The sequence below is a fragment of the Euphorbia lathyris genome, chromosome 4 (genome assembly GCF_963576675.1).
Source record: "Euphorbia lathyris chromosome 4, ddEupLath1.1, whole genome shotgun sequence".
Classification (NCBI taxonomy): Eukaryota; Viridiplantae; Streptophyta; class Magnoliopsida; order Malpighiales; family Euphorbiaceae; genus Euphorbia; species Euphorbia lathyris.
Genome location: NC_088913.1, coordinates 17,807,167 through 17,879,255, shown reverse-complemented (window position 1 = coordinate 17,879,255; position 72,089 = coordinate 17,807,167). Strand labels below are relative to the sequence as shown.

Genomic DNA, 72,089 nt, shown 5'->3' with positions numbered 1-72,089 from the left:
TACCTTTAGAGCTTAGTTCGAAAGATGTTCTTGAGATATGTGAGCACCAATGCTTCCTCTAGATGGCGGGAAAGATAGAGAAGAGAAAGGATAAAGGCTTTTGAGAATGTTTTTGTAGGATTTTCCTTGGTTTTCTCGGCAAACAAAGAGACAGAACCAGGTGTATTTTGACTTGGGTCAAAAGGTTTTCCCAATCACACTGACATATTGACATTATATGATTATGATAATAGTTTTCACATTCTTCATTATCCATAATTAAATAATAAGATTTCTCGTAAAAAATTAAATAATAAGATTTTTCCCGGTAATTTTCATAATAATTGAACGGTTAAGGGTCTTAAATCTTTTAAATTAGATTTTGAGTTGGAATTTATTTTGTAAAAAAAAAATTTAATTGAAAGATAATCATTTAAAAAGTGTCTGACGAATTTCGAACTGAAAAATCAGACAGTACGTATTAGCATGTTTTGGTTGGTGAGTTAGTATTTTACTCATGTAGAATTTGAACGGATGCTAAACTGGTAGTGGAGGTATTCATTCTAAATGGGTGCATTTGTCTGAATTTGGTTGATACAAAAATGCAGGGTCATTCTTGATAACAATTCTAATTTTAAATTTTTTTATTCCTCATTTAGCAAATGAGGTGCTCATTTAGTAACTAGGTAGACCCCTTCCAATGTTAGTGATTATTTTTTGTTCTAATTGCAGAGTTAGCTTAAGGATGTAATTTTTAAAGATGTAAGTCCCATTATTTAATAACAGGTCGATTTCTTTTTAAAAATAGTTAAATTAATTTTAATATATATTATTTTAGAATAAAAAATTAATTAAACTATTTCTACTTAATACATTTTATTAAAAAATGTGAATTAAACAGTACATTCTTCTAAAGCAAAATGGATATGTTGGCATATTTTTTTATATATTATGTAAACCTGATTGATTTTATAAAAACACATGGCACATCATCTGCATATTTTAATATATATCTTTATACCATAAAAAAATATTATCTTCGTTTCAAAAAAAAATATTATCTTCTAAGATATAAAAGTATCCTTTCTATCTACAACAACAACAAAGTCTTAGTCCCGAAATGATTCGGGGTCGTCTAACATGAACCATCATATAAAACCGTAAAATCAAGTCGTGTCAGCGACACAAATTCGCTCCCTCCACTCCGTCCTATCCACTGCCATATTTTCCTCAATTCTCAGTAAACTCATATCACCCTCGTTCCCTCCACTTCGTCCTATCCTTTCTATCTATCAAAAAAAAAATATAGATATAAAAGTATATCTTTATACAAATGATATACTCCCGATCAGGGGCGAATCTAGGATTTCTCCTCCATGGGGGCAAACAATACGACTAAAATAATTTTTATCCAAAAAATAATAATTATAGAAACCCAGGGATCAAAGCTCAAGTTCAAGTAAAATAGTAGCAGAAATATCAAATCAAAATTCAAGTAGGAGCAAAAAAATACCAAAGCAGAGAGGCAAAGATCGGAGATGGAGTGCGAGACCAACGATCCAATTACGGAGGGATTGGCTGTCAATTTTGATTTAATCTTACTTAGGATTAGGGATTTCAATTTAGGCTTAAAAAGAAAGAGGAGTTGAGGAAGAAGAACTAACTAGATTAACGAGATTAAGAGAGACCGATGGTTTGTTTTAGGACCTATTTAGTTTTACATTTAAATATTTACTTTTTATTTTTTTATTTTTATTGTAAATAAAACAACGTTGTTTTTCTTTAAAACAGAATCAAAAAAATAAAAATAAAATATTAAATTTAAAACTATTCTTCATCCTCAATTATAAAACCAGTAAACCTTAAACCTTCATTGATGAACGGGGGCAAAGCTCTAAAACTTCAAAATTAATACCTGGATTTTTAAAAAAAATACAAATGTCAGTGGGGGCAATTGCCCCCGTGCTGGATTACCCCCTGCTCCCGATGAATATTTCTTTTTTTTTTGTTCGTAAGTGTATCCACCACCGATAGCAGTGGCTATTCACTTTCACAGATGGTTTGCACTTCTATGGATGGGGCTGTTGGGCTTTTCTGACCCATGAGGAGCCCAATTAGGGTTAGGCCCATGCTTTAACTCTAGGAGTATATAAGGGTAAGTTTAAGATAGTTTTTTGGGAAAATTACACAGAAATTCATCTTTTAGAAACTATTTATAACTATGTCGAGTCATAATTTTGGATTATGTCAAACTAGTAAAATCAGTACTTTTAATATATTTTAAGGATTAGAATTTATAAATTAGAAGTCTAGAATATGTTTTCTAGGATTTATGATTTATGCATTGGAGTTTAGATTTTTTAAATTATAGTGTAAAATCATAATTTATAGAGAATAATGACATATTAAGAATTAAGTTTGGTGATATGGCTTAATTGTAAATTTGTATTTAATTATGATATTCATGTAATTGACCCTAGTTTTTTAGACCTAATTTTCGGCCACCACAAAAGAAAAGAGAAAGTGAAAGTCCATTCTTCTTCCATTTCGCCCAGCCACACGAAATTGCCCATAGTCGGAGATTGAACCGTTGGATCGTTGTGAAATTTGGACAGGAGCTTCCTAACACCTGTTCGCTTGTTTTCACCGGAGCGATCGTCATTCGGAGGCTTGGAAGACCAGTTCGTACTAGGGGCAGATTGTAGGCAGATTTGTAACTTCTTTGAGGTTCTTCCTTTTCTTTTGTGTTGTGATTGATTCCATACTTCTTGAGGGAAAATTCCAAGATTGTATGTTGATTGTGTATGCCTCTAGTGTTATCTAGGGATGAACTTGTGTATTGCCCATTATTATTTGATATAGTGGAAGGTTTAAGCGGACTACGGTCCCCGTGGTTTTTACTCCTTGCATTGAGGGGGTTTTCCACGTAAAAATCGTGCTTATTCTTTGTGTTTGTGTGGCTGACATTTTACTATCGTTGTTGCTTCATTTGTGTTTGGTTGTTGCTCTACTAATTAGTTTCCTCATAGATTCATTCAAGTCGGGAAAAGATTAATTATGAAGGTTAATTCCGCATTATTGTTGTTACCGTTGTTAGTCTGTTTTTCCCATCAGATTGGTATCAGAACCAGGCTATTGTTGTTGTTGGATTTGTTTGAATGATGGAGGCTAATACAAATAGAATGGTGAATTTAAATGGTTCAAATTACCATGTCTGGAAAGGGAAAATGGAGGACCTTCTTTATGTGAAGGATTATTATCTGCCAGTGTTCAGTAAAGATATGCCTGAGGGTAAGTCAGAGTCTGAGTGGACTATTTTGCATCGTCAGGTCTGTGGTTATATCAGACAGTGGGTGGATGATAATGTTTTGAATCATATTAGTGGAGAAGCAAATGCACAGGAGTTATGGAACAAGCTTGAGCAGTTGTATGCTAGAAAGACAGGGAATAACAAGTTGTTCTTGATAAAGCAGATGATGAATTTGAAGTACCAAGATGGGGCTCCTTTGTCAGATCACTTGAATGTCTTTTAGGGAATCATAAATCAGCTTTCTAGAATGGGGATCAAGTTTGAAGAGGAGGTACAGGCTTTATGGCTCCTTGGTACATTACCGGACTCTTGGGAGACGTTTAGGACATCATTGTCTAACTCTACACCAGATGGGATTATTTCCATGGAATTGGCTAAGGGAAACATGTTGAATGAAGAGATTAGAAGAAAGTCACAAGGTTCCTCTTCACAGTCAGATGTCTTAGTCACAGAGAGGCAGGGGAGAAGTCAGAGCAGAGGTTCGAGTAACAGAGGGAAACATCGCAGCAGTTCCAGGGGTAAGTTTGCCAATGTTGAGTGCTACCATTGTGGCAAGAAGGGGCATACCAAAAGATACTGCAGACAGCTGAAGAAAGACAACAAGAAGGGTGCTGAAAACAATCAGAAGAAAGATGACAGTGGTAATGAGAAAGCCGAGGTAAATGCTAATACTGATAATTTCCTGATTTGTGGTGATTGTGATGTTATTAATGTTGCCTATGATGATTCGAGTTGGGTTGTTGATAGTGGTGCTGCATGTCATGTTACATCACATAGAGATTTTTACTCATCCTACACACCAGGTGATCATGGTGATGTTCATATGGGTAATAATGGAAAATCAAAGGTTGTTGGTATTGGAGAAGTCTGTTTGAAGTTTGACACTGGAATGGAGGTGGTTTTACATAATGTGAAACATGTTCCAGATATGAGAATGAATTTGATTTCTACAGGCTTGCTTGATGATGATGGTTACCACAACAGCTTTGGTAATGGTCAATAGAAGCTCACTCGAGGTTCTTTAGTTGTGGCAAGAGGAAGTAAGCACTCTAAGTTGTACATGGCACTTCCAAAGATCTCCAAGAGCATTGTTAATGCGGTGGAGAATTATGATATGGTTGACTTGTGGCATAAAAGACTTGTTCATATGAGTGAAAAGGGCATGTCTATTTTGTCAAAGAAGAAGAAGCTATCTGGGTTGGAGAATATACAATTGAAGAAATGTTCTGACTGCTTGGCTGGTAAACAGACCAGGGTTTCATTTAAGAGTCATCCTCCTCACAGGAAGGAGAAGATACTTGATCTGGTTCATTCCGATGTGTGTGGTCCTATGTCAACTAGGACAATTGGTGGTTCCCTCTATTTTGTTACATTCATCGATGATTATTCAAGGAAGATGTGGGTGTACACCTTGAAGACAAAAGATCAAGTGTTAGATGCTTTCAAGCAGTTTCAAGCATTAGTTGAGAGACAGACTGGGAAGAAGCTTAACTGTATCCGTTCAGATAATGGAGGTGAGTATATAGGCCCCTTTGATGCTTATTGTAGAGAGCAGGGTATTCGGCACCAAAAGACTCCTCCAAAGACTCCACAGTTGAATGGCTTAGCAGAACGGACCAACAGGACTCTAGTTGAGAGAGTCAGATGCATTTTGTCTCATGCAGGGTTGCCTAGATCATTTTGGGGTGAAGCTTTGAGTACTGTGGTACATGTACTAAATCTTACACCTAGTGTTCCTTTGCAATTTGATGTTCCTGACAGGGTATGGAGTGGCAAAGATGTTTCTTATGATCATTTACGTGTCTTTGGATGCAAGGCTTTTGTGCATATTCCCAAAGATGAGAGATCTAAGCTTGATGTGAAGACTAGGCAGTGTGTGTTCATTGGCTATGGACAAGATGAGTTGGGTTACAAGTTGTATGATCCAATTCAGAAGAAAATTGTGAGAAGCCGAGATGTTATCTTTGTGGAAGATCAGACTTTGAAAGATGTTGAGAAGGCAGAGTCAGTTCCTCAGCATATTGATGATCTTCTTGATAGGGTTGAGACAGCTCCTCAGCAGACAGATGTCCTTATTGACTTGGATCCAGTTCCTCCTCGACATGTTGATGTAGGAGATGGTGTTCAGAATGATGACCAACAGGGTATTGATGATGTTGATGCTCCACAACAGGAAGAGATGGATGAGATTATCCATGAGGAGTTACCAGTACCAGATGTTCCACCTTTTGTTCCACTTAGGCGGTCTATCAGAGATCGTCATCCTTCCACCAAGTATCATGCAAATGATTATGTGTTGTTGACTGATGGGGGAGAACCCGAGAGTTATGCAGAAGCTATGGAAGATGAGCATAAGAAAGAGTGGGTTGATGCCATGCAAGATGAGATGAAGTCCTTGTATGAGAATAATACTTTTGAGTTGGTGAAGTTGCCTAAGGGCAAGAGAGCTTTGAAGAATAGGTGGGTGCTCAGAAAGAAGCAAGAAGATAATTCTTCACAGCCACGATACAAAGCTAGATTGGTGGTCAAGGGATTCAGTCAAAAGAAAGGTATTAACTTTGATGAGATATTTTCTCCAGTTGTGAAAATGGCATCTATTAGAGTTGTTCTCGGTTTAGCAGCTAGTCTTGATTTGGAGGTTGAACAGATGGATGTCAAGACTGCATTTCTCCATGGTGACTTAGATAAGGAGATTTACATGGAGCAGTCTGAAGGGTTTCAGGTGAAAGGAAAAGAGGGGTATGTGTGTAGACTTCAGAAAAGTCTATATGGTTTGAAGCAAGCACCAAGGCAGTGGTACAGGGAGTTTGAGTCAGTTATGGGGGAGCAAGGCTACCAGAAGACCACTTCAGATCACTGTGTTTTTGTTCAGAGGTTTGGCCCTGATGACTTTGTTATTTTGTTGCTTTATGTTGATGACATGTTAATTGTTGGCAAGAATGCTGGAAGAATTGCCCAATTGAAGAAAGAGTTGAGCAAGTCTTTTGCTATGAAAGACTTGGGGCCAGCAAAACAGATTCTTGGCATTAAGATTACTCGAGACAGAGCTGCCAAGAAATTGCACATATCACAGGAGAAGTACATTGCTTTGCAAATTCAACATGGATAAAGCTAAAGTGGTTAGTTCTCCTCTTACTACCAACTTTAAGCTCACTGGAAAAGATTGCCCTTCTACGGAGAAAGAGAAGGAAGAGATGGATAGAGTTCTATATGCCTCAGCAGTAGGAAGTTTGATGTATGCTATGGTGTGTACACGGCCTGATATAGCTTATGCAATAGGTGTTGTTAGCCGTTATATGTCAAATCCGGGTAGGAAGCATTGGGAGGCAGTTAAGTGGATATTCAGATATATATGGGGTACTTCCAAATTGGGTCTTACATTTGGAAATGGGAAGCCAGTGCTTGTTGGGTACACGGATTCTGATATGGCAGGAGATAAGGATAACCTGAGGTCTACTTCTGGTTATTTGATGACTTTTGCAGGGGGAGCTGTGTCATGGCAATCAAGATTGTAGAAATGTGTTGCACTTTCTACAACAGAGGCAGAGTATATAGCAGCAACAGAAGCAGGTAAGGAGATTTTGTGGTTGAAAAGGTTTGTGCAAGAGCTTGGCTTTAAACAACAGCGGTATGTGATTCTTTGTGATAGTCAAAGCGCGATTCATCTTGCTAGAAACTCTACTTACCATGCTCAAACAAAACATATTGATGTGAGGTATCATTGGATTAGAGATGCTCTTGAAGAAGGGATGTTTGTGTTGGTCCCTTGTTTAGTTGCAAGTATAGTTCCAAGGGGGGGGGGGGGTTAGGAACTATTTAAACTTTTTTGCAATTTAGGCAGACTTCTTTTTCTAAAAAAAGTTTGAACAGCGGCGCTGAGTAAACAGTAAGGTACTGGCTTAGTCAACAGGTGACTAGGTCAGTTTCTTAGCTTGAGTCAGGCGATAGCACTTAGAGTCTATTCCTGAGCTCAGACGTTCAACGCGCACAACTCAACTTGACCTCTTTACTTGGTCAGTTTTGATTATTTAAAGCAAGCAATATAAATAAGGAGTTAAGGTAAGAAATACTTCACTCAGCATGAGCAACGTCAGTACGAGCGAAGTCAGTCACAGCGCAAGAAAAAGAAATAGATAGGCTAGGTCTTAATATTTGTAATCTATATGCTATGTTTATTTCTTTTGCTGTGTAACTGCTGACTTCTTTCAACTTATATATCATACTTACTTTTCTTATTCAAATACTGAGTTATGATATATGCTAATAAGTACTGAGTTATTATGTATCTTCATTTATATCAGCTTTGTTTAACACTTATAATGTTTATTGACTAAATGATATGCTGATAACATGTTTGACATGAACCTATACACTTATGAAATATTCTGATAAGAACTCATTGAACAACAAATTACTCAGCGCGCTCTATATGTCTAAAACTTTCGCCTAACACTGAGTAAATAGAATATGTGATATAGCTGACCTATATCTGAAAACTGACCTTAGACTTACTCATTTAAATCATTAAATGTCTTAAGTAAAACTAAGTCAGTAGCTCAACCCTTACGGGGGAGTTTGCTAAATTATACTAGGTCAACTATCATGGGGGAGCTCATACTGAGTTCCTTGCTGAATAGTTTTGCCAACATCAAAATGGGGGAGTTTGTTGAAACACCTTTCCACATAATTTTGATTTGACAAAATTGTTTAAGTATAAATTAAAATACATATTCTAAACACACTAAGTTTAAATGCTTTGATTTATTCTACTAATGTGTTTGTTCAATGTTGAGTATAAATGTTATAAGTCATAAGGATTGGAAGGCCCAAGCCCAATACGGAAGCCAAGGCCCAAGTTAAACAACTCAGTACACTCGGCCCGCGTATGTCAAGACGTTGCCGTTTTGAACAAAACGCAACTCATCAAACGGAAGGATCTAGAAGACCTTCAGGAACAACTTCACAATGAAGCTGCTGAGTAGTCTCGACAAAGCGTACAAGACAGCAGCTGGCAAAGGAAAACTTCCAGACAAAGTGTTTCCTCTTTTGGCAAAGTTCAGACGACACAGTATGCTGTCCAGTTGACTTTACCATAAAAGGAGAGACCATCTGCTGAGCTGACTGAGGACAGAAGATACACGATTGTGATTGGCCGAGAGCTCTGTACAAGTCAGGATGACAACGACACATAGCCGTTTCCCTCCAACGGTTATTTCGAATTTCGAAATGACCGATGACCCAGACGTCTCTATAAATAGTGCCATCACAAGCTTCACAACACACAGAACTTGATCAAGCCATTATGCTGACCAAATCTCTACAAGTTCTGCAAGTAAGAAGCAAAGCAAAATTCTTACACTACATTTCTCATATCTGTGTAAAAGTCTAGAGTGATTGTAAATCGTCTAAAGTGTCTTAGCACATCTTTGTATTAGGACAAAACACTTATCATTTCTAGAGATAGAAAGGAGAGGCTGAGTACTCGGTTTTAAGTACTCAGCGGAGAGATTAGGATTGAGTAGAAGTATAGAGGAAGGTACTCTTGTCATACTCAATTGCTGATATTGTAAAAGGTTTGAGGCTCTACCTTTAAAGAGCTCAGTAGAGTATTTGAAATCTCGGAACGTGTTCCGGGGATAGGACGTAGGCTTAGAAGAAGCCGAACCTGGATAAATCTGCTGAGTGAAGTATTTCTTACCTTAACTCCTTATTTATATTGCTTGCTTTAAATAATCAAAACTGACCAAGTAAAGAGGTCAAGTTGAGTTGTGCGCGTTGAACGTCTGAGCTCAGGAATAGACTCTAAGTGCTATCGCCTGACTCAAGCTAAGAAACTGACCTAGTCACCTGTTGACTAAGCCAGTACCTTACTGTTTACTCAGCGCCGCTGTTCAAACTTTTTTTAGAAAAAGAAGTCTGCCTAAATTGCAAAAAAGTTTAAATAGTTCCTAACCCCCCCTTGGAACTATACTTGCAACTAAACAAGGGACCAACACGGTCTTCCCAATAGGATTTCCGATGACTCCGACGAACAGCCGTCATCTTCCATATCGAGAACAAAGAAGTCAGCTGGGAAAATTAGCCCGTTAACCTGCACCAAAACATCCTCTAACAGCCCCTCAGGGTAAACAACGGATCTGTTAGCAAGTTGAATAACGACTCCAGTTTTTTCAAGGGGGCCAGCATTTAAAGAAGAATAAACAGACTTAGGCATGACATTTATAGACGCTCCTAAGTCGCACATTGCCCGTTTAATGCTAGTATTCCCAATCTGACATGGAACAGCAAACATACCTCTATCCTTACTTTTTGGGGGCATTTTTCTTTGAAGTACAGCTGATACATTAGCACCCATGGTAATCTTTTCATACCCAACCCTTTTAGTTTTATTAATGCACAAATCTTTAAGGAACTTAGCATATCGAGGGACTTGTTTGACAATATCAATTAACGGAATGTTTACCTCGACCTTGTGAAATACCTCAAAGATGTCCTTCTCTTCCTTTTCCTTCTTTGATTTGTCGAACCGATTTGGGAAAGGTGCTGGAGTAACTAAAGGGGGGACTTTATCTCGCTTTGCGCTTCTTCTTCAAGAGTTTTATCTTCCTCAACAATGTTCTTCTTGCTGGCCGTTTGCTTAAAACGGGCTGCTCTATTTCTCTTCCGTTATGAAGGGTGATTGCGCTCATGTTTGGGTTTGGCTTTGGATTGTCTACCGGTTGAGAGGGCATCTTACCTTGAGACTGAATTTCACTTAGAGCAGTAGCTATTTGAGTCATTTGTTTCTGAAGTTCCTGCACGTTAGTTGCGAGATTATGGACAACATCAGTTAAAGGCATGCCTGAGTTTTGGGTGGATTGGTGAGGTCGCGGCTGATAGTTCTGCTGTGGTTGATAATTTTGCTGTCTTGGTCCGTAGTTGAGGTTTGGATTATCACGCCATCCTGGGTTGTACGTATTGGAGTATGGATCGTACTTCCTTTGATTCTGCCCTTGGTACCCATTAAGTGCATTGGCTTGTTCAGCATTGTCTTCATACAAAATAGGGCATTCATCAGTGGCATGTTCAGTGGCAGTACAGATCCCACACTTTTTCACCTGGGCCGCCTTTCCCATAGCTAAGTTCTGCACAAGACTAGTAAACTTATTCAACTTTTCTTCGATGTTAGAGCTGCTTACCTCATACGCCCTTTTGGGATCTTCCTGAGATTTTCCAAACTGTTGAGATGTTGCTGCAATCACTCTGATCAATTCCTTAGCCACGGTTGGCGTTTTATCGAGGAAACATCCCCCACTTGCCGCGTCCACCATTTTTCTTTCCATGCAAAGCATCCCTTCATAGAAATACTGGATTAGGGAATTTTCAGCTATCCCGTGTTGAGGGCAATTTTCACATAGCTTCTTGAATCTCTCCCAATACTCATGAAGCGACTCCATATCTTTTTGCTTGATTCCACTGATTTCTCTCCGAATTAACGCTGCTCGGGAGGCTGGAAAATATTTATCCAGGAATGATTGTACCATCTGATTCCAGGTAGTAATGGTTCCTGATGGCAAATTTAAAAGCCAATCCTTGGCCGCGTCTTCTAACGAGAATGGGAACGCTCTTAACTTTACTTATTCTTCCATTACTCCTTGTGGTCTCATGCTGGAGCACACCACATGGAATTGCTTGAGATGCTTATGAGGACTTTCACTCTCCATGCCGTGAAACTTGGGCAGCAAGTGGATCAACCCGGATTTCAGCTCAAACGACACATCCAAGTCGGGATATGTGATGCAGAGGGGCTGATTATTGACTTCCTGCGCTTGAAGCTGTCTTAGAGTTCTGTCTGCCATTGTCTCTTCTTCGGACTGTTCACTTTTGTCACTGGAGATTGTTTCTTCTTCACTAGAACTCGAATTCCTGGCACTTTGTAACTTCTGTAACCTTACTTCTTTGCGGAACTTCCGAGCTAGTAATTCAATTTCTGATTCAAAGAGCAATTATTCTGAATTGTTAGACCTGGTCATAAAAGAAATCAAATCAAATTAGATTATTCCCCGGCAACGGCGCCAAAATTTGATGGGTGCCGAATCCACCAAAAATAATCCCAACTTTCCCTAAACGAATAAATTGCGATAGTGTAAGTAGAGGTCGAACCCAAGGGAATAATATTGATTTAAAAATTCTAATGGCCTGACAAAATAATTAAATGGGGGGTTGAAATTGTGAAACTTATTAAATTAAGGGTAGCAATTAAAAGATATTGCAAAAACAAAACAGAGCTTGAATATGGTTTGTGAATAATATTTGGAAAAGTTCAGTTAAGGGGAATCGCGGGATAATTCTTTCGTTAACGATCATTGACAGACAAAATTATATCCTCATCTTTTTGGCCGGGTCAGTTTGAATATTCTTCCTTAATAACGATCTAGTTAAGCACGGTAAATACCTAGATCCTAATCAACAAACAATCTTATCTCAGCGCCTAAGATTTAATTTATTGACAGCTTAAGAATTAGAAGAACCTGATCTTAGTTAATCGTCTCTCAGCGTCGGCGATTTTGGACTAAATTATCTGTTCATTTGACTGAGATAAACCCAACTTGATTCATGTTAATGTCACGCGGAACACGAATTCAGGTTTGTCAGACTTGGATCCGTTCTTCCAAACACGAACCTAGCTTGGTTCAAATAGTCAGTAGCTACTTAGTTCGGTTGTCCTAGGTGAAACTCTAATAAACCGAATCAGCCTTATGATTATTCAATCTAATAAACGATCTTGCAGTACCATTCATGGAACAAATAATCAATTGAGAATAATACTCTGAACACAATGAACAAATAAACGACTCAATAAATGAGAAGAGTGAAATATAACGATCTCACGATAACGGAGAAGAATCCTTTGAATTAACCCTTAACCGAAAATAAAGAAGTTAGCTATCAATAGCCATGAAAGTATGTGTATTTCTGCTGGAATGAAAAATGTAAAAACTCCTCTTCTCCACTTGGAAAATCCGCCGTTCTTAAGTCTATTACGGCTCCTCAAAATAAGGAATTAAAATCCCTTCAAATTAGCATTAGAATCCTCTTTCAAATTTGAAATTGATTGCCTCCTCATTAGTCTCCTACAAATTCGTGCTTTAGCTGAAGGTCTTGTTCTCAAATTGTCCAATCCGGATCAGGAAAGCAATCCTATTCGAACCAGGAAACTGTCAGCCCGTAACTGCCTTAGTCTTGTGCAAGACTAACTCTGACTCAGACCAATATTTGCCCAATCAGCTCCGGATCACGACCCGACATCAGCTTGGCCCAAATTAAGCCCAGTTTATCTCCCTTTAGTCAACATTGGCCTGTAGAGATGAAAATACCAAAAACAACTAATAAAACCCGCAAAAATTACAAAACACGACAATTATAAAGCACAAAAGCGGGGTAATTTATTGTTGAATTATGCACTTATCAATTCCTTTTACTCAGTGTTAGGAATTCTAAACGTTTAAGATTCTGTGTAGTCGATGTTGTGCAAAGGAGAGGTTATTATGCTTAGTGGGTAAGCTTGCTATAAACACTCAGCATGTATCTATCTACTCAGCAAGTAATAGCATAAATCATTTAGCATGAATATATCATTGTATTTTACTTAGAATTTACTGAAGAGGATTAAACATACCAATGGCTTCTCTCAGTATGCTGAATTGCTCACGAGCCAGTGGCTTCGTGAAGATATCCGCAAGTTGCTCATCCGTTGGGACATAGGTCAGCTTGATCTCACCCTTGAGTACATGGTCTCTAATGAAGTGATGTCGTATGCTGACATGCTTCATTCTGCTGTGCTGGATTGGGTTCTTTGATAGATCAATTGCACTTTTGTTGTCACATTTAACCTTAATTGTCTTTGTTAGAACGCCATAGTCTTCAAGCTGTTGCTTAATCCATAGGACTTGAGCAACACAGCTTCCAGCAGCAATGTACTCAACTTCAGTGGTTGACAGGGCTACTGACGCCTACTTCTTGCTGAACCAGGATACAAGACAGCTCCCTAGGAAGTGGCATCCTCCAGAGGTGCTTTTTCGTTCAAGCTTGTCTCGTCCGTAGTCAGCGTCAGTGTATCCAATGAGTGTGAAATCATGAGTGTTGGGATACCATAAACCTTCATTCACTGAGCTTTGCAAATATCTAAGGATTCTTTTTACAGCTATGTAATGAGATTCCTTAGGGTTAGATTGATATCTAGCACAGTAACATACTGAGAACTGAATGTCTGGTCTACTCGCTGTTAAGTAAAGTAGAGAGCCTATCATACCTCGATACAATCTGCTGTCTACGGACTTACCATTCTCATCAGCGCATAGGACAGTGTCAGTACCCATAGGAGTAGATATTGGCTTACAATTTTCAAGGTCATATTTCTTCAATATCTCCTTGGCATATTTAGCTTGACTGATGAAGATGCCATTTTTCTCTTGTTTGATTTGTTGGGGTTTTGTGTCCTATAGTCAATTGTTGCAGGATACAAACTTATTGTAAATGAATTGTTCTTTATATCATTTGTTTTAATGAGATATATGTTTTATAACTATATAAAGGCAATCCCTTTTAAGCACTAAATAAAGTCTAATAAAAGGAAATCCATAAGTTTGTTTAAAGTGATTATAAAGTGTTCATACAAGCATGAAGTGAGACAAAACTTTATAATAAACTAATAAACTTAAAACCACCCCAAGTCAAGTGATATATTTAGGATTGATATATCACAGTTGAGACTTGTATGTAACAATGTCTTCTGTCCGACAGAAAGCTAATCTCACAAGCTTCACATATATAGATATCTGGACAGTTACATAGATCCGGTGAAACGTTGTTCATTAGGATTGGGGATCCGACTTGAGATAACAGGATGGGTAGATTCATCCTTGTCAACTGTTCATCTCATTGGTATTAATAGGTATAACTAATCCTCAGACTCAAATGAATGTTAATTGGTCATCCTGAATTACTGAATGTGAGACTTTGATCCTGTGGTCCCACGATCCTTAACAGAGATGACTCTGGGGTGTGAACTGCAAAGGTTGGGTGTCACAGGAAGTAATTTCAGGGTAGTTATACATTGGATTGAGCATTTATCACTCCCGATTAATGGGAGATACATCCAAGGATCGCTTGTGGAAGACTCGACTCTAAACCCTTGCAAGGTGATAGCTTAAGAGTAGAAATTCGGATTTCACTTAACCTATCTTTTTGAGTTGACTCGGCCAATAACAAGTAAAACGAACGTCTCGCTATATGTGACTTGACATTACCCATAATCATAAGATTCAGTTCAAGGATGTAGTTGATAAAGGATCGTATTATACCGTAACTAATACGGAAGGGTTAACGACAGAATCAACCTGTCTTCTTAACGAAATCTGGGGGAATGATTACGGACTTGCCAATAACATACTCTGTACATCATTCCGTTATGCAAGGGATTAAATATAATTCTTGAAGAAATTAATTTAATAGGTTGCATACGGCCAGAAGTAGTAAGGACCTAATGGATCACACATAAGACTTGGAACCAAAAGAGAGATGAATATGATTAATAGATGGAGGCCCAATTGAGCCCAGTAAGGCCCAAATACAAGGAGGGGGCCGAAATTTATATGTATTAGTAAGGAATTAATTTTATTCCATTAATCCTAATTAGATTAGGATTATGAATTAAATTAATTAAGAGATAATTAAGTTAGGAGTTTTAATTAGATTAATATACTCCTATTATTATCCAATTAGGTTATTTATTATTATCCTAAATGTATTTGATATATTATAAGATAATAATTATGAATCCTATTCCGAATGGAATTCCTATTAAGTAACCTATTCCTATCTAACTAGGGTTTAGATACAAGCTAATATATATACCCCTTCCCTTAATGAATTTCGACTAAGCCTATATCCCTCCCCACTTGTGATTTTCGAAATTGCTTAAGAGAGAGAGAAAAGAATTCTATTCCCAAGTTCGTGAACAAGAATTCATACGGCATTCCATCGATTGATTAATCTTATTCATCCCTCTTTCTCTTTGATCTTGTGTTGGTTTATTAGAGGCAATCTATTTTGGTTGCATCTCATAAGGGTTGATTCTAACTTAATCTCACCGTGTTCACAAAAGAAGGAAAAACAATCAAAAGGGAGAAATTCGTTTTTCTTCGCCTACATCAGGTCAGTTCACTATTTCGAGGATTCCCGAAGATTGAACCGTCGGATCGTCGCGATTTTTGGACAGTAGCTTCTAGACATATTCTTCCACGTTTCCACCGAAGGGATTGTCGTTCGGAGGTCTGGAAGGTCTGTTTCGGATAGGGGCAGATTGATAAACAGTTTACATCTCCTTTGAAGTTGTGGACACTTCGTTTGCAACGGTAGATTGATCATCGAAAGGTATTTCTTCTTATCCCTCTTTATATGAAATAACGATTAACGGATCCTATGGTTAAAAGGAAGTAGGCTAAAATTTTTATATTTCCGCTGCTATACCTTAGCCTTAATTTCCTTCATGATTTGAAGTCCAAGGAAGAAGTTGAGTTCTCCCATCATTGACATTTCAAACTCAGTCTGCATTTGCTTGCTAAATTCCTTGCACATTGACTCGTTAGTGGCACCAAAAATAATGTCATCCACATAAATCTGAGCCAGCAGGGTATCTTTACCCTTTCTCTTAATGAATAAGGTTGTATCAGATTTGTCTCTGACGTAGTTTCTAGTCAGCAGGAAACTGGTCAGCCTCTCATACCAAGCACGTGGTCCTTACTTGAGGCCGTACAGAGCCTTTTTGAGTTTATAAACGTTGTTTGGGAACTTAAGGTCCTCAAACCCTGGAGGTTGATTAACATAAACTTCCTCGTTTATAACTCCATTAAGAAATGCACTCTTAACATCCATTTGAAATAATTTAAAGTTCATATAAGATGCATATGCACATAAGATTCTTATAGCCTTTAGCCTTGCCACTGGGGCGAAGGTCTCACCGTAGTCAATACCTTCTTGCTGACTGTAGCCCTGAGCTACAAGTCGTGCTTTGTTTCTGACCACGTTTCCTTGTTCATCCAGCTTGTTGCGGAAGACCCATCTTGTTCCTATGGTCTTCTGACTTCTGGGATTTGGCACTAAGTCCCATACTTCATTTCTTCTGAATTGATCAAGTTCCTCTTGCATTGCGCTCATCCAGAATTCATCATGCTCAGCTTCAGCGAAGTTCTTTGGTTCCTGAATTGAGACGAAGGCTACGTTGCTGAGGTATCTCCTGAGTTGATTTCTAGTCATCAGGGTATTCTCAGCGGCATCAAGAATAGCACTCTCTGAGTGTCCTCTTGGTATTCTTATCTCCTTTAGTAGATTGATGTCTTGTGCTGTCTGTGTTTCAACAATCTCTGCAGGTGTAGACTGGTCCGTGAAAACAATTTGAGGTTCACTTTTACCTTTGGTCAGCCCTTGAGGGAATGACTCAGTGGCTTGTTCTTGGTTAGCGGGTACTGAGTGTGGATCATCCTCGGTCAGCGGCTGGTATCTACCTGCAGGGTTAGTTTCATCGAACTCAACATGTACTGACTCTTCTAAGACTTGAGTTCGTTTATTGAAAACTCTGTATGCTTTGCTGTTTGTTGAGTAGCCTAAAAAGATAGCTTCATCAGCTTTGGAGTCAAACTTAGCTAGGCTATCTTTGGTATTTAAAATAAAACATTTACAGCCAAAGGCACGAAAGTGTCCAATGTTGGGCTTTCGTCCTTTCCAAAGTTCATATGGGATTTTCTTTAGTATAGGTCTAACAAGAGCCCTATTAATAATATAGCATGCTGTGTTGACAGCTTCTCCCCAAAAGTACTTTGGAAGCCTATGCTCACTCAGCATTGTCCTGGCTATTTCAACCAGGGTTCTGTTTTTCCTTTCGACGATCCCATTTTGTTGAGGCATTCTAGGAGCAGAGAAATTATGGTCAATGTCGTTGGTTTCACAGAATTCAACAAACTGTTGGTTCTTGAATTCTCCACCATTATCACTTCGGATGTGAGCTAACTTAAGGTCTTTATCATTTTCAAGTTTTCTTACCAAATTTGAAAATGTCTCAAAGGTTTCATCCTTGCTACTCAGCAAGATGATCCAAGTGTACCGAGAAAAGTCATCTAAAATCTTCTTCCACCCAAGCTTAGCGGCTGGACTGGACCGAAGAGATCTAAGTGTAGTAACTCTAATGGACGCTTAGTTGAGACAATGTTTTTACTATGAAAAGATTGTTTGGTTTGTTTTCTAGCTTGGCAAGCGTGGCGTAGTTGATCTTTTTCAAATTTAAGTTCTGGCAGACCCTCAACCAATTGCTTTCTTGCTAATTTGGCCAGGAGGTCCATGCTTACATGACCAAGTCTCTTGTGCCATAGCCAGGAATTTTCTTCCTTTGACACTAAGCATACAGTTTTTAAAAACTTCTTTTCTAAGTTCAGCATGAAGACATTATCAATACGAGGGGCAGTTAAAATTAACTCATTTGTTTTACCCTCGAATATTTTACATCCAGTGACATCAAATATAAATTTTCTCCCATTATCACATAGCTGAGCTACGTTGAGTAAGTTATATTTGAGTCCGCTGACTAGGGAGACAGACTCAATAGTAGGATTACCACCAACGGTTCCTGACCCTACTATCTTACCCTTTTTGTTGTCTCCAAAACTTACGCTTCCTCCTCATTTACACTCAAACGTGATGAACTGAGTTTCATCACCAGTCATATGCCTTGAGCATGTGCTGTCAATGTACCACATCTTTGACTTCTCAGCACACCTCAGGCTTACCTGCAATATAGCTAGTTGCTTTTAGGTACCCAATTCTTTTTGGGTCCTTGCTTGTTAGGTTTAACAGGTAAAGCATCATATTTTATTTTATGACGACACACTTGGACAGTGTGTCCATTCTTTCCACAGAAGTCACAGCTGATCTTCCGTTTAGGATGTCTCACTGACTGGTCAGCACCCCAGTGTTGAGCATGCCAGCACACCTTAGTGGTGTGTCCTTTCTTCCCACAGAAGTCACACTGGACATTCCGCTGAGGATTCCATCTCTGTTGACTAGTATTTCGGTACTCAGTTTTCAGAGAATTATTTCGTTTATTTGGAACCTTAAGTTGGTTCTGAATTGATGTGACGTCCTTCCTCAGTTTCTTAGAATCTGATTGGACCTCAGAGACAAACTTTTGCATAATTCCTATGTTACTATGCAAATCTGAGTTGTCTTGAAGAAGATATCGAAGGTCACTCAGTTTGACCTCCTCAACCTTGTCACATCGCCTGCTGAGTGCTCTAACCTTTTTATTACACTTTTTGACAAGTGTGTAGAGGTCACTCAGGGCATTAACCATTTCATTTCTGAGCAGGGGTAGTGATATTACCTCAGTTGAGTGTTCCTCATCGTCAGATGCAATGGATGGGTCAGCATGCTCAGAAACACATGGCTCAGCAAGTTCGTCAGCCATGAAACAAATCTTTGCTGACTCAGTGGCATCGGCTTCAGATGATGATGAATCATCACTATCACTCCAGGTTGCCACCATTGCCTTCTTATCGTTCTTCCTTTCTTTCCTCAGCGAGGGACAGCTTGACTTGATATGGCCAGTTTGATGACATTCAAAGCATGTAATGGGCTTTGAGCTGTCCTTCTTGTACTTGCTGTCGCTGGAGTCAGCTTTGTACTTATCAAACTTCTTGTCAGGATTCTTAGAATATTTGTCATTCTTTTTGAACAGCCTTTTCATCTTTCTGGTAAACATAGCCATCTCTTCATCGTTTGTTGAGCTCCCATCAGTGGAGTCAGCTTTCATGATAAGAGACTTTTGCTTCTTGTCTTCAGACTTTTCCTTCACCTCGAAGTTCTTCGTTGAGATCTCATGGGTCAGCAGTGAGCCAATGAGTTCATCATACTTATAGGTGGTTAAGTCTTGAGCTTCCTCAACAGCGGTCTTCTTCGCTTGCCAGCTTTTAGGAAGACTCCTAAGAATCTTCTTGACTTGTTCTTCCTCAGTGAAGATCTTCCCAAGTCTCTTAAGCTCGTTGATGATGTTTGTGAATCTTGCATTCATGTCTGAGATCCCTTCATCATCGTTCATTTCGAACAGCTCGTATAATCTCATATGCTGGTTCACCTTGGACTCTTTCACCTTGTTGGTTCCTTCATAGGTGACCTCCAGCTTCTTCCAGATCTCCTGCGCTGACTCACAACCTGAAATCTTGTTGTATTCTACAGCATCTAGCGCACAGTGAAGCATGTTTATAGCCGAAGCATGATTTTGTAGCTTCTTGAGATCATCCTCTGTCCATCTGGTCTCAGATTTGACAAACGTTTGGCCATCAATGGTTTCAATAGGAACAAATGGGCATTGGACTATAGATAGCCATGCACTCATATTTGTTGCCTGAATGAAATTTTTCATCCTATTCTTCTAGAAGGTATAGTTAGACCCGAAGAATAGGGGAGGCCGAGTAATGGACAGGCCCTCAGGTAAAATCTGAGTTGTCAGATTTCCTGGGAGAAACCGAGTGCTGTTTTCAGCCATAGTGGGGATCAGCTCAAGGTAGTTAAACCTTGCACAGTGAGCTTTTATGCTCTGATACCACTTGTTGGTCCCTTATAACGTAACAAGTTAGTTCCAAGGGGGGGATAGGAACTATTTAAAATTTTGGTACGTTAAGGCTGACTTCTTTTCTAAGTGAAAAGGATTACACAGCGCGCTGAGTGATTTTAAGACACTAGCTTAGTCAACTTGTGACTAAGTCAGTTTCTTTCCTTGAGTCAGGAGATAGCACTTGAGTCTATTCCTGAACTCAGATACTCAATGCACACAACTCAGCGTGACCTCTTTACTTAGTCAGGTTTCGAGCAAGCAAAATATATCAAAGGAGTTTAAAGGTTAGAAAGATATTACTCAGCAGATTTATCCAGGTTCGGCCTCTATGCCTACGTCCTGTCCTCGGAACATGTTCCGAGCTTTCGAATTCTCTACTGAGCTCTTTAAAGGTAGAGCACCAAACCTTCTACAACTAGAAGCTGAGTATAACAAGAGTACCTTCCTCTATACATCTACTCACTCCTATTCTACCGCTGAGTACTATAACCGAGTACTCAGCCTCTCCTTTCTATTCTTCTAGAAATGATAATGAGATTGTCCTAAACAACAATTGCTAAGACACTTTAGATGATTGGAAATCACTCTAGACTTTTACACAAAAGTATGGAAATTGGTGTAAGGTATTTGCTTTGCTTTTCTCACAGATTCTTCGAGTATGAATTTGGTCAGCGTAATTGCTAGTTGAAGATCTGCATCGAATGAAGCAACTGAAAGGCCTATTTATAGTGACACTTGAGGCAATGGTCATTTCGAATTTCGAAATAACCGTTGGAGGGAAACAGCTTCCCGTCGTTGTCACTCTGGGCGTGCTCAGCGTCGTTGGCCAATAGAATTCTTGTATCTTCTGTCTTCGTCAGTCTTCGGCAGATTGTTTCGCCATTTAAGGAAAAGTCCACGAGACAGCTTTCTGCGCCTTCTGATCTTTTCCTAAAGTAGAAATACTTTGTCTGGAAGTTGAACATTTTGTCACGTCCGTGTCTAAATTTCTAGAATTTATGTCTAGATATTAATATATATTAAAATTATGAGGTATGTGATTTTTATTTGGTGTTATAGGAAAAAATTGGAGTTAATTCGATGGGTTTAGGTGTAAATTGAAAGTTTAGGGTCATTGTTAAAAGATTATATAAAGATGGAAGATCAAAATGGATATTTGTCAAATTTGGGATATAAATCCCAAATTGTTCCAGGAGCTACGATCATCATCTTCATCTTATTTCTTTCTTTTCTTTTCTTCTGTGTTTCTTTTTCTTTCATTATTATCAAACCGTTCTTCGACCGTTTCTCCACCGTTTCTTTGATTTACGGAGATTCGACCGTCCAAATCACTTGAACTTTAAACTATAGCATCCTTAGGCATAGATCTAAATCCTAACCGAAGAGTTTTTGAGTTTCGGAAGCGTTTGGAAGGAAAACGTCTTAGACAGGATTTAGAGGCGAATTGAACGAGTTGTTTTCTTCAATTAGCAGTCAAGGTAAGTCACTATCAACTATAGTTTGAGTTTTATGTATAGAGATATATATATAATCAAAGAATTTCTAGAAATTGATATTTTAGGGTTATGCCGGAGTTTTGTAAAATTGAGGTTTTTCACAATCTTGCTTTTTATTGTGAAATTATAGTTCAAATGAACTATTGACTATGTTTATATATGAATTACAGATTTTATTGAGTTATATTGATTTGAGGTTTCATTGGTTGATTAATTTTGGAAATTTTATTTGGTTAAGGATTGATATTTTGGAGGATTGAACACTTGTGAGCTTGATTATGATCAAGTGAAGTATATACATATATACATATATGTTTTTGGTTTCAATCTATATATATATATGGAATTAAATGTTTGGTATCCATTGAGAGTAGTCCGGTATGGTGGACTTAATTTTCAAAGACCATATTTAGTGAGAAATATGGCCTGTGTACACAGTCTGAAGACCTATTGGGTATGACAGAGAAGTGTTGGGTAAGACCATATGGGATAGGCAATGTTAAGAGACGTCTCGTATATATTGTGAATTGTGATTTGAATTATAAGGGGATAAACTCAAGAATGGATACAATATTATAAATTTTTGGTTTTTGGTTTAATACCTTGATCCTATTATGAACTTTAGTTTTGAGTATATTTTACAAGGTTTTGATTAAATCCTTTATAAACTATATATATGTAGTTATATTAAGTAAAGTTGATTTTTATAGCTGATAGTTTCTTATTGAGATTTTTATCTCATGTTTTCCAAATGTTTTTATTGTTTTGTTTTAGGCGAGGAAGTGCAAGGTACCGAGAGGGGTACTCGATCCTAGGGCGAGGTTCGGTTACAGCTACGAGGTGCAAGTCGTCTCTAGGGTATTGCATCCATTTTATTCATGTACATATATATGGATAGTATATGGACACTTGAAGAACTTGTTTTTGGCAGTGTCCTTTTGTTTGGTTTGTACTGTCTACATGTAGATATATATATAATTAGCTGAAGTTGAGAATTTGTGGAATACTGTGATATGGGTTATGAGTAAGTCATAACTTGTCTATATAGGTGATGCTGGAAAATCAGATTCGTACTTGAATCTTGTGATGCATTTTTCGACCAGATATAGGCCGAATCTGTCATGGAGTCCTAAATGAAAGTTCTTTATTTTTATCTTATTTTAGGCCGGGTTTGACACATTTCCTGCTGCTGACTTGTACTTCTTGTCGTTCAGCTCAGCAGCTTCATTCCGAAGTTGTTAGTAGAAGGCTTCTCGATCCTTCTTGTTGCTGCGCTAACGTCTTACTCAGTACGACGGCGTTTTGTGTCTTCTTGGGCCGTGTTACTTTGATCTTATTGACTTGGGCTTGACTTCCACTTTATGGGCCTTTGGGCTTTTTAATCTTAATGTCTTATACACAATTAAACTCAACATTGAATAAACACATTAGTGTAAATAAATCAAAGCATTATAAATTTAATGTGTTAGAATATTTTTATCATAACTTAAATAATTTTGTCAAATCAAAATCATGTGGAAAGGTGTTTCAACAAGAGTGTGTTTCAGTTGAAATTTTTCTTTACTATCGTTCACAATATCCTAAATTTAATTTTAGACTTTCGTTTTGCTCAATTTTGTGTCCAAAAACTCATTTGTAGCCCTTTTTCTTTCTCGATTTTCTCTATTTACGAAAACCAAAAATCTGATTGCTTTTGGTTTTGTTTACATTTTTCTTGCCTCCCTAAATGTCGCTTTAATCTTTTTAACCTCAAAATCAATCATTATGAATCGGTTTCGAATTTCAAACTTTAATTCTCTAAACATCTAATTCATTCACGTTCATTCATCATCACATTGCTATTGAAATTTCACACTCAAGTCATTCATACATTCAATCGTCCATTCAAGTCATTCATACTCTCACGCACGTGGAATCCAAGCTGATTTCAGGTCAAGACTCGTTAAAGCTGGCCATTTGTTGGCTTTAAATTTATCATTTTAATTTCTTTCAATTCTATTATTAGTATTTAAATTTCGTTGTTTCAATTTTGCATTCCAATTTTCATTTTTGTTCACATTTTGTTTTAGATTTAACATTCACAATTGATTTAACTATTTTTATGATAGATGTAAATTTGATTTTAATGCTCATATTTCATCAACACATAGGTAATTAACCCATTTGTATAAATAAAATAGAATTTTTTTCTCAAATCATCATGTCAATTTCGCATTTAAATTTTCTTCATTTAACTTGAGGTAGCCATTAACTATTTAATAAAACTTTTATAGCGGCACTAAGAATCCAAAAGAGACTTTTTCAATCCTTAGGTCCCCCGTCAATCGTCTCGCTTAGAATTCAAGTTTTTCGTAAGCATTTTTCATCATTTTAACCGTCCAAATTAATTGAGAATTAATTTTCCTGGCACGCACACACTCAATCCACACATGACAAGATTGAAATCAGTAATATTACGAAAAATCACTAACAGTTTCGATTAAATGGATTATGTTTTGTGTTTCTACTATTTCTTACACTGTTTTGGTGAATGGAAACTTTATTGGCTCTATTCGCCCTCATCATGGTTTAGATCTCAAAGTAGTTCTTTCTCACCCTATATGTTCATTTTATGTGTTGAAGTCCCATCTAATCTCATTTTTGAAGTTGAGTCTGAAGGGATACATGGTTGTTGTATTTGTTGTAGTGCGCCTAGTGGTTCTTATTTACTTTTTTTTTCTGCAGACGGTAGCTTTCTCTTATTTAGAACTACGTTAAATTAATGTAAAACTATATGGATATATTTTGCTGAATATAAGGTTGTGTCTAGATAGACTATTGATTTAAGTCTGATATCTTCTTCAGTTAAAATGTTTATAAATGATGTTTAGAAAGCTATCTATGATTTGCTTCGAATTCTCCTTTGGATATTGATAGTTATCTTAGTCTTCCTTCTTTGATTGGTAGATCTAAAAGAACTATTTTATTTTCTTAAAGATCGGCTTTGTAAAATATTTGGAAATTGGAGTTTTGTTTTCTATTGAATACATGGAAGGATGTGTTGCTTCAGTCTGTTGCTCATGCTCTCTCGACTTTCTATACGAGAAATTTTCTTTTTCTTAATCTATATGTGATGAGCTCTACAAGATGATGAACTCAGTGGTTTGATTGTCTTTGTTGTGTTATAGAAAAGATCAAGGAGAGTTAAGGTTTCGAGATTTTAATGACTTTAATCTTTCTCTTCTTGGTAAACAACGATGGAAGTTTATTTCTTAGCCACATATCTTGGTCATTAAGATTTATAAAACTAAATATTTTCCAAAGATACTTTCCTTTCCTTTCGTTTAAATTATAAGCATTAATTTTAGTTTTGTTTGGAGAAATTTGTGGTGATCTATGTTTGTTCTTTCACAAGGGCTGAGATGACGTGTTGGGGATGGTAATTCTATAAACATATGGAAGGACTCGTGGCTTATCTGTGAGTTGGGTTTGTGACTAATTCTATCCGCGATTTGCTAGATGGGTGAAATTGAGTCCTGGTTTTGTGAAATGCATTGTATATGATTTGGTTTTCCAGTTAGAAGAGAAGTGTGGGGCGTGTGCTGTTATTTGATGAGGGAATGCACATTTTACGGCTTGCAATAGCTCTTTCTCTGATGGTTTTTATGATGCGAAGACGGTTGAAAATCTAACTCTGAGATTTGCTCTCCTATGCACTATTTTTCTCCATCTCCGTAATATTATTATCGAATTGGATACTAAGATTGTGGTTGATGATTTTCATTCTCAAAAAGAAAATATTTAATTCACAATAGATAGAACATTGGGGTGTCTTTTATTCATGCCCTTGCATTACAATTCTTTCCAATACTAATGATTTTGTTTCATTTTCCATTCCTAATTGGTTGGATCATGTATTATACAAGGATTTGAGTAGTAATGAAGTTTCTTTTACCAATAATAATAATAATGATGATGATTTGCTAACAGAATATTATTTATTCTTTTTGAAATGTTTTATGTCGCTAAAAAAACCCATATAAAAGCTTAACATAACAATAAAAAAAAATATAATTTCATACTTCTTTTACTAAATTTAATGTTCGCAACTAATTAATTTGGTAAATAAGAGCTTATATATATATACTTATAATTATAATTGAGAACTCAATTTGTTAAATTGACCAGTCAATCACATGCTTGAAGATGTTTTTTATACAAAACTTAACAACATTTACATGTTTATGCTTATAAGTATAAATAAATTAAAAAACCTAAATTCAATCTAGAAGTCGTAATTTAAATGGGTCACGATTTTCATCAAATAGGTCCATGGAGAATAGTGAGTGATATCAATATATCAGAATGTTCATTGTAAACTATTTCGAGTGGCTTGTGAACACAATACACCATCAGACAGGGGTCGGAATCCTCTCCGATGTTTAAGTCAGTAAGGTATCTAAGAAGAATACCAACTTAAAAGCAGAGTTATATGAGAATTGAGTATATTAGTGACATACCTGTGCCGTCGTTTTTTTATCTATTTATAGGAAAATATTGCTTATAAGTGTGTTTGTGTCTCATACACGTGTCAACTCCTCATTGGCTTCGGACCCTATTACCATGCTCATCAGAGTTGAGTGAGCTTTTTAGAATCCAAAGCTTCTCTTTATTCATGTGCTTTAAGTGGGCTGAGCTGTTGTCTGGCCGCTGGGCCAATGTTCAGCTGCTTAACGGGTCTGGGCTTTAGCTTATTAGGCCCAAATTTATAATATAGTTAAGCCCTGAACAAGATTATCTCAAATGAGAATATGGATAATCCAGACGGAAAAGAAACCCTAAATTGAAACTTAAAATGTGAGCAAAACAAAATGATTATTCCACTCAAAACCACAAATCCACCTTCCAAGTTTAAATAGCATCATCACAAATTAGTATCTGTACATAAAAATGAAACTAAGATTGCACCCTGAAAGGACAAATAGAAAGGGTGTAAGCAAAACCTTAATGCAAACTCAAACTACACATATTATGATTTAAACCATCCATCCATCCATTGAAAAATAATGATCTGATCCTCATTCATCACCAACTCAGTTAGATACACAAACTACATCTCATATCAGTTCAACCAAAATGCAGATCCAATTGAAACTAACAACACTTAATTCTTCGATTTCGAATGCTTTACGAGCCAATCAATAACAGTATCGATGTTGGTCGAGTTCTTGCAGGAAATCATGAAGCAGCACACTTCTCTATCAGTAATAGACTTGAGCCCCCTGTTACGCACACGAAAATGTTGTTATCGTTAGAATGCAAGTGAGATATGATACTATACTAGAGAAGTAGAATCATAAATTAGTTGTCACGTACATTTCTTCTGCGAAACCTTCTTTCGACATAGCTCCATGTTTATCAATCTTGTTTCCAAGTACCAACAAGGGAATGCCATTCAGTGAGGGCTTACTCAAAAGGTCATGAAGTTCACCTTTGGACACCGATAAGTTATCGGAATCAGCTGCATCCACAACGTATCTACAAACATATAACCAACAATGTTAAGCTTATTTCTAACAATATGTACTTAAAAACGTCTATGCTTAAGTGTATCTATTTCAGAGACAAAGGAAACAATGAGATGGATCATATACAATAGTTGTTTCTCAAACCTAACTGAACAATTTGTATTTACCATTCGAAGTAAAACAACGAAAACGAGAACCAAACGGGAACTATGAGTTTGTGAAGTTAAAGATCTACAAGCACTCACAAGATAATGATCTATAACAAGACTAATCTATCTTAAAGAGCAAAACGAGACCCTTGCCCAACTTCAGTATCCTCATAAGTACAGCCCCAAAATAGTAACTACTCGAATTACGCTGCAAATTTGAGATAAATTCGTACAACTAAGCATCAATTACTTCAGTATCCTCATAAGTACAGCCCCAAAATAGTAACTACTCGAATTACGCTGCAAATTTGAGATAAATTCGTACAACTAAGCATCAATTTCAAGTGTTATTTTGCTATTACTTCATGGAAAATCGCATGGCAAGAATAAGATGGAAAATCGCATGTTAAGCACATGTTTAAAAGGTCTGGTCCCAAAATACTAGAGGGTCAATGAAGCATGAATCCCCAAAGCAAGATAAAGATTCCATTCTAAATTGTTTCATGACATAAATTCATACTTGATTTCCTATCTTAACAAAAGAAAATGGATAAAATTTGCAGGCTTTTGTACCCAAAAAAAAATTCAGCTGTTCAATTTTGCTAAGTTATGGGTGTATTACTGGTTAGCTGTACATAGTACCCTGCACAAAATACTTTTCTTACCAAACATGCCTCTAAGGAATTGTAAGAATTTTTTATAGTGATCAATCTAAAATTATGTCCAGGTCGAAAAAGAAAATGTGCAGCATGAAATTGAGCATTAGAAGCTGAGCTCAATATGAAAATCATTGTAAAACTGATAGCCATATTCATAATCTTATCAACGCCACGGGGCTAGACTCAGGCAAGGCCAATGTCCCCTTGCGGCACCAAGACTTCCCCAAGCCATCATGCAGCCAACTGATACCAAAAAATTTGTAGGAAACCAAAAGGACAAACCAACAAAAAACATGATATAAGCAATAATCATAATTTGAGTCATCTATATGCGAGCATGAAATGACAGAGCAGAACAACTAAAGAAAAGCACATATACAATGTAGTTCACATAAAAAACGTCCAAGAAAACTAAATATCTTTCAAGTTTAGAAACACGTTTATGCAAGTATAGTATAGTAAAGAAAAAGGGTAAGACATACACAATAGCTGAGACCGCGCGGCAGTATCTCTCCCACATGCTGCGAAACCTGGGTTGACCTCCAAGATCCCACAACTTTATTGTGACATTCCCTTTTGTTACTTTCCTCATATTAAAGCCTACCTGTAGATAAAAAGGGATAACTTCATTCACATTTCATGGTTTAATTTAGTAATTAACTGGAAAAAAAGGAGAAATTCTCAGGAATAGTATTTCTAATAATCATTCAAAGTTATTCAGAAAGAGGACAAACCGTTGGAATCATGTCTTCACTGTACCCACCAGTCTACAAACAAGAGCCGGATTGTAAGTATAAAAACCGAAAGATGAAAAGAAAGAAATTACATATATATAATGTAAACTTTAAACTTACCGCAATGACATTTACTAGGGATGTTTTACCAGCATTTTGAAGTCCTATCAGAGATAACTCCATCTCTTGCTTGAAAAAGAGGCTACAATAGATAAACAACGAAATATCAAATCACATCTTAATCCAAAGTCAGATACTTCCATGGAAGGCAAGTAGCAAGAAGAATCATTTTAATTAGTTCAAGCAAGGAAGACCATTCAACATTAGGAACTCTCAAATATCAAAGAAAGGAAAGAAACTCCATGGAGTTAACAGAAACACTATTTGTTTAACTGCTAAACATGCCACCAGCTTCTTCCTTTTTAGCACAACACTGCTGCTGCAACACCCATTCATAAACTTCCAGAAGAAACATATTTTCCCCTTTCGAGCCCCAGGACGCGCATCGATCCCAGAAGGGATATCCCTCATCCTATCCAAGTTTGAAATTTGAAGTTGAGAGCTCAATGTAGGGCCGAAACCTCAATTGTAACCATGAGAATTGTATGACAGCTTGTTATGCACCTGCAGAAGTACTCCTAAACGTGCAATTCCATCGACATCAGAGATATCCCGGAAAAGCTAAGCTGAAGATATTTCTGAGATCATAACAACTAAACGGTATCCACTCTGCTGCTGTTCTACCATTGCTGTAACAGCCACTATGTCTTGATATATCTTATTTCTGACCATAACCAAACAATCCAGAATCCAAAGAGCCAATGGGCAATTGATTGAAGGTATTGAAATTGAGCCAATCTAATCATGTTTAGGTTCCAGATGGATGAAAATCCAATTGATCAAATTGTTTCTCACTCAATTGCAAAGTTTAACATACAAATCCAAGAAAGCATATGAACTACTCAATTCAGATTTCATACACTTCCTATTTCAGAATTCACAATAAACATTCATCAGCTTATTCAACTTAAAATCTCCAACTCTCCCTCTCTGTGTAAAGATAACTGAAAGTCAATGTCCTAACTTAAGCTGCACTTAGATTTAACTCAAACAAGTGTCCTCTATTTTCCACGACTCCAAAGGAAATTGTATTTTTTCGCCAAACAAGCACCAATAAGATTAAACCATAAAAGCAAACATGTATTCAAATTAAATATGCATAACCTTCTACCATAATTGGCCTTCAAGTGCAATTAAAAAAAAAAAAAAAATCCCCTTCCCAGCAATAATAATAGCGTATTATAAATTATATCAAAACTTTCTGGGCATCCAAACAGTTCTTAAAAATGGAGAAAGAAAGGACATTACCTTCGTAGCCAATTGAGAAAAGCATCCCACAATCCCATCTTCGTTTTCTTTCAATTTTATGCCGTCTATGAATCTCAATAAAAAGAAGCAAAATTTAGGGTTTTGATTATACCCAACAATGAGATCGATCTGGTTAAATAGAAAGATAGAGAGCTTTTATAAGTGCTTTATTTTTCCTATCAATAATTGAATTGAATTGAATTTCCTCCCCATTTAAAATCGGAATAGGAAAAAGCCATAGATAATGATAATAATCCGAGCTCGGACAGAATAAAGAATGTTCAATTTCATCATCCACGCGCCTAAAAAGGGAGGTGGAGAATATCAGCCAATGGTAGTGCTTTCGTGGGGAACCGCCAAGAATATGATTGGATTAGAAACCACACGCGCTAAGGAAAACAGTGGGAAAAGTTATCGCTGTGGGATGATCTAAACGACGCCGTGTTGGGGGAACGAATTTTCAATTTGTCCTTGCTTGTCGCGTCAGCAAATGTGGAGTTCCTCTCAGTTGGCAGTTGCAATCTCCAGGTTGTCTATTTGTGGCTTGACCAAAGGACTGGGTCAAGACGTGGCAGCATGTCATTGGATGGTCATTTTACTGCCATTTTCACCTTCAAAAATAAAATAGAATTCTAATAAATGTCGGTTTGTCCTTATTAAGTAAGATAATTGACAAATCAAGTATGGGAACTCCATAATTAGTTAAATATTTTCTCAAAAAAAAAAAAGTTAAATATTATAATGTTAATAGTGAGGGCGAGCCTTAGCGCAACGGTAAACGTTGTTGTCGTGTGACCAAGAGGTCACGGGTTCGAGTCTTAGAAGCGGCCTTTTACCAAATAAATTGGCAGGGGAAGGCATGCCCCCAGTACATCCTTGTGGTGGGACCCCTCTCCGGACCCTCGCTCAGCGGGGACGCGTAGTGCGATCGGGCCGCCCTTTTTATTATAATGTTAATAGTAACAATAGAAAGAGGAACAATTGCCTCTTTAATAAAATACTACTTTCTATATTCATGAAAAAAAGTAATATATATATGCTATTTGGACCCAACTTTGTCTCGGATCGAGAATTAATATGAAGTATTTGAGGTGCTCCCGAATGATTAATGAATGTTTAATTGATATATTTTATGTACTTTTATAGAAAAAAGTAATCTTATATGTAATGACAGATTCAGACTCAATAGTCATGATTTATGAGTGGTAAATTAATATATTTTATATAAAATTAAACCAATTTATAGTTTTCATAAAAAATTTGATATCTTCTTACGACTATTACGAGTTCAAGCACCTTCGAAATCCTTCTAGATTCGTCCTTGTTTGTACATATGTTCTTTGGAGTTTTTCAACTTTTTTAACAATCAACGAATGCTCAAATCCTTATTCGCCTTGAATCCGACCCTAAGTCACACTAAAATAATTTGTTACCTACCTAGAATGAAATTTTATTCCGCATTTTCAGAATTTATTATAGAATTTACACCTAAATAGGAATTATATTCATATGGTATGACTTAATTAAACAAATTACAATTCTAATAGGAGTGTATCTGCTAAAGCACATAATATTATAATATTGTAATCATGGTTATATACAAAGGCTTTGCGTTGTTACCATTTAGTGTTATCATTGTTTTGCATACTAAATGAGTGTTTGGTATATATGTATGTTGCTTTCTATATTCATAAAAAAACTACTTCCTATATATAAAACATACTACTATATATGCTATATGGACTGAAATTTAACTCGGATCCACAATTGATGTGAAGTATTTTGATGAAGATATCCTTTCTTGGTCCTCTATTCAAACCGGACCTAGCGGATGTTCCAGTTAGTGTAAGAAGAATCACCGGGCGAATCAAGGAACCTAAAAGGCGAATGAAACCTTGGCGAAGCTTACGCAGGCGAATCCTTCCTAAGCGTATCCAATAAGATTACTTCCTCGCCAAGGAGACTAGTATTACTTCCTTCTGAAGAAGACAAGCCTGACATCTGCTGACATCGTCCTATTTACTATCTCTACCATTTGTTTGGTTGTGTTGCCATTTGATCTCATTTACCTTTGATCTTTCTTTTACCAAAATATCCTTAGCTACAAGAAAGGGTGAAACCTTAGGAAGGGTATTTACGTCCATAGACTTAAATTTAGGGAAAGTATTTAACCTCCATTGTTTGTAAGGAGAGGGCGACTTTTATGAATCAAACACTATATTTCTCTTTGATTTTCTTTTATGAATTAAACAATATATTTCTTTTATGAATCAACTTTTTTTGTACATTTTCTTTCTTTTTCTTCAATTTTCTGGCTTTCTTTTTCGTTTTTTCATTTTTTCCTCGTTTAATCTAAATAAGCACCAAATGGGTTAACGTATTCTCCAGCTATCTGTCTGAATAAACTTTATCTTCTTTCCAGTATGCATATCTTTCTAGGCTAAAAAATATTTGAAAATATTTAACACCCGGTCTTTAACTAGGACTAAAAAACATATAGTCTCTAGTTAAAAACAAATAGAAATAAGAAATTTAGATTAAAAGAGAGAATTAAGACTTTGGATCAACTAGGTAACAAGATGAAAGATTGAGGAAGAAGAATTGGATTCTGACATTGAAGAAGAAGAACATTACAAAGAATGAAAGAGAATTAGGAAGAGAGAGAAAGCAAATTACAAAAGTTACCTAAAGCATACTAACTGACTCATATATATACATCGAATATAAAATACTAAATTCTAATACAACCTTATTCTTAATTCTTATTACTAAACTACCACCTATTATATTCTAATTACATTTTAACTCTATTATCGCCCCTCAAATTGGAATGCATAGAGTAAGCACACCAAGCTTGGAAACTAGAAATTTGAAAGCTGATGATGGTAAAGTTTTGGTGAAGATATATCCAACATGATGTATTGTCGAGATTGCTAAGGGATACACCAATCGTGCTTTAAATTTCCCCTTAACAAAATGACAATCGAGTTCGATGTGTTTTGTCCTCTCGTGAAAAGTGGAGTTATGTGTAAGATAAATGGCAGACTGGTTATCATAGAAAAGTGGTTCTAGTTGTTTGATTTTGGTGTTCAAATCATGCAGAATGTACATCAACCATTGCACCTATGCTATGACAGATGCCATTTCCCTGTACTTTGTTTCAGTTGGAGATCTGGACACAATGACCTACTTCTTGATTTTCCAACTGATTAAAGACTTGCATAGATAAACACAAAAACTAGTAACAGACCTTCTAATGTTTGTACAAGAAGCCCAAGATTCTCTTTAATGTATAAAAGAACCCTCTTAGCTGCAACTAAATGAATATCAGTAGGTTTTTATAAAAATTGACTTAGAGTATTAACATTTAACATAATATGTGATATCAAGCCTGCTATTAGTTAGATATATTAATCTTCCTATAAGTCTTGTATAAATATGAGGATCAACCTAAATTGTACTTTGATCTTGGACAACATTAAAGTTGCTTCCGTTGGAGTTTCAATAGGTTTTGCTGCTAGGAAACCAGCATCCTGCAATTGTTTTAAAGAATACTTTCTTTGGGAAGCATGTATGCCTTTTGTTTATCTATCAATTTCTAACCCAAGAAAATATTTCAAACTACCTAAATCTTAATCTTAAAACTCTGTGTCTAAAGCAGTTTTAATATCCTGTATTTCAACAATATCATTCCCTGTCATGATGATATCATAAACATAAATAAGTAAGACAATGACAAGAAATTTATTGTGCTTATTGAACATAGAATGACCAGACTCATATTGTTTATTTCCATGCTGAAAAAGAAAAGAAGATAGCCTAGAATACCATTGTCTATTTGATTGCTTAAGTCCATGTAAGGACTTTTGCAATTAACAAACAATACCAGGTTTTGGCAAAGCAATTCCAAGAGGTGGTTCCATATAAACATCCTCTTCTAGCTCTTTATGAAGGAAAGCATTGTTGACATCACATTGAAAGATAGGCTAATTAGGACAACTGTTAAAGCTAAAACCAACCTAACAGTGCTTACCTTCACAACTGGGGAAAAGGTATCTCTATAACCTATTCCCTCAACTTGGATATACCTTTTAGTAACTAAATGTGCCTTATACCTGTCTAATGACCCATCACTCATAATCTTAACCTTAAAAACCATCTAGAGTGAATAGGAACAATTCATGGGGGTAAAGGTGTTAAAGTCCAGGTTTTCCTCTATTATAAAGCTTTTAACTCAGTGTTGATAACTTCTTAACAACAAGGATGTTTAATTGCCTCATTATAATTCTTAGGTTGTGGAAATATAGAAACATTTTATATATAATTCTTATGATTATTAGATAACTTATCATAACTAAAGACAATCAAAAGAGGATATTTAGGGGTGACTAAAACTGGGGATTCAGATTCTGGCGAACAAGAATTAAGCTGATTACAATGGTAATCAACCAAATAAGAAGGCTTTACTCTAACTCTGTCAGATTGTTGAGCGATTTCCGCAAGTGCACGGTTTCGCTTGTAGTAATAAAAAGATATCGAACCCACAAGGAACGCTTTTTAACGAAAACTTATTTTAATTCAGTTTGATTCACGTTTTAGGTTTATAATATGGAAAATCGTTTAATTGGATTTGGTTTTGAGATTGATAGAATAAGAATTAGGCTAGAATATGTAGAATGTTAGAAATCAATTCTGTTTTGAATATGAATTACAAAACAGAAACGTTTAATGTTTAAAATAAGAGAATAATTGTATTCATTTGAAATTAAGCAAAGAAAACAACTTTAAACTTTGTATAAATTATAAAAATGTAATAACGTAAATTCCTTCAATTAAAGGGCTTTGAACTGCAGACAATCCTCCTACGGTCGGGTTAGATTGCTACCTTAACCAAATTAATACTTATTTGCATAAGAATTAATTTGCCTAAGTGTTCAACAAAGTTTCCTTGTAAAGATATTTAATTCAACTACGTATTAATGAAAACACCAGAACTCACTTCGGATCAATTACAGAAGTGCTACATAAAAATTTATTGTTGTTGCATGAACTTTATTAAATGAAGTATGAATTTGATACAAGTTTACAGAGAACAGAAAGCATGGAAGCATTCAAAACGACATTCAAGTTCCAGGTTGTCAATCATTTCCTAAAACCTCGTTAGAGTTTGTCAGGCTCCGGGGTCGAATCCGCTACTTAATCTTCTCGCTAAATCTTCGGAATAGAGACGGGTACTTCTACTACTAAAAATGTAAACTAATATGAACAGATCTTAATCTAAATCTAAATGCTACTGCGTTTGTAATTATTTGATAAACAATGTGTGTACATATTGTCCTCAGATTAGACTCTAGCAAGTGCACTAGATACAAGTAATAAAGTGATAAATGAGTATCGTCTCCACAGGGATTGTGATTCAAATCAATATTAGAAATCGTTGCTAAACAGTGTGTGTCACAACAGTGTCTTCTTTTATCGTTGATTGTTTGATGTTGGTTACTTAACAATTCAGGCAGACTGATGAAACAAGAAAATGAAATAACTTTGCAAAGATTTTAGAGAATAGAACAGGCTCGACATAGCCGAACATGGTGTGCTACGTCTTACAACATTCCATGAATACAAGACAATGCCAATGAAGCCAAAGTTTCAGTTTTGAAGTGAGTTTGAGTCAACTTTCGTGTGTTCTCAAACTCCTAAGATTTACTAACACCTTTAGCATCCTAAAGGTACGTTCTTTCTAGCATTAAGAACAAAACTGCATTTCTAGATGAGAAAACCCTTGACACAACCTTCTAACTTGTCAGCTTCGAAGTTGGGAGATCAATAAAGATATCGGTGAAGATGAAAGCAGTGTCCTATCATTCATCTAACACATACATACATGCTTAAGCAAGAAAGTTAAACCCTCATTGACCACAACATTGGCAAAATACGAAATATTCATAAAAACATTGTAACACTTACATCACCGGGTCGGCCAGGCCGTGCCCGTTCAAAAGGACTACTCACTCATATTGAGCAGTGAGAAGACGATGGTTCTTGATACAGCTTGAGACTCCATGGGAGCTCTCTTCTTTCTTCTATTCTATGTTACTAAAAAAATACTAAAAATCCGAAGTACTAAACTTCTCTCTGCTTCACCTATTTAAAGGGAAAGACAGAGGCCAAAATAGGTACAACTTTCGTACCCTTTCTACAAAATAAGTCAACTACCAACTATAATTAAAATAAACTAATATGATTAAATTTCGATTAACCCTTGAACACTCAAGGGGGTGATACTTCAAGTCATCTTGCTTCTTTAAGCAATCCCATTGCCACACACTTTCACCTGCCGCTCTGCCGCTTTCTCTGCCACTGCCACCATGATCTGTCGCTGTCCGTCATTGGAAAATCCGGCGTTTGACCGCTGGATACAAGTAAAGCTCCACTCCTCTTGGCTTTAGCAAAACAAGCTGTTTCCAGCAAGTTTAGCATTTCTCTTTGCTTATCTGCACAAGGACAGTAATTAGCCCTTATTTCTTACCAAATGACATAATAAAACACCCAAATTCCCTTATAAATACTATGTTATATTTAGTCAATTTCATGCCTAACAAATACCCCCAAATTGAACCTTTGCTTGTCCTCAAGCAACAAATTGTAAGAAGGAATCAGAAAAAGAAAGTTAGGAATGAAATTAGTTTTAGGGAACGAGACAGAGGAATACAGAAACACAGAACGCTTGGCATAAAGAGGAAATGAACAGATGCATGCTAAGGTTTCGTCGAAGAGCTAAAACTTGTTTTAGAAATTGTGTCCTTTTTGCTCAAGAAATTCCTTAAATCTTAAAATTTAGACGTCCTCTTTCACCAGGAGTCACCAACTGCCAGACATGCCTCACTAAGGAATGGAACAATTCACTCACTCTCGCATGGCATCTTTTCGCCATAGGACTAAGCATGCGATTTCACTCCTCAGCTCAGACACCACACCCTTAGGGTGCGAGTTTGCCTATTGGTCCCGAATCCATGGGTCGAAGTTCCTCCTGACATAGTCCAAAGGACTTATATAGGTTGTAATGTTCGGTTTAGGCTCTGGTTTGACAGTGAAAGGCTATTTAAGTGTATGAATTCTGTCTTTTTGCTATTTTATTTAACATACGCAGCCTATAATGATTGCTATTTACACACTCTTTTATCTACACAACCTGTTTACTCATAACCCAGTACTCTTTTGAATATTCATTAAGGTTCCTTCCTCCTCTTGTTATATTCCCTAGTTCTTTCCATCTTTTCCTTAAGCATTGTTTGCTCAATTGCTTCTTTTCGCAAAACTTAAGCACATGATTTTTATTTTAAACAATTGGCTTTTCAAAGCATAAGACAGAACTCAGGGTGTTTTTGACTTATAAGTGAAAGGAGAGGGCTATCATTCGCGGGTTTTTTTCAGAAACAGCAGGTCATGGCTCGACTTGGTATCCTAATCATTGGGGTGCAAAGCACATGTGCCTTTTGTGTAGCGGAGAGGGTAACTAAATGCCTCTTTCCTCCTATGAAAGTCAGAACAAATCACCATTTCAACATGGCACCAAGGCAAATTCTCCCTAAAGATAGTGAGCGCTGGCCCACTCATAAAAATTAATGCATAGCAAAGATGCATTTTAAGGCTCAAGTTCTCACTATTTTTGGGGAAAATGCAGTAAGGCAATGGTTACTAATTTTGAAAGAGGAATTAAAAATTTTAAAATTCTTGGAACTTCCTGAGATTTAGGGACACGAGGTGCAAACAAGCAAGTAACACAACCATTACACCAAAGCATGCACAATCTGTTCTTTGATTCCTACAGAACACTGAACAATTCCCTAGATGGAACATGCACAAGCGGAGAGAAAGAAAAAAAAATATGGAAACAAACAATAATTACCAAGGACATGTGCAAAAATTCTCAAGGGATATTTGTTCTACATCAAATTACTAATTTAAACAAACAAATTAAAAGCATTTATCATGTTATTTCTGCAATAAATTGTGACACACACAATCCACCCCCAAAAAATAATAAAACATTGTCCTCAATGTTATGAATCACGGTAGCAGATTGTTAATAAAATAGGCAGACCATAACATGATAGAGTGAGGGTGTTAGAGGTTACCAGATGCTAGGACAGCGACTATCGGTACAGATCAGGCGTGATGGGAAAGAGAGGAGTTAACCTCTCTATCCACAGGGGCAGGAATACCCTCCTCTTTCGAGGAGGCAGCATCATTAGCCTTAACATTAGCACTGGCAGGTGTTTCGGGCATTTGTCTTACCGGACTTTTTACAGAGAAACCAGATGGACTTTCCTTGGCATGCTCCTCAATGCAAAGGCTCTTGAGCATATCGATCTCGCCTTGTTGCGACGCGTATTTTTGCTCCATGGCGAATATCATTTCGCGGTTTGCCAGATTCTGGGCAAACAGGGCGTTGAATCGATCCATTATATCCTCGCTGGTCAGCTTTGCACACTTCTTATAAAAGTCCAAGTCCTTCGGCTTCTCGACTTGCTCGGAATCTGACGACACTGATACAGTAGGCTCGCTTTTCCTTTTTTGGCTCTCAGTCTGCCGAGATGTAACAAAGTCAGACATCTAGACCCACTTCCCGTTCACAAGTTTTTCGAATAGCATCTTTTGGAGGCTCTTGAGATCAATCGGGTCAGGATGATTCACAATCGTGAGGCGAGAGCGGTCTTCTGGTTTGAAAACCCCGATTGACTCCGCAATCCTGGTGACAATGCTTCCACAACAGATGATCGATGAGTTCTTCTTGGAAAAAGCGCTGATGTATTCTCCGAACCAGAATCCCAAATTCATTCTCGGTCCAACTGCCATACTCTACAACGCGGTGAGATCTGCATGTGGCATGGTGGCTTGGTTTTCCCGGGTGAAGATTGTACCGGAGATCAACTTGTGCAAATACCGAACAGCGTAATCATCGATATTGGACGCCTTGGACAAACTGTCGTCATAATGTTTCAGTCCTGAAAGTGATTCCCAGAAGGCCACAGGGTCGAAAACATCAGGCGTTGTGGTGAAGGCCTCTTTATAGCTCTCAGATTCTAGATCGTCATCGTCGGCAGCACCAAGCATCTGGTTAAACAGGTTAAGCGAAGGCCTCTGGGAGTGACCCATGAGCCTAAAGCTAAATTTTCCCTCTTCGTCAGGTTCGGTTATCTCAGCGTTGTGCTTAAAGGTGGACAAGAACTCGAGTGTCAGTTCCCGATAGACAGGTTCCGTCATTTCGAAGAAACATTCAAAATGATCGGCCTTCATGAGGGCAGCCTCTTTAGGGTTTCCCAGCAAACTGTTCGGATGGGTCCGAACTGAAATTTTGCTAACTCATCATAGTACGCCTGTACAGAGGCATCTTTAAACTGGGAGAGTTTCTTGACCAGCTTTTCATCCGGGATAAAAGCCACAGTGCTTGGCTCCGCCATTTTTGCTTTTGCTTTTTCTTTCTTGGAAGATCCCTCTATTTTCACGTTTTTGCCCGAGCCTCGGGTTCTCATTTCCCTTTCTAGTTTAAGTAGGGTTTTCCAGTGGTACAGGGCACAGATCATGAACTGCCTTTGTGAAAAGAAATCTCAAAGAAAAGAAAGAAATATGGTGAAAGACGGACTGAACTGAGATAAATCTTCTTTAAGTAGGGGAAACGAGGCGTCTTCTCGCCAATCTGTCATTATGAGGTCGAATCAGAGTCGGCCAACTGGACAGATTGGCAGAAAGACGCGTATTTTCGAATTGGAACGAGGGGTGATGAACGGTCAAGATTTGATTTTAGCATTTATTTCTCCCTAACCGTTCAATCTTATCGAGGAGAAAAACAGGCGGTATGATTGCCTATGGGCATAGGAGTGGACGTTCCACTTTTCCTAGCTTTTAATAAAAAAATTTTACCGCCCTAATTTCTACGATATTCCCTTCCCTACAAAACAGGTACAATTGTACTACCTCACCCTTGGAAGGATTTTTAGGTTTTACAATTGTGCCTGGGCAGAAGATACTCATTATGAAGTAAAACTCAACACATTTGACACAAGAATAAAAATAAAAATAAAAGTAAAAATAAAAATCAATAAAATGCAAAGTTACTTGTGCTACAATTGGTGTTTGTAGCGGACACCCTGTTCTCTTGCTTTTACTGACTTGGGGGATCCTGGAAATGAATAGTATCGATCCTCCTTGTGTGATCATTCTCTAAATATGGTTTTAATCTTTGCCCGTTCACCTTAAAAGGATCACCCCCGTACTTGAAAATTTCAACAGCCCCATGTGCGAATACACGGTTCACTATGAATGGTCCTGACCATCTTGACTTGAGCTTTCCTGGAAAGAGCCTCAATCGTGAATTGTAGAGAAGGACGTTTTGTCCCTCATGAAACACCTTGTTCAGGAGCTTTTTGTCGTGCCACTGCTTGGTCCTGGCTTTGTAATTTACCGCATTTTCGTACGAGAACAGTCTGAATTCCTCATTTCGCTCAGTTGTAAACTTCTCTGTTCACCAACAGCCTGTGTCTCAAAATTTAAAAATGTTAACGCCCAAAATGCACGGTGTTCCATTTCCACCGGCAGGTGACAAGATTTCCCGTATAACAAACGAAACGGAGACATTCCAATCGGTGTTTTATAAGCGGTACGATATGCCCATAGAGCATCATCGAGCTTGTTTGCCCAATCCCTCCGAGAGTTGCCAACAGTTTTCTCTAAAATTCTTTTTATTTCTCTATTGGAGATCTCCACCTGTCCACTGGTTTGTGGATGGTATGGTGTGGCAACTCTGTGTGAGACTCCAAGTTTCCCCATTAATTTTTCAAATTTCGCATTACAGAAGTGGGTCCCTTGATCATTGATGATCGCTCGCGGGACCCCGAATCTGGCAAACAGCCTTTTCAAAAATTTTACTACCACACGGGCGTCATTGGTGGGACTAGCCATTGCTTCGACCCACTTGCTCACATAATCCACAGCCACTAAGATGTATTTATTCCCTAAGGAAGTCGGGAATGGTCCCATAAAATCTATTCCCCAAATGTCAAAAATTTCGCACACAACTATGTTGTTGAGGGGCATAGCATTTCGAGCCGAAATGTTGCCAGTTCGTTGGCACTCATTGCAAGTGCTAACGAAGGCATGAGCATCCTTGAAAAGAGTGGGCCAGAAAAAACCTGATTGGAGAACCTTGGCTGCAGTTCGGCTTGCGCTATGGTGTCCTCCGGCTTCACGGTTATGACAGTGGCTTAGAACATCCTGTCCTTATTCTTGCGATATACATCTTCGAATGATTTGGTCCGCGCACAACCTGAAAAGGTAAGGGTCATCCCAAAAGTAATATTTGACTTCGGAGAAAAACTTCCTTTTTTGATTCGTGGATAGGTTGTGTGGTTTGAGCGAAGTTGCAAGGTAATTAGCTATATCGACGAACCATGGCGCAGACTGTGCCGCATATAGATGCTCATCAGGAAACCTTTCAACGATTTCTGCTTGTTCAAAGCTGCCCTTGTGATCTATCCTTGACAAATGATCTGCTGCAACATTCTCCGTTCCCTTTTTATCCTTAATTTCCAGATCAAACTCCTGGAGTAATAACAACCATCAGATCAATCTTGGCTTAGCATCTTTCTTCGCGAACAAGTATCGCAACGCTGCATGGTCTGTGTGAACAATCACCCTGGATAACACCAGGTAGGGCCTGAATTTGTCGAAAGCATACACAACCGCAAGAAGTTCCTTCTCGGTAGTTGTGTAGTTCTGCTGGGCCTCGTTTAATGTCTTACTTGCATAGTAGATGGGCCGAAACTTCTTTTCAATCCTATGTCCAAGAACAGCTCCCACACAATTATCGCTTGCGTCGCACATCATTTCAAACGGTTTCTCCCAGTCAGGTCCAGCTAGTATTGGTGAATTGATCAGTTTGCTCTTCAAGAGTTCAAATGCCTGTACACAGCTTGCGGTGAATACAAATTCAGCTTCCTTATGAAGTAGGGCAGACAAGGGTAGTGAAATTTTTGAAAAATCTTTGATAAACCGGCGATAGAACCCTGCATGCCCCAAAAAACTTCGCACATCCTTTACATTGGTGGGCACAGCCAGCTTTTCTATCACCTCTACTTTAGCTTTGTCCACTTCCATCCCTTTTTCTGAAATTTTATGCCCAAGGACAATTCCTCCTGTGACCATGAAGTGGCATTTCTCCCAATTTAAGACCAAATTAGTTTCCTTGCATCGCATGAGCACCGCTTCGAGGTTATTCAAACAGCTGTCAAAGCAGTTCCCATAAACCGAGAAGTTGTCCATGAATATTTCTACTGTTCGCTCCACCATGTCATGAAAAATGGACATCATGCATCGCTGAAAAGTGGCAGGAGCATTGCACAGGCCGAACGGCATTCTTCTGTAAGCATAAGTCCCATATGGACACGTGAACGTTGTTTTCTCCTGGTCCTCACAATGAATTGCGATTTGGTTGTATCCTGAATATCCGTCAAGAAAACAGTAGAATGCATAGCCCGCTAAACGCTCTAGCATCTGATCAATGAAGGGCAGCGAAAAATGATCCTTCCTTGTCGCCTCATTGAGCTTCCTGTAATCTACACAAACTCTCCATCCTGTGATTGTTCTTGTGGGCACTAACTCATATTTCTCATTGAGGACTACTGTCGTTCCTCCCTTCTTTGGCACAACATGAACAGGGCTTGTCCAAACACTATCGGATATTGGGTAGATAATTCCAGCATCGAGAAGCTTGATTACTTCTTTACGTACAACCTCCTTCATGTGGGGATTTAATCTGCGTTGCGGCTGGACTGTTGGTTTATGCTCCTTCTCCATTAAGATTCTATGAACACAGACTGCCGGGCTAATTCCTTTTATGTCATCAATTTTCCACGCGATTGCAGCCTTGTTTCTTCGCAAAACCACCAAGAGTTGCGCCTTTTGATCTGGAGTCAACTTTGAAGATATGATGACCGGACGTCCGTTGGGTGGTTCAAGGAATGCGTACTCGAGATGATCAGGCAGTGGCTTCAATTCTGGTTTAGACACAGGCACAGTTGGTACCTCTGGTGGTTCTTGATGGGTTGGAACAGTAGGGTCGAACGGAGGTGCCGGAAGGTTGGACTCAATGGAACAGCCTGTCCCTGCGCATAGGTTCACCTCTTCTCCCAATAAAGTTTCTAATGTGTCCTGTTCCTGCAAAGTAGAAAGACTTTGAAAATCATCTAAGAAACAGCATGTGTCATCATTATTATTCGCACGCCTCATAGCCTCGTTCATCTTAAAGATAACTTATTCCCCATTAATTCTTAAAAATAAGCGCCCCTCACCCACGTCTATCAATGCCTTCCCTGTTGCTAAGAATGGTCTTCCTAGGATGATAGGAACATGCAAGTCTTCATCTATGTCCATTATAATAAAATCAACGGGCAAAATGAATTTTCCTACTTTTACTAGCACGTCTTCCACTATCCCCCTAGGGTAGCATACGGAACGATCAGCTAACTGAATAGACATGCGAGTAGGCTGGGGTTCTCCTAGTCCAAGTTTTGCATACACAGAATATGGCATGAGATTTATGCTAGCCCCTAAATCACACAGTGCATTTTCAATATTCAGTTTTCCAATAGAACAAGGTATCGAAAAACTCCCTGGATCTTTTAGCTTCTTGGGCAGCTGCTACTTGTTTTGGAGTATTGACGAACAATCTCTGTTGAGTTGTATCATGGAAATGTTTTCCAGCTTCTTCTTGTTCGATAAGATGTCCTTGAGGAATTTGGCGTATGTCGGCATCTGTGCCAGTGCTTCCACGAAAGGAATGTTTATATGTAACTTCCTTAAGGTATCCAGCACCTTCGAATTATGCTCTTCCAACTTCTTATTGATTAGACGCGTTGGATATGGCACAGGTGGAACATACGGTGGTGGTGGTTTATACGTTCTTTCCTCCTCCTCTTGGTCTGCCTTCTTTGTTTCTTCATTTCTAGGAACAGCCTGTTCCTATTCTCCTTCAGCTTCTTTGGACGTTCCTGCACACTCAGCGTTCTTATCAGATAAAACCACATGTTGAGTTTCCTTACCAGACCTTAGTGTGATTGCCATAACATCGCCTTTAGGATTTGGCTCTGTATTACTTGGCATTATCCCCTTTCCTTTTGATGTGGACGCAACTATCTGGTGAACTTGTGTTTCCAAACTCTTGATTGATGCCTGCGTCTGTTTCATGAACTGCATCATCATTGTTTTCATATCTGGTTCGACATCTTCCTTTTGTGGCACAGGTTGTTTATAGTGCTGCTGAGGTTGTCTTTGGTAATGTCCTCCTTGTTGTTGTTGATACCTAGGCTGATCCTGATACTGTGGTGGTCCCAGCTGGTCCGGTTGGCCTGTCCATCCAAAATTTGGATGGTTCCTGGTTTCAGAGTTGTACGTGTTAGAATAACGGTTAAGTTGGTTCCTCTGATTGTACCCTGCGTAGTCGCATTCAACCCGTGTGCCTTTTCATTGCTTATCTCCGGGACAGTTGATATTGAAATGAGCTCCTCCGCAAAAACCACAACTGTCATTAAATGGCGGTTCATTGTGAATGGACGAGACATTTATCTTTCCTAGCTGTCGAGTAAGCTGTTCTACTTGGCTTGTTAATTTCGAAACGACATCCTCGTTTCCTGTCCTTTTCCCTTCACTTCTGGACGAGTGCCAGTTGTAACTCGTGCTTACCACTTTCTCTATTAGGTCATATAAAGCTTATGGCTCTAGATCTTCTGGGTTACCATTCGCGATAGATTCAATCTGGATTTTGTAAACGTTGGTCGCGCCATTGTAAAAATTCTGCATTTGCATCCACATAGGGATACCATGATTTGGCACCCTTCTGAGCAGCTCCTTTGTCACACCCGACCCTAAACGACCTCAATCGGCATCGGGCGTGAAATAGAAAGACCACAATCAACACTTAATAGTCTCCAAATTATCCAAATATCATAAATATCACTTTCATAGGCATTCCTCTTAAATGTATTTTCTAAATAAATCAATATTCCTACTACATTATTCATTCAAGAACCTCAACATATTTACCAACTCTCCATCATATTACAATTGAAATACTAAGGTTCTAATAATAATTCTAACAATAGGCAATATCTTCCAATCCTCGCCTAATCAGTCGGTAATCTTCTCTATATCCTGTACTTTCACCTAAAAACATTAAAACATTTAAAACGGTGAGACAAAAATCTCAGTAAGCAATTATTGAGAAAATTAACACTTTAAGCCTCAATTCTTCCCCTCTAATTTGCTTAGGACGAATCACATCTAGAGAGCTCCAAATCAAAATCACACCGACCACAACATGTATTAGGATGTCTAGAAGCTACTGTAAAAATTTCGGCTCAATCGGACGGTGAAATCTCCGAATATCATGTCATGATTGAAGGTATATAGGTTTGGATATATGAAGAAAGAAGGAGAGGTTCACATGAACAATTAGGAAATGCTCAACTCGAAAATTGCAGCATAAAATCACTAATATAGATGTCTAGTTTTGTGGGATTTGTGTTCCCAATAAGGGAAAATTTCCCTTTTGATCCCTCTAAACTTTAACTTCTTTTAAAACTTACCCTAAACTTTTAATTTTACACTTAAAGCTTAAAAATTAGTCTCCAAACTATATCCATAATACCCAATTAACTCTTCGATAAATAAATAAATATAATATAACATAATATTAGGGTATAATAACTAAAATTAGGGACACGGATGTGACATCCTTGTACCTTTCCCATGCTTCAGCCAGCGACTCATCTTCGTCCTGTATGAAGTGTGACACTTCATTTCGTAGCTTGATGGCTTGTTGAGGCGGAAAATACTTCATCAGAAAAGCTCTTGCCATCTCTTCCCAACTCGTGATCGTTCCCGGCTGCAAATTTCGCAGCCAGGTTTTCGCTTTATCCCTTAGGCAAAAAGGAAACAGCTTCAATCTGATCACGTCGTCAGAGACACCCCTGTTCGACCTGAATGTGTTGCACAATGTGATGAATTCTTGAAGATGTCCATTTGGATCTTCCGATTGAAACCCATTAAATTGCACTGAGGCCTGTATCATCTGTATCATGGACCCTTTTACTTCGAACATATTGTTCCCCTCGTTGGGCAACACGATACACGATGAGTGTCCCTCGGTAGTTGGCCTAGAGTAGTCTCTGATTCTCATAACAGGAGGGTTATTGTTTTCTCCTTCTTCTTCTTGGTTTGGTAGAACTGGCTGTTCTGGGCCTTCCCTTCCAGCCATTCTTCTTTCTCTTTGCCTTTCTCTCTGTCTAGCACGTCGAGCTCCCGCTCTGTTTTGTCTACACGTTCTCTCTAATTCGAGATCGATAGGAAAAACAGGAGGTGCAGCTCTACGCATAAACGGGTAATTAACTTCTTTGTTCCTGCACGCCTTAACACACAGATTAAAAACACCCTGTTTTACAGAAATTTCAGCTATAAATTTGTTGCTCTCAATCCCCGGCAACGGTGCCAAAAACTTGTTGTCCTCAGATTAGACTCTAACAAGTGCACTAGATACAAGTAATAAAGTGATAAGTGAGTATCGTGAAGATGAAAGCAGTGTCCTATCATTCATCTAACACATACATACATGCTTAAGCAAGAAAGTTAAACCCTCATTGACCACAACATTGGCAAAATACGAAATATTCATAAAAACATTGTAACACTTACATCACCGGGTCGGCCAGGCCGTGCCCGTTCAAAAGGACTACTCACTCATATCGAGCAGTGAGCAGACGATGGTTCTTGATACAGCTTGAGACTCCATGGGAGCTCTCTTCTTTCTTCTATTCTATGTTACTAAAAAAATACTAAAAATCCAAAGTACTAAACTTCTCTCTGCTTCACCTATTTAAAGGGAAAGACAGAGGCCAAAATAGGTACAACTTTCGTACCCTTTCTACAAAATAAGTCAACTACCAACTATAATTAAAATAAACTAATATGATTAAATTTCGATTAACCCTTGAACACTCAAGGGGGTGATACTTCAAGTCATCTTGCTTCTTTAGGCAATCCCATCGCCACACACTTTCACCTGCCGCTCTGCCACTTTCTCTGCCACTGTCACCATGATCTGTCGCTGTCCGTCATTGGAAAATCCGGCGTTTGACCGCTGGATACAAGTAAAGCTCCACTCCCCTTGGCTTTAGCAAAACAAGCTGTTTCCAGCGAGTTTAGCATTTCTCTTTGCTTATCTGCACAAGGACAGTAATTAGCCCTTATTTCTTACCAAATGACATAATAAAACACCCAAATTCCCTTATAAATACTATGTTATATTTAGTCAATTTTATGCCTAACAGTACATCATATTGCTTTTTACAAAATTGAACTTCTAACTCTGAATCGTTTGACTCAGAATTTCTGCATTAATTCTGTACTAAATCTTAACTCTAAAAATCATCATATCAATTCTGAAATCAACTCTTTATTTATAGATGTTGAAGAGTCGAGTTTAAGCAACATGTCTGCTGCGAAGAGACGTTCTTATCAAATCGAACGGACACATTTCTTTGAAAACGAACAAGTGTATGTTGTGCTGCCTGAATTTCTAAACTTACCGAGAATCTAAATTCTCGGCCGAGAATGGAGAAACAGTTTTTCAGCCTTCGAACGAAAGGGGGGGAATGCCTGGGCGACGCATGTCGAGACCGAGAATGGAGGATTCTCGGTCGCTACACGGATGTTATTTCTGTCTCTGACTTCTTTCCTCGTCTTCGTTTCGGTGCGTTTTGATTTTCGTCGTCTTTGACTCCTTTTGTAGGGTTTTCCTTCGTTTTTTACCTCTTTTCGTTCGTATTTGGATTTTACCAAATATTTACGTATCCTGCATGAAAGAAACATATTCGGACGTAAAAGTACGCTAAATAGATATAAACAACATAATTTTAAAGTAAAACTGATGTAAAGATTAATGATATTTTAGGTATATTTTGGGCTTAACAAAACTCCACACTTAATCTTTTGCTAGTCCCGAGCAAAATTTCATTGATTTTATCCTTTAACTAATCTCTTTATGAAAATAAAATATATATCTTTGTATTTCTTTTTAAATTAGTTAAGCCGAAAAGATTAACTTCGCATGGTAAATTTATACGTAAAATATCAAACTAACTAGTATAAAGCGATATATCATTCGTCTTGTATTTTCAATTTTAAATTGAAGTATTCGGGACAATATAAGCACGCATGTTATTAAGTCTTTTGTCTCAAGACATTTCAAAGCACAAAATTTCCTTTCCCAAACCTAAACTATTATATGAAATATATTGAATGAGTAAGTATTTGGATTAATTATTTGCTTAGTTACGCCCGAGATAAGGGTGGTCTCGATCGTAACTTTATATGCATTTATTTATGTTCGCTTAAGAGGTACCGACCATGCCATGGATGGACGCAATCATTACTTTAAACTTTAAACACGCTTAAGTTTGCTTTTAACGTTCCTTCCATACCTCGATTGTGATAAGGGTGGTCGCAATCGTGGCCGAAAGCAAACGATACTTAATTTTCTTCCCTTTCATACCTCGATTGTGATAAGGTTGGTCTCAATCGTGGCCAAAAGTTAAGAATACGTCTAATTGATTTTTAAAATTAAAATTGGGAATAAGAAAATAGCACATTCATCCTATATTGACTTAAAATTCAACATGTATTATGGCTAAAGTTTCCTTAAAAACTTCGATTGGTGTTAATGTAAGACGAAATCAAACCGAGCTAAAATTGTTAGTTCAATTTAATGCCTATAAACCTAATTGAAAAAATAAGATTTATTGTATCATGAATTGCACGATATAAGATAGAGATTTAAATAAAGAATTTTTTACTTAAATACATTCACTCGAGACGTTTTTTACTTAAAATCGTATCGGAGATTTGTGAAAAATTTGAAAAATATTACCCGTATAGAAATATTATTTCTATCGATAATGATAACCTAAAAATAATCATAAGTGTTAAACATATGAAAATGTAAAGTTATGAAAAATAATGTTTTATAAAATAATATCATTTTTTTTAAAAAAATGTTGCATATTGCATATTGAAAATGTTAAATGTTGCTTAAAAATTATTTCGTTGCATTAAGTCGTAATAAAATGTAAATGATATATGCGATATCTCCTCCCACACTTAATTTGGACCATGTCCTCATTGGTACAAAAATTGATAAAACACGAAAAATTATACGAAATAACACATACGGAATAAAAAGAAAATAAATGTATCTAACATAAAAATAGAAAAAGCATTCATCATAAATGAAAAATAAAATAGAATTGTACCAAACAAAAAGGAAATAAAAATTGTACCAAATTAAAACATAACATAAAAAAATGTGAAAGAAAAGATAAAACCTAAACATTTGAAGGTGAATCCGGTGGAGATGGTGAAGTTTCAACGTTTTGACGACGGAAGAACGAGAGCATCCGACGACGGGTGGACTTGTGCTCCCTCCTCAAGTTGTTGAGATTGTCATTCATCACCATGTTGTTCTCAACCAAATCATCAATTTTTAAATTCATTTGGCGATTATGCGAATTGATTTGGTTCAAATTCCGTCTTAAATCAACCGGATCTTCTTCTTGTGGTGCTTGGGCTTGGGGTTGTGCTTGTGTTGCATCCGCCGCTTCCTCTTCCGCTCCTCCTTCTTCGGTACCTACAAATTGAGAACTCGAAGCTCCTCCTCCTATATTACCACGAAGATGGGCAATACGTGACTCATAAGAAACAAAGACGGGAGGACACGAAGAAACCAATAAGTGAGCTCGTTCAAGAGCCGAAATATTCAAAAGCGGAACATATCCATGGTAGGAAGACATATCATAATTGGCCAATTCTCCACGTGCACCCAATACTAAAGCGGTAATAAAATTACCAAGAGGGACTTGAGTAGTGTGAGCCATCGAAGCACGATACAAATTATCAAATAGCATACCAATGCTATCAACCCGTAAACCTTTCAACAAGCAATCAATAACGAACAAATCCCGAACTTGAATCTTGGAACTCTCAACACGACCAAACAATGAAAAACTCAAGAATTTGTGAAAGAAAAACAAACAATTGTCCTTAATCATCTTGCTTGAAGTATTTTTCGAATTAAAATAATCTTACCCCGAAAGAGTATTCCAAATGGTGTCATTATCAAAATCCTTAGGCTTGTCAAAGAAATTACTAGTAGGAAAACCAAACATATTTCCCATTGCTTCATAATCAATAGTGTAAGTTACACCATTGTTTCTAAAAGTGATGAAATTCTTCTTCTTATCAATTTGTAAAGTAACCGAAAACTCCACAATATATTCCGTAATGCTAGGGAATTTCATAGAAACAAAAGTTTGCCAACCTAAAGTATCAAGGTAAGCATTAATCCGAGTAGAGAAATTTAACTCTCTTACCGAATCAAAATCAAGGAAATGCATGTCCACAAACTCCCTCTTCGCATTTGAAAAATGAGTGAAGCGAGTGGCCTCCTCCTCGGAAGCTATATCAAAATAAGCTCTGCAACGTATACGAAGGCGATTTGCTTCCGTAACCTTAGGCTTGATTCCGGCAACTTTGGTTCTAGGTATGATGGTGGTGTTAAGGTTTGAAAAATAGAGAAGAAGAGATGTAGAGAGAATAGCAAAAGCTTGAAGAAGAGTTGGGGAATGGTAAGGGTTAATTGAATGAAAGAGAAGGTAGATGAAAAAAGGGATAATTGATTGTGAATAGTGTATGAATAGATTGGGAAGAGTAAAAGTTGTGTATTGGGAAGAGTTTAGAGTGAGGGATTGGGTAAAAATTGAGGTGATGTGATGTTTGTGTAAGGAGTATGTATATATAGGGTTGAATAGAGTGATTTATAGGTAGAATAGGAATAGGAATAGGCTAATTTTAGTGCTAAAATCGGACTTCACCGGCCATACAGCACGCCTGTCGCGACTGAGAATCCGGATTCTCGGTCGCGACACGTCAATTTCAGAGAGAAAATTTCTCTGAAATTGGCTCGTTTTCGCTGAACTTACCGAGAATATTTAATTCTCGGCCGAGAATCTGCCCCTGGTGGCTGAAAATCGCACATATTAACTCCTTTCGTGCATTTTTCTGAGTAATTATGCCCTGAAACTATTTAAAACTGTACATGTACTTAAAATCACAAATTAAAAGCATTAAATACAAGGAAAACCAAAGGTTTGTCCTTATTAATTTGAGAATAATGAACAATTATGAAACATTAATGCTTTAATATGGTTAATGAATCATTAATGTACATTAAAGCATATAAGTTAAATGAATCATCTTAAATGTAAGTAAATGCAAGTTCATGTAAGTATTAATTCATTGTTTGAAACCTTAAACTGTTAAGTTTGATACAGATACAGAGATTAATCAAGTTATGTGTAATAAATTCAACTGATATAAATGATAATCATTATATAAGATCATATAAGTTCATTAAAATCATTATCATGTTCATATTGTAATAATGATTAGAATTTATTAACATGAAATGGGTTAATGCAGATTGATTCATTATTATAGATAAATTGGAACAGATATATAAACCAGAATCAAACTAAGAAATGAACTAAAATGAATTGAAATTTTATTGAATAACACATATGTACAAATTGAACGAAAACATATATGCAGAGAAAAATTGAATACAAATCAAACACAAACTAGAACAAATAAAATCTAAATAACTGAAACTAAATAGTCATCCCGCGGAATTGGGATTCGTCTAGCCCTATAACGTTCAATCTTCATCTGCATGAAGATCTGTCTTTCTTCCGCAGAAAGAAACCTTGGGCCAACCCGAAAGACACGTTTCACGAGACCCTCTTTTTCCAAAAATTCATAATCCATCATTGGAAATGGTTCTACATCAGTCCAAGGAACAGATGCTGTGCCTTTGGCTCCCAATATTATGCCACAAATTATATTCCCATATCCAATCTTCTTTTCTTTGGAACGAGAAGCGGCAATCAAACCTTCCATCAATATTTTAGAAGAATTTACTGTGTTGCTTTGAAATATGTCGCCTAAGACATACAAGTCGGTGTCTTGGACCATACTGCTGCCAGTTCGTCCAAATAAACTATGACACATGAACTTGTGCAAATAAAGCATTGAATTGGAGTGGATGCATTTGTTGTAGGCAAGACTTGGATTGAAACGCCAGAATCCCGTTAACATTGTAATGACCCTAACCTAAATAATATATGTTTATATCATTCTCACGATACCACGTTATTTAATTTACAGCACTTTTACTTTTATCAAAATTATATTTATTATGTTGTAGTTATTAGTCAATTACATTATTTTAAGTATAATAATTATTTTAATTATTTTAAAAGTATTTTAATCCATAGGTTTAACCATTACCTTATCTTTTTAAACCTAATCCCTTTTGTTTCCGAAAACACTTTTCTTCCTTTACTCTTTCGAAGAGCGGCCGTCATTCCCACTGCTCTTCAATTAAGGTTCCAAGTTTTGCTGTTGAAGTCGATTTTGATTGGTTCACCAAGTAAGTGGATTCATGTATCTTTTATATACTTTTTACTAATTAAATTAGGCTTGTAGAGTTTCAATTTGTTGTTTTGCTAAATCATGGATAACTACACATCAAACTAATATTTTATTCTACTATTTTATTACTTCTTAATGATGAATCCTACAAATGCTACTTCAATTTTGTCTCTGAACTTTGAAATCTGGACTTTAAAAACAGAGACTTAATGATTATCTTTAATACCAACTTTACCCTTTGTTTACCATGGATTCAATTATCAATTATAATACATATTTTAGTTTTGAATTATTTGAATACTAAGCATATATATATTACAAACTAAACTAGTTTCATAACTTATATATATAATGTTTTTTTTTTTGATGTTTATTGTTCCGCCTGGTTTTGGTATAATCAGTATACCCTTTAATGTTTTAATCTTTATCAATTGATTTAAATGTGCATTTTATACTCTAATTTTCTTTACTTTTCAATTAGAAATTATGGTTATAGAATACTCATATTTCTTTTAGGAAGTATATATGGATTTTCCTGCTCCCTGAATCTCTAGTGTCTATAACAATGTAGTTCCTATTCGAGCTTAGATTAATTTGTTCGGTTTCCGTCATTCTCTATCAATAGGAAATTCAGAAATTCCCTTGGACTGTTAATCGACAAGAATTCGCGATCTTAGGCAAAGCAGTGTTTCAAAATCTCAGGTGAGTGGTAATTATAGTACATGATATTGTTTGATTGAAATATTAGACTGAAAAACTGTTATCCAAAAATTAGCGTTTGACTGTATATTTTCGTTCCTAAAAACGTATAGCTTAAACCTTATGTTTACTAAATATCCTTAGTATTAGAGCGTATATTCTGGGAACAGACCTTTATATTGATTGTTTTATTATCAGGTACAATGAATTTATTAAAATTTGATTTGATATGATTTGTAGTTTCTGATACGCATTTTATCGCAGTTATTACCTTTGTTTTAGAAATCTGATAATTCGTTCAATCAGTTATGATTTTCTGATTTATATATGTATACTATATGTTTTCAAACTGGTACAAGTGCTCAGTATATCTGTATCTGTTATCTGGCCTCTCACCGATCTTCATAACATTAGGTCATTGCATTTGTCTTTGAGTCAGGTTGTCAGTTGTCAGTTTGTCGTCAGTTGTGTCAGCATTAGAATCATGCATAAGATCGGTGAAGGCGATTATCTGTTATCTGTATCTGTTATTGGTAGCGCTTACCATTTATCTGGCCCTAGTGGTGTGCAGTATCACCACTCTGTTACACTGTACCATGTGTTTTGAAGCTTTTGCCTTATTTTCTTATTATTCTAATTTTTGATATTTTGAAAGGCTTTAGTATTATATTTGACAATTGATTTCCAGTATTTGAATCGATTATATTATTTTGACCCTTTGGTTTAACTGATTTTGAAATACTATATTTCGAACTATATTTGCCATGATTTAAAAGTATCAGCTTGCCTGCCTGTTCCCTTTCTGTTGTGTGCTGTAGCTACTACTCACTGAGGTTTTCGCTCGTATAGACAAAAATCTCATACCACGTTGAATCTTTCTTTTTCAGATTAAGGTCCCTGTTCGTGAGGTAACTATTGGATTGATGTTGAAGGAGATTGCCTAATAAATTAGCTTTATATTATCGTTGGAGAATTTTGATTATTGAGGTTTAGACTTGCACATTTGATTCTTTTAAGGTTTATTCATGTAATTGAGACGAGTTTGATATTCTGTTAGTAAATTTTGGAATTTCTATTAGTTCAGAATTAAGGCTAGCATAGATTAAAGTTAATTTAATTTATGCGCCGGTCATGGCCTGTGTTGGGTCGTGACAAACATCCTCCAGATGTCTCTGGAAGTCATATCTCTGCCAGGATGGTGGTATGAAGTATCCCGTGGTGGGAAACCAAACTAGGCATATAATTTAGGGTAACCGAAGGTGAAAGTTTCGCCATCTTTGCGAAAACTAAGACGAACCCGACGCTTATTCACGAAGCGTACTATACATAGGAATTCAAGGATCCAATCTCCGATGATTGGAAACTTCATATGGGGAACTTGGTCCAGCTCAAATTCTCTAAATAGCGATTCATATCATCGCTAATCCCGAGTTCATCATTTAAGAACTCATCCATGTACAACATTCCTACAAATATAGCATAACGCAATCGGTAATAACGTCTGCCTTCATCATGGTTATAAATGGGGAATGGTGCACCATAGCGTTCTGATAAATCAATACGCTCATGGCGTGCAGCAACAATCTTCTTGGAAGACTTATGTTTGGTAGTCATGGTGTTTTGAGGAGCAAAAAGGTTTCTGTAACTTTGTTTGAAAATGGTGTTTAGAATATCAGATTTTTGTCTGACAGAGATGAATAAAAAAGTAAGTAACGGAAATCTGAACCTCTTGAATTATTTATAGGGATCATAGGATGAAATAGTGTGTCTTTTTTATGCGAAAAAGCATAAAATCAGACCTCTTGGAGTTGAAGAAACTCAATTTTTCGAGTTTGAATAACTGTGTCTGTAGGAGGAAGAAGAAACAGGTCTGATGGTGCAGAAAATACCCGTGTCGCGACCGAGAATCCTAATTCTCGGTCGCAACACGCTAATTTCCTCTTGGAAATCAGGCATCGAAACCCTTGTATTCTGATTCTCGACCGAGAATATAAATTCTCGGTAAGATCAGAAAATTTCTTTCCTGCTTGGACAATTTTGAAAGTGTGAATTCTCAACTGAGATTCCTGGAATCTCGACCGAGAATTGCTGAATTTCTTCTAATTCGAACTATTTACCTAAAATCTGACTAAAAACATGACTTAAATATATTTTTATGCATTTAAAACTTGATATAAACTCATCTAATAACTAATAATCATAAAAATGAAATGTGTTGAAATAAAATTAAAAATAAAATCAAAACTAAATTTTTTTTTTAAAAAAACAAATATATATGAAAATTAACGAATTAATCTTTATGAAATTTTGTTACAAACTTAATTTCTCGAATTGGAGAGTTTTCATAATAAATTTTGCATCTATTACCATTAACCTTAAAACGAACTCCGTTAGGTCCTTCAAGTTCTAAAGATCCATAGTCGAATGTTTTAACGACTAAATATGGTCCTGTCCATCTCGACTTAAGTTTACCTGGAAATAATCGGAGTCGTGAATTAAATAACAGCACCTTATCTCCAACGCTAAAGCTTTTGACTTTGATTTTGGCATCGTGCCATTTTTTCACTTTCTCTTTATATATTTTTGCATTTTCGTAAGATAAATGACGTAATTCATCCAACTCGTTTAAGTCGAATAATCGTTTCTTACCTGCTTGTTGTAAATCATAGTTAAGTGTTTTAATAGCCTAATAAGCTTTATGCTCTAATTCTACTGGCAAATGACATGTTTTCCCATACACTAATCGGTATGGTGTCATTCCTATTGGTGTTTTAAATGCAGTACGGTATGCCCATAACGCATTGTTAAGTTTACAAGACCAGTCTCTTCTTGAAGACGAAACTGTTTTCTCTAGAATCCATTTGAGTTCCCTATTTGATATCTCCGCTTGACCATTCGATTGAGGATGGCATGGCGTAGATACGCGGTGGTGTACTCCATATTTTCTCATAAGTGATTCAAAACTACGGTTTATGAAATGGGTACCTCCATCACTTATCATAACTCTTGGGAATCCAAATCTACAAAATATATTATCAAGAAATTCAAGGACAACCTTAGAATCATTCGTCGGGGTCGCAATTGCTTCAACCCACTTTGAAACATAATCTACGGCTACTAAAATATAAGGTTTACCAAAAGAAGGGGGAAAGGACCCATGAAATCGATCCCCCACACGTCGAAGACTTCAACTTCTAACATGTTTGTGAGAGGCATCTCATCTTTCCTTCCTAAATTCCCGATTCTTTGACATTTGTGACAACGAATAACAAACGAACGAACGCCTTTAAACAATATAGGCCAAAAGAATCCACATTCTAATATCCTAGCTACTGTTTTACTAACGCCGTTATCCCCTCCATAAGAGCTTGAATGGCATTCTGACATTATATACCCGTATTCATTTTCGCTAACGCATCTCCTAATCATACCATCACCACAAGTTTTGAACAAGAAAGGATCTTCCCAAAAATACTGTTTAACATCGGAAAAGAATTTTTTCTTTTGCTGGAAACTTAACCCTTCTGGAACAATATTAGCCGCGAGATAATTTGCTATATCCGCATACCATGGTGACATGACACTTTTTATCTGGTAGAGATATTCATCGGGGAAATCATCTCGTATACCGATAGTTTCACCTATAGGACCGTTTTCATCTTCGAGTCTTGATAAATGATCGGCGACAAGGTTTTCTACTCCCTTTTTGTCTTTAATCTCTATATCAAATTCTTGTAATAACAAAACTCATCTAATCAGACGTGGTTTTGCATCTTTTTTAGCAAATAGATACCTTAAAGCTGCGTGATCGGTATATATAATAACTTTAGATCCTAGCAGGTACGACCTAAACTTATCACATGCAAAAACTACCGCTAGCATTTCTTTTTTGGTTGTGGTATAATTTAATTGAGCACCGGACAATGTGTGACTGGCATAATAAATAACATGAAGCTTCTTATCCTTCCTTTGACCTAAAACACATCCTACGGCTAAGTCACTTGCATCACACATGATTTCAAAAGGTAAATCCCAATCGGGTTTAGCAATTATGGGTGCACTGACTAAAGCTGTCTTCAATGTTTCGAAAGCTTTAACACAATCTTTATTAAACTCAAAGGTTGAATCTTTCATAAGTAAATTAGTAAGTGGTTTGGAAATTACAGAAAAGTTTTTTTATAAATCGTCTGTAAAAACCTGCATGTCCTAAAAATGACCGTATTCCCTTAATAGTAGTTGGAGGGGATAATTTTTCTATCACTGAAGTTTTTGCTCTATCCACTTCTAATCCTTTCTCAGATATTTTATGACCTAAAACAATTCCTTTGTCAACCATGAAATGACATTTTTCCCAATTTAGAACTAAATTTGTCTCTTCACATCTAGACAAAACTTTATCCAAATTTCCTAAACATGCATCAAAAGAATCTCCGTAAACTGAAAAATCATCCATAAAAACTTCCATGATATCTTCAATGAAATCGTTAAAACTTGCAGTCATACAACGTTGAAATATTGCTGGTGCATTACATAGACCAAAGGGCATTCTCCTATATGCAAAGGTTCCATAAGGACATGTGAAGGTTGTTTTATCTTGGTCATCCGGGTAAATATAAATTTGAAAGAATCCAGAATAACCATCGAGAAAACAATAAAAAGCATGACCAGCTATCCTTTCGATCATTTGATCGATGAAAGGTAGAGGAAAATGATCTTTCCTGGTTGCTTTGTTTAGGTTCCTATAATCTATACAAACCCTCCAACCGGTGGTGGTTCGCGTAGGTATTAATTCACCTTCATCATTCCTGACAACAGTTATGCCTCCCTTTTTAGGTACACAATAGATTGGACTAACCCATTCACTATCCGAGATAGGATAAATGATTCCATTGTCTAAAAGTTTAGTAATCTCATTTTTTACTACTTCTTTCATGTTCGGATTTAAGCGTCTTTGCCTATCCGCTTTAGGTGGCTTATCTTCTTCTAAGTGAATTATGTGCATTACAATACTAGGATTGATTCCTTTTAAGTCTGAAATTTTCCATCCCATACTTCCTATCCTATTTCTAACAACTTCTTTCAATTTTTCTTCTTGAACTTTAGTTAACTTGTTAAAGATAATTATAGGTAGAGAATTGCCTTTGCCTAAGAAAGCGTACCTCAAATGGTTTGGTAACTCTTTAAGTTCTAATTTAGGGGGTATTACAATTGAAGGCGGAACTGGTCCATCTTCTCGAATCAAAGGCTCTGGGTGATCTTCTAATTCCTCTCCCATTATAGGTTCTAATATTTCTTCTTTTTGAATAATGTCATTGACACATTCTTCAACTAAGTCAAGTTTCATACAAGCGAATTCCTCCATAGGATATTTCATTGCTTTGTTCATATTAAACTCGATCTTATCTTCTCCTATCCTTAAAACTACTTTCCCTTCCGATACATCAACTAGAGCACGTCCCATGTTCATAAACGGTCTACCAAAAATTAGTGGACAATTAACGTCATATGCAAAATCTAATATAACGAAATCGGTAGGAAAAATAAATTTGTCAACTTTAACTAAAACGTCCTCAATTATACCATATGACCTCTTAGTGGTTTGATCCGCTAATTGCAAAACCATGTTGGTACGTTTGATATCTTCTTCTATACCTAACTTGTTAAAAATAGACAATGGCATTAAGTTTATACTTGCTCCTAAATCACAAAGACAACTTGGGAATTCAATATCTCCCAACTTACATGGAATAATAAAACATCCGGGGATCTTTGAGTTTAGTAGGCAAATTGCTTGACACTATTGAACTACAGTCCTTAGTTAGCGAAATGGATGAAATTCCTTCCCAACTAATTTTCTTTGAAATCAAATCTTTTAAGAACTTACCATAATTGGGAATTTGCGTAATTGCATCCATAAACGTCAAATTAATGTGCAAATTTTTAAGTTTATCCAAAAACGTTAAAAGTTGTTTGTCATAGTCCTTATTTCAGACTTTGTGTGGAAAAGGTGGTTTAGGTACAAAAGTTTTTGTACTTGAGTCAATTGGTGAACTTTCTGTGTTTAATGTATCTTCTTTGGATTTTGGTAAATCAGTTCCTGGTAAAGTCGAATCCCCGGGCATTTCCGGACCAAAGTAATTTTTCCCTGAATGAAGAGTGATAGCCTTTACATGCTCTTTCAGATTTTCTTCCGTATGGCTGGGAAGGCTTCCCTCTTTTCGGGATGGAATTGATTTAGCAATTTGTCCAATTTGAACCTCCAAATTATGGATGCTAGATGAGTGGTTTTTAATAAGCTGATCGAATTTATTCTCGATCCGTTTAAAACCATCGTCGTGATTACTTATTTTTCCACTGATAGGATCTATAAATTTGTCGATTTTAGAAGATAAAGTGCTAATCGTATCTCTTGATTGATTTTGATAATTATTGGTATGATTTTGATTAGCATTTGCATTATTATTATTATTATTATTATCTTTCCAGTTAAAGTTAGGATGATTCCTCCATCCAGGATTATAGGTATTAGAATAAGGATTATTAGGTTTTGCCCTTGGACAAAATTTACCTATTCAATCTCGCTCATACCTTCGTAATCCACATCCGTTTGGATTGAATTACCATTAGCATCGCACGGTGCCATAAACCTATCAATTTTGTGCGATAAGGTAGAAAATTGGGCTTGAAACATCGCGACAGGATCAAGATTTACTATACATTTAACTGATGATGTGGTTGAGGATGATGGTTTCGCCACTGGTATATGTCCACGTTCCGCGGGCCACATACTGCTGTTGATTGCCATTTCCTCCAAAAGTTCTCTTGCTTGGGCGGATGTCTTCTTCATAAATAACCCTCCCGACATAGCATCTAATGAACCTCTAGTTGTAGGATTTAATCCATTATAAAATGTTTGCATTAAAAGTGCATCGGGCAATTGGTGGTGTGGGCATAAATGTTGAAGTTCTTTAAAACGTTCCCAAGCCTCATAAAGAGTTTCATTATCATTTTGAGTAAAGGATGTTAACTCTTTGATGACTCTTGCGGTTTTTGCTAAAGGAAAATATTTTGATAAAAACGCTTGGGCAAGTTGGTCCCAAGTTTCAAATGTTGCGCCTGGCATGGAAGTTAACCACTCTTTGGCTCTATCCTTCAAAGTGAAAGGAAAGAGGAGAAGTTTGATAGCTTCGGCAGTCACATCATTTATTTTGAAAGTGTCGCAAATTTCTAAGAAATTTGTCAAGTGGGTGTTAGGATTTTCGCTAAGCAACCCATAAAATGTTACATTATTTTGCAACATATTAAGCAATGCTGGCTTAATTTCAAATTGGTTTGCATTTATTTGGGGTCTAACTATGCTATTTGTTACACCGGCCACTCCTGGCCTAGCGTAATCCATAAGTGTTGCCATAATTTCTGGCTGTGGTTCTGAATTTTGTTTGTTTTTATTTTTCTTGTCTTTTCTTTTTAATGGTTCTTTCAATTTCTGGGTCAATAGGGTCTGGTGCAATGCCTGATCTTCGAGAACTGCGCATGAACTTGAAATCTTGCACGAACCAAAACTACCTTCAAAACAGAATTTGAAAAATAAATATGTTAGTAAAGTAAAATTAATAAATTACAAAAGTTAAAATAAGTATGTATAAACCTAGATTCGAAATAAAACACGAAAATTCTAAATTTTTGTTAAAAATTTTGGCGTTCCCCGGCAACGGTGCCAAAAACTTGTTGAGCGATTTCCGCAAGTGCACGGTTTCGCTTGTAGTAATAAAAAGATATCGAACCCACAGGGAACGCTTTTTAACGAAAACTTATTTTAATTCAGTTTGATTCACGTTTTAGGTTTATAATATGGAAAATCATTTAATTGGATTTGGTTTTGAGATTAATAGAATAAGAATTAGGCTAGAATATGTAGAATGTTAGAAATCAATTCTGTTTTGAATATGAATTACAAAACAGAAACGTTTAATGTTTAAAATAAGAGAATAATTGTATTCATTTGCATTAAGCAAAGAAAACAACTTTAAACTTTGTATAAATTATAAAAATGTAATAACGTAAATTCCTTCAATTAAAGGGCTTTGAACTGCAGACAATCCTCCTACGATCGGGTTAGATTGCTACCTTAACCAAATTAATACTTATTTGCATAAGAATTAATTTGCCTAAGTGTTCAATAAAGTTTCCTTGTAAAGATATTTAATTCAACTACGTATTAATGAAAACACCAGAACTCACTTCGGATCAATTACAGAAGTGCTACATAAAAATTTATTGAATTGCATGAACTTTATTAAATGAAGTATGAATTTGATACAATTTTATAGAGAACAGAAAGCATGGAAGCATTCAAAACGACATTCAAGTTCCAGGTTGTCAATCCTTTGCTCAAACCTCGTTAGAGTTTGTCAGGCTCCGGGGTCGAATCCGCTACTTAATCTTCTCGCTGAATCTTCGGAATAGAGACGGGTACTTCTACTACCAAAAATGTAAACTAATATGAACAGATCTTAATCTAAATCTAAATGCTACTGCGTTTGTAATTATTTGATAAACAATGTGTGTACATCATATTGCTTTTTACAAAATTGAACTTCTAACTCTGCCACTGTCACCATGATCTGTCGCTGTCCGTCATTGGAAAATCCGGCGTTTGACCGCTGGATACAAGTAAAGCTCCACTCCCCTTGGCTTTAGCAAAACAAGCTGTTTCCAGCGAGTTTAGCATTTCTCTTTGCTTATCTGCACAAGGACAGTAATTAGCCCTTATTTCTTACCAAATGACATAATAAAACACCCAAATTCCCTTATAAATACTATGTTATATTTAGTCAATTTTATGCCTAACAGTACATCATATTGCTTTTTACAAAATTGAACTTCTAACTCTGAATCGTTTGACTCAGAATTTCTGCATTAATTCTGTACTAAATCTTAACTCTAAAAATCATCATATCAATTCTGAAATCAACTCTTTATTTATAGATGTTGAAGAGTTGAGTTTAAGGAACGTGTCTGCTGCGAAGAGACGTTCTTATCCAATCGAACGGACGCGTTTCTTTGAAAACGAACAAGTGTATGTTGTGCTGCCTGAATTTCTGAACTTACCGAGAATCTAAATTCTCGGCCGAGAATGGAGAAACAGTTTTTCAGCCTTCGAACGAAAGGGGGGGGGGGGGGGGAATGCCTGGGCGATGCATGTTGCGACCGAGAATGGAGGATTCTCAGTTGCGACACGGGTGTTATTTTCGTCTCTGACTTCTTTCCTCATCTTTGTTTCGGTGCGTTTTGATTTTCGTCGTCTTTGACTCCTTTTGTAGGGTTTTCCTTCGTTTTTGACCTCTTTTCGTTCCTATTTGGATTTTACCAAATATTTAGGTACCTTGCATGAAAGAAACATATTCGGACGTAAAAGTACGCTAAATAGATATAAACAACATAATTTTAAAGCAAAACTGATGTAAATATTAATGATATTTTAGGTATATTTTGGGCTTAACACAAATCTTCTAACCCCTAACTCCAAATTGTCAACTACTTCATCAATTTGATCAACAACACCATCATTAGGATCAACACTAATATCATTAATCGCATTTATAGAAATATTAACATTAGACAAATCATTCATATTATTCATAGAAATACTAACATTTTCCTGAACATGTGAAGGCAAAATAAAGGCAAGTTCAAAAGAATTAGGATTCTGAATAGGAACTAACATTGTATCTTTTAGAAGCACATTGTCTTCCACATGATACAAACTAGCGAATAAATCATTACTCAACAATTGAGGTTCTTCTGACAATCTATATTGTTCTAAATGTTGATATGGAAAAACATGATCCGCAAACTTTACATCTCGAGAAAAAGAATAGGTATATGTTTCAAGATTAAAAACTTTATATCCTTTCACCCCGAGACTTAAACCCAACAAAAATTCATGGAGTAGCTCGAGCATCAAATTTAGACCTATTAGATTTCGAATTCTTAATGTAAACTAGACTACCAAAGACTCTTAACATGTCATACTTTGGGTTTTCTCCATATATAACTTCATGCGGACTTTTAGCATCCAAAATTGGAGTTTGAAAAACATTAATAAGAAGATTGAAAACGCAGAGATCTTGCTACACTAAGCAAGTGTTGATTTTTCCTCTCAACCATGTTATTCTGTTGAGGGGTATAAGGACAAGACTGTTGATGTAAAATTCCTTTTTGAAAACAAAAATTAACTATTGTAATTCAGGTGCATTATCACTTCTTAAAGTTTTAATGTTGTTTGAAAAATGTACCTGAACATAAGCATAAAAACCTTTTATACACTTTGGTGTTTGAGCCTTATTTTTCAAAAGGAAAATCCATGTAAAGCGGCTATAATAATCTATAACAGTTATAAAGTACTTATAACCAGAATGGGATTATGTATTAAAAGGACCCCAAACATCCAAATGAACTAAATCAAACATAGCGCGACAGACTTAGTAGAACTTACGGGAAAAGGTAAGCATTTCATTTTAGTTAAAGGATACACTTTACAGTTAAAATGCTTATCACTATTACATTCAAGAGAAAGAGGTAAGATACCAAACATATCTAGTTTTGAAAAAGGAAATGACCCAATCGTAAATGCCAAAGCTCATTGAGAGTAAAAGGTTGTGAAGAATGTGAAGAAACTGTTGAAACAGAACTAGCAGCAGAAAGAAATTCTCGAGACAAGAAGTATAAGCCATTATAGAGTCTAGCTCAACCAATCGTTTGATGAATATGAGTTTCTTGAGTATGACACACATCATCAGCAAACACACAAGTTATTTTGGGATGTTCAGTAAGCCTACTTACTGAAACAATATTAAACTTGAAGCTAGGTATGTAAAACACTTTTTGCAAAATGATATAGGAATTGATTTTGAATTTCCTACTTGATGCACTACCAAACTATCATTATTTGGCAATCTAATAGAAACATTATGCACAGTAAGCAATGATTCAAAACTAGCAATATCATTACTAATGTGATCGGTCCACTGTCTAAAATCCAATCTACAAACATCATAGAAGAAACATTATCTATAAAATATTGAAATGAAAGATTACTTGAAACCATATTGCTTACAACATGAGTATGTGGTTCTGACTTCTGTTCTGGTGCATCTAACATCCCCAACAATCACGCATACTGTGTCTTAGACAAAACAATATTAGATCCCTCCATAAAACTAGGAGCAACAGCAGAAGAAGTTCCATAAGTACCAAAAGAAGGAACATCAGAAACACCTTCAAGCTTTCCTCCTTCATAAGTCACATTATCAACGACATTTCCTTTTATGGCTTTAGTAAACTTGAAATTAGTCGGAAATCCATGTTTTCTATAACACGAGTCCATTGTATGACCAAGTTTATCACAATGACTGCACTTAGGTTTCTTCTTTTCATAATTCTGTCTCTTAACAAAATTGATAGAAGACTCCAATGGTAGACCAGAGGCCTGATTTTGCCTTTCTTTTTGAAGAAACAAGAGATAACACATAAGTAATGTCTGGCAAGGATTTGATGAGAAAAATCTGTGATTTGGCTCCTGAATAGTTTGGATTCGGACCTTTGAGAAAACAAATAACAAGATCTTCCTATTGACACGCCTTTGTAGTAGCCAACAAAATAGAACATTTACAAGCTGGAGTACATTTGCAAATGGAGAGAGGACGATAATTAATCAATTCCTCCCACAGAGTTATTTGCTAAGTATAATAAGCAGTGATGGACAAACATCCTTAAGTGAAAGTATAAAGCTGCTCTTGCAATTTTGAAATCTTGATGGAATTTCCTTAGGCAAATCGCTTCTCCAAATTACTCCAAGCATCACTATAATTTTCAAACTAGTGAATGCTTTGAGAAATTGACGGAATAACGGGTCTACTAATCCAAGAAAACATCATCGTGTTACACCGATCCCAGCAGCTCGGTTAAAATCTCCTTCTGCAGGCATGGAGAGAGATCCATCGATTAAAGAAAGTTTGTTCTTGGCTCGCAATGCTCTCTTGAATTCGTGACCCAGGAATGATAGTTGTTTCATATGAGCAATTGTGCAACAAGCATAAGACCATGTTTCTCTCCTGCATGTAGATAATATGCACTTGAAGGATTCTGAGAAAGATCCTTCGCTCCAGTGTTCGAATCGCCAAAGTTTTTAGATTCTGATCCGTCATTGTGACTTGAAATACAAAAATTAAGGAAGAAAACTGAAAACACAAAAAATATTGATTGAAATTGCACGATATAGATCCAAGATGAAAGATGATGTTTCGATGCCAATCGAAGCAGAACAAAAACTAAATTCTTCTCCTCAAACATGATTGAAAGATCGATTAAGCTTTAACGCACAAAAGATACTCTGATACCATGACAAGATGAAAGATCGAAGAAGAAGAATTGGATTCTGACATAACGTTACAAAGAGAGAAAGAGAAGTAGGAAGAGAGAGAAAGTAGATTACAAAAGTTACCTAAAACATACCAAATGACTCCTATATATACAACAATTATAAAGTACTAAATTCTAATATAACCTTATTCTTAATACTAGTTACCAAAATACCACCTATTATATTCTAATTACATTTAACTCAGGGCCGGCTCTAGGGGGAGGCCGCATAGGCGGCCGCCTAGGGCATTCGATTTACGGGGGCCTCCGATCGGAATTTGTTTCAAATTTGATCATTATTAAGATTTCTGTGGTTAAAAATATATAGACTTAGATTTATACAAAAAAAATAGTGCTAGGTTAAATGGTAAAGACATAATTGAAGTATTTGTAAGGGTGGGAGTTTGATTTCTTTGATTAGCATTTTTTGTTCACATTTTCTCTTATTTTTTCTTTCTTTCTTTTGACAATACATTTTTTTTTTTTTTTTTTATATTTGGAAACAATATATAAACTATTATTTTGTTATTGTAGTGATTTTTAAATTTTTTATTTTTTATAAATTACAAGATGAAATTCACTTATGAATTACAATTTGTAATTTGATGTAAAATGTTATTTAGACTATGATTTATTTAAAATTTTAATATTTGACTGCTAATTTATTATTTGGTCACATTTAGACCATAAACTATTTAAATTGATGAAATTTCACTCAATTTTGACGATTTCTTGAATCAATATTTTTGGTTTATATTTTCTCTTATTTTTTCTTTCTTTCTTTTGACAATACATGTACTGATTTTTCTTGGATTTTTTTTTATATTTGGAAACAATGTATAAACTATTATTTTATTATTGTAGTGATTTTTAATTTTTTTAATTTTTTATAAATTACAAGACGAAATGCACTTATGAATTAGAATTTGTAATTTGGTGTAAAATGTTATTTAGACTCTGACTTATTTAAAATTTTAATATTTGCCCATTAATTTATTATTTGGTCACATTTGGACCATAAACTATCCAAATCGATGAAATTTCTCTTAATTTTGATGAAGTCTTGATAAAATCGTTTCCTTATAATATGTGGTGATATTTTGACATATGAACTTGATGTGCCGTACATTTTAAAGTTTATTTACCCAAATAATTAATGAGATTAAAACAATAAAACAAATCTCTAAACTAAAATTTATCAAGTCTAGTTGTCAAAATATCATCATATGTCAATAATGCTATTAAGTTTCCATCCAAATTGGATGAAATTTCACCAATTGGGATAGTTCAATGGTCAAATGATAAAATTTTGGATAGATCAAACGTCAAATGACAAGATTCCTTGGATCAATCGATGTCCAAATAGTGATTTAAGCCTGTATTTCATAATAAAGACGCGATTCAACCAATCTTTAATCACCAAGATAAATTCTTCTCTTTCTTTCTATAGAATCTTGCGATTAGGTTCGAGTTCAGCCGTCCATAATTAATTTCTAGGAATTAATACTTTGTCGTCTGCTTACTTCTCTCATTACTGATGAGAAGAAACTTGATTTTACATATATAAAAGAAAACTCGATTTTACATCTACAAATGCAAGAATAATAATAATTTCTTAGCTTTGGATTATTATTAAATGACTTGAATTGTAGTTATTACTATTTATTATTTTTAAAATAGTATTAAATTTAGATATGAAAAAAAAGTATATAATCTACCTAGGGCTTCCAAAATGCTAGAGACGCCCTGATTTAACTCTATTAGTATGAAATATGGATTTAACTTCTTTCCCCAATATCTTTTTAACATGCCATAATTCAGAAAAATAACAAAAGAATCACAGTATTGTCAGATGAATGAAACAAGAATATTTAGTCGTCAAGTAACATAATATATGATGAGGAAATTACAAGGAAACATCCTCGAAGCTTCACCTTAAATTAATTAATTTATATATATATATTTGAGTGAAGTGAATTAATATATTTGAAAAAAAAAATGGGAATATTGGAAGGAGTAAGTTTATGTGTTTCAACTCTTTGGAATCTGCAAGAAATGAGATTTGCTGCCATTTCTGATGCTGCAATGGCTTTTTTCATGTCTACTCTTTCCTGTTTTCTTCTTCTCATCACTCAAAATTATTAGCTCCATTTCTTCCTTGGTTCGGAACTAGTTAGTTCCGAACCAATTACGTGTCACCTCGTGAATGGTTAAGGACCAGTTGGTTCCGAATCATTGTAAAATTTTTCTTTTTTTGTCCTCCCCAAATTGATGGGAGAGTTGTTGATTAACTTTTTCATGAATTGATTACTTATCTACAGGGACGGATTCAGAGGGTTTGAACACCCAATGGTCGCTGAAAATGCCAAAAGTTCTATGAAATTTTAGCCTTTAATATTTTTATGTAAAAACGCTAAAAAATATCAATTTTGCATCTATAAATCATAAACATCCCTCTCACTGATTCTAGATCCGTCACTGCTTATCTGGCTTTTCATTGTAAATTTATTGATCCCAAAGATATCTTATTTAAATAAATATTTGACCATAATGTATTGATGATATGAATAAAAAAAGAGTTAATGACATGATTAAAGTTATCCAAGTCAGTATTCTGTTACAATAGTGCAAAATTTAAGGATTCTTATATGAAAACATAAAGTTTAGAAGTCACAGTATTAATAACACTATAGTTTAGAGAACATAAATGTAATTTATTTCGCGTTTAGTCACAGTTAAGGCTCATTAGCATTCCTATCGCTATGTTTAGTAGTAATCGAATCGGAGATTTCTTACTACTAATTTTGCATTAGCATAAGCTTGTTATGGAGAGAGATTTTGATGATTTTGCTACAAGAGAAGCTGATTAAGTCTACACATTCCTCAAGATCAGCATCACAGGTTAAAAGAACTAGTTCGTTATCGATGTCCGTGTACTTGAGATGAATTCTGCTGAAATCATCTATCTTAAAACGCTTAGCTATCTCTTGCTGCAAGTCCTTTAAGTTCCAATGTCTCAGGAAGCTGAATCTGATATGTTCTTCTGCAAAAGTGGCTTTAACTCGTAATCCACTTGTGTTTTTCGGTAATTCGGGGTCAGTCTGGCAAGTTTGATCATTCCTGTCTGATGTTTTTGGTCTTTCTTCAATGATCTTTTGGTTGGAACATTCATTTCTGTTGAGTTTCTTTGCTTCTGTGGACAAACAGATGCTCGAACCCGAATTCTGACTGCTCGTAGAGGACCGAGATTTGTCATTCGGATTAAGCAGATGTCTTGTGTTGGACTTGCCACTTTTCTTCAGTGACAGAAAAGGGTCTTTCTCAGGAACTTTTGCAAAGTTCCATTCCGGAAAGGTTTTATAGAACGAATCGATCTGGATTAGACCCTCCGCGCCATGGATTGAGTTGACTACTAGTTGGAGTTTCCTCAAAGATTTATTCACTTTATTGATCTTTCGAGACGGCCATCGGTTGATACCGTGTTGTCTGCATATCCTTTTCAGAGTAGTGGGGCAAACTTCAATAAGAAAACAGCTATATAAGATCAGCATTAAGACATTTTCAAGTCGAAAAATGCACGAAAAGAAATCGACATATCGACTCACCTCCAATGCTCTTAGCAGCATCTTTAAGGCTCCCCGCGAAGTATTGTCGAAGAACGTGCAAATTGATTGTCTTCTCTATCTTGTTCTGTCTCTTTTCGGATGCTCTTGAGCAATCCTGAATGACAGAATGTTGCTGAATTGGCTCAAAATCATTGTTATAATCCCATTGAGTTGTAATCTTGAATTCATCTTCTAGTTCTTCTTTCAGACAACCGTAGGGAGTCCAAATCGAAGCAATTACCGGAGATTCATCGACTCTGTCATCCATTTCCTTGTCCATAACGACACGAAAACTCCGACAGGCCTGTTGTATGACAGCAGATAACAAATCCCACATTTGCATTTGTTGTTCAATGTCTTTGCAATCCCTTGGCAGGAATAGCTCCAAGACGAGTTGGACTAATCCGGTGTACATGTTTCGTAGAGGAATCGCAACAGCTGCACCCAAATTGAACATCCTGGCATGGTGAGAAAGAGGGTAGTTTGTTCTGCTAAGAGAGGTTATATCAGTAGCAAACCGTTGCTTGTTCGAGGCGAAAGCTTGCCCTACTATCCCCTGATCTAGAAAAAGGCGCTGCTCGGAACATGCTTTGTGAAATCCCAACAGATCATTGTCTGCTACATAGCAGGCAGAATTGAAAGTTGATATACAATAATCAGACGGGATTTCGGTGTTGAATTGACTGTCATGCGACGTCCATGTTTGTGCCAGAGGCAATCTGTATGTCTGGCAGATAAATTGCAAAGTTTCTGATATTTCAGGAATTGCAATTTGGTTGGTTTCATTGCAAGCCTATTGACAGAAAGAAACATAATTACTTGTTGGTGAACAAAATAAAGGACTAATCTAACAAGAAACAACAAAACAACACACGAGACATAAGAATTTACGTGGTTCGACCAATTTGAGCTACGTTCGGTCACACTTATTTCTTATTAAATATGCTCAAAATGTTACTATATATCACTAAACACGTACTTTTAAACTACGAGGGAAGAAATCCTGCCAACTTTTTAGATCAACAGCCTGCAAAGTTCAAATAATGTATTCTAATTTAGACTCGAACACGAAAAATGACGGTACTTGACACATTTGTGGTCATTCCTTAAACTATTTCTCATAAACATCTGAAACTATTTCTGGTTTTGTGGTATTTTTAGTTCACTTGTTGAAAGCAGTCTGCCTGTTTCACAGGCGGACTGCTTTCTTACAGTCCCCCGTCGGACAGGTGGACTGGTGTTTTATCTGTCAGACAAGCTGAATACTTTGAATGTCTGATAAAAATCCTTCAAACCCCGTCACGATTCACGGAGTGAACTAAAAACATCATAAAATCAGAAATAGTTTCGAATCCACCATAAATAGGGAAATAGTTTAGGGATTGACTACAAAATTGTCAATATACCAAAACTAACAAAAAAAAAAAAAAAAAAAAAAGGAAAGAAAGAAAGAACAAGAACAGACCTCAAGAGCTTTACAGACAATTTCAATTTCAAGATGATAACTGATCTTCTGACAAGTTGTGACAATCTCAATAACAGCCAGGCAAATATTCCGGTGATCGAAAACCGGAAGAGCAAGACAGCCACTAATCTCATACATCTCAGCAAAATTCTTCCTTGGACACTCATCAATCCTGAAGAACCGAACATCAGGACTCCATTCAGGGAATTTCCCCAAGAAAACTCTACCAGGCAACCCGGCGGACTCTTTCGAGTCCTCTTCGGTTGTAAGGTAGAACGATTTCGAAACGTTTCTGTAACTAGCAAGATTCCTGCAATTCAGATTGAGAGAATAAGGCTGATCAATAGTAGTCAGAACATTCTGATCCCCTTTCTTCATTGGCATCCATATCTGAATAAGTACTTGGCTGTCTTCTACATATTCTTTCAAATACTCAATAGCTATAATCAATCTATCTTTCACCATGGAAGATGCTTCAGATTGAAGTAGAGATGTATCAGCAAAATGTTCATAAACTAGAGGTGGACTCTCAGACAAGTTTGAGTAAAATTGTTCTTCTGGCTCAAAGAAGTGAAAATCTGAATCCAGGAATGTGAAATTAGGAGCAGAAACAGCATGTTCCATCTTTGAATTCGAAGATATAGCAGAGGCTGTGAAGATTGAATTGGAGAAAAACTTAATCAGGACGGTGAAGACATAAGAACAGTGAAAATGAAAAATAAAAGGAGGAACTTCCAGGAAGAATTGATCAAATTGGTTGTTTCCAAAGATCCGAAAAGCCCAATTTGCAGAATCATCGTCAATTTGTTATGAGAAACTGCAATTATAAATTTGTTTCAGAGGCAGAAACCTGCCGCGCAGTGTAATACATAACAAGCATATATATATGTATACATATATACAGAAATGAAGGAGAGTATGATGAGGAAGAAGAAATGGAGAGAAGGAAAAAAACTCACCACCTTCTGGAAGATCCTTTGAAAGAGTAATTTTGTTAGCCTGATGTATCGATTGATTTTCCTGAGGAAGAAGAAGAAGAATTAAGAAGAGATATATTCTTTATCAGTTATGGAAAAGCTATGTTGGTTGCTCTTTTTATAAGAGTACACATGAAAACCAAGTCAACCATGGAAAACCTAACTAGTGTTAAACAATGGGGGGAAAAGAAAAATGTGGTTTGCACTGTATTTTTATAATATTATTATTATCAAAATGATAATATTTCAACAATTTGGGTAGGGATTTTTAACTCTCTATGTAGTTGAAAACCTGAGGGCAAGCCTTGGCGCAACGGTAAACGTTGTTGTCGTGTAACTAAGAGGTCACGGGTTCGAGTTTTAGGAGCGGTCTCTTGTCAAATAAATTGGCAGGGGTAAAGGGCCTTGCGCGGGATAATAATGGTATCTGGTTTGGGGATTTTTGTTTGAATGTTGGGATTTCTTTAGCTTTTTTGGAGC

The 72,089-nt window shown here is 36.5% G+C and overlaps 2 protein-coding genes, 1 long non-coding RNA gene and 1 other non-coding gene across 6 annotated transcripts in view; 1 reads left to right on the top strand and 3 right to left on the bottom strand.

Annotated features, from left to right (window-relative positions):
• The window catches only part of LOC136227990 (uncharacterized), a 17,436-nt gene extending 17,259 nt beyond the window's left edge, over positions 1-177 (bottom strand). For all 3 annotated transcript variants that reach the window (XR_010688361.1, XR_010688360.1, XR_010688362.1), the window contains exon 1: positions 4-177. This is a non-coding gene — a long non-coding RNA (uncharacterized lncRNA). The remainder of the gene's footprint in view (positions 1-3) is intronic.
• Positions 178-26,293: 26,116 nt separating this feature from the next.
• LOC136226990 (ADP-ribosylation factor-like protein 8b) lies at positions 26,294-30,068 on the bottom strand. The gene is made up of 6 exons (XM_066015708.1): positions 29,845-30,068; positions 28,597-28,678; positions 28,477-28,509; positions 28,225-28,346; positions 26,783-26,944; positions 26,294-26,688 (listed from the first exon to the last, which is right to left on the bottom strand). Exons 1-6 carry the CDS (start codon positions 29,880-29,882, stop codon positions 26,571-26,573), a joined length of 555 nt encoding a protein of 184 aa, XP_065871780.1. The 5' UTR covers positions 29,883-30,068; the 3' UTR covers positions 26,294-26,570.
• Positions 30,069-60,074: 30,006 nt separating this feature from the next.
• Positions 60,075-60,181, top strand: LOC136228197 (small nucleolar RNA R71). The gene has a single exon (XR_010688530.1). It is a non-coding gene; the product is annotated as a small nucleolar RNA R71 (small nucleolar RNA).
• Positions 60,182-68,126: 7,945 nt separating this feature from the next.
• On the bottom strand, positions 68,127-71,669 carry LOC136225700 (protein NLP2-like). Its single transcript, XM_066013812.1, has 5 exons — positions 71,595-71,669; positions 70,633-71,282; positions 70,147-70,194; positions 69,168-69,960; positions 68,127-69,079 (listed from the first exon to the last, which is right to left on the bottom strand). Exons 2-5 carry the CDS (start codon positions 71,254-71,256, stop codon positions 68,361-68,363), a joined length of 2,184 nt encoding a protein of 727 aa, XP_065869884.1. The 5' UTR covers positions 71,257-71,282; positions 71,595-71,669; the 3' UTR covers positions 68,127-68,360.
• Positions 71,670-72,089: the final 420 nt, after the last annotated feature.

Coding starts and splice junctions, on each gene's coding strand:
- LOC136225700 (XM_066013812.1), bottom strand. CDS start 71,256: ATGGAACATGCTGTTTCTGCTCCTAATTTCACATTCCTGGATTCAGAT. Junction 69,961..70,146: donor TCTTCCCTCGTAGTTTAAAA/GTACGTGTTTAG, acceptor TTCTGTCAATAG/GCTTGCAATGAAACCAACCA. Junction 69,080..69,167: donor TGCTGCTAAGAGCATTGGAG/GTGAGTCGATAT, acceptor TTCTTATTGAAG/TTTGCCCCACTACTCTGAAA.
- LOC136226990 (XM_066015708.1), bottom strand. CDS start 29,882: ATGGGATTGTGGGATGCTTTTCTCAATTGGCTACGAAG. Junction 28,510..28,596: donor CCCTAGTAAATGTCATTGCG/GTAAGTTTAAAG, acceptor TCTTGTTTGTAG/ACTGGTGGGTACAGTGAAGA. Junction 28,347..28,476: donor GTGAAGACATGATTCCAACG/GTTTGTCCTCTT, acceptor TTTTATCTACAG/GTAGGCTTTAATATGAGGAA.